The sequence below is a fragment of the Melanotaenia boesemani genome, chromosome 8 (genome assembly GCF_017639745.1).
Source record: "Melanotaenia boesemani isolate fMelBoe1 chromosome 8, fMelBoe1.pri, whole genome shotgun sequence".
Lineage (NCBI taxonomy): Eukaryota > Metazoa > Chordata > Actinopteri > Atheriniformes > Melanotaeniidae > Melanotaenia > Melanotaenia boesemani.
The window spans coordinates 2,972,516-3,040,776 of NC_055689.1; the positions used below are offsets into that span (position 1 = coordinate 2,972,516).

Here is a 68,261-nt window from a genome sequence, read left to right on the forward strand (position 1 = left end):
CTTCTCTTTCTCTTGGGCCCCGTGCAAAGCATGACCATTAATGGTTTACTTTTAACCTTTCACCGTGAATCCACCTCCTGTCTGTCCCATGTGTTTGTGCACCTGCCCGCTGCAGGTTTGAAAGGGGGGTGTGTGAGTGGAGGAAGAGCCGAGGAGGGGGGAGGAGAAGGAAAGGGGATTTGACAAAATCATATCATATAATAATATAATATAATTTCCATCTCGTCTTTGTTTGTGAACTAAAATGTCCATAGATTTTAGTCCAGTTTTTATTTAGTGATCTACATTTTTGTCCCGTCTATATTAGTCCACAAAAATGCATTCTGATTTAGTCCCAGTTATTGTTTAATAATGGGGGTTTTAGTCTCGTGAAAAATTTGCAAAGACGAAAACATTTTCATTTAGTTTTCATTAACGAAATTGACACTATCGGACAGGAAGCAGCATGTGAAGCTGGGTATGCATGTCTCTGACTGTTGGACTATCAGCATCGGTTCCCCTCAAGGCTGCATCCTTTCCCCCTTTCTCTTCTCCCTGTACACCAACAGCTGCACATCCAGTCGTCAATCTGTCCAGCTCCTGAAGTTTGCGGACAACACCACCCTCATTGGACTCATCTCTGGTGGGGATGAGTCTGCTTACAGGTGGGAGATTGACCATCTGGTGTCTTTGTGCAGTCAGAACAACCTGGACCTCGATTCTCTAAAGACAGTGGAGTTGATCGGACAGAACGAACACAGCTCCACCCGCCCCCATCACCCTGTGTGACTCCCCAGTCAGCACTGTGGATCCTTCTGCTTCCTGGGCACCATCATCAGCCAGGACCTCAAGTCACCAAGAAAGCCCAGCAGAGGATGTACTTCCTGCGGCAGCTGAAGAAGTTCACCCTGCCAAAGACAGTGATGGTGCACTTCTACACCTCCATCGAGTCCATCTTCACCTCCTCCATCACCATCTGGTACGATGCTGCCGCTGCCAAGGACAAGAGCAGACTGCAGCGTATCATTCGCTCTGCAGAGAAGCTGATTGGCTGCAGTCTGCCTTCCCTCGAGGACTTTTTTATCGCTAGGTCCCTGAGGCAAGCAGGAAAGATTGTTGGTGACCCCTCCCACCCCTCCCACAAACTTTTAGAAATGCTCCCCTCTGGCCAGAGGCTGCGGTCCATCAGGACCAAAACCTCACCCCATAAAAACAGTTTCTTCCCTCTGCAGCCAGCTTCATCAACATGGGCTGGGACAGTGGGCGTCGGTGGCCAAAATTCTTCTTGACATAAACATGTTTTCATCTGTGAGTGGATCCAGCAGCCTCAGGTGCAGCGATGACCTTTGACAATCCTTTGAATCAGGTGTGCTGCTGAAGGGACACATCCAGGATACCAGCCCTCGAAGACCAGAGTTGGTGATCCATGTTTAAGCTGATAAAACTTGCTGCAGTTTTAAAGCTTCACACACTGAGTTGTTTGTCCATTTGGAGTCACCGTAGTAAAAATGTTGGTAGCTGCATGCATGTGGACCCACGGCAAGTAGATATAAATGGTTTATTCTAAGAGAATAAAAACACAGCAGTTATTTTAGTAAAGTGATTAGATTCCAGTAGGAACATGCTGCATCTTTAAAGAACAAACATAAATTGTGATTGTGCCACAACTGTCAGATATAAAAATGCCCTTTCAGAAACCCAAAGTTTAATGTGTTATCAGACAAAGTGTCTACAAGAATGTTGGCCTGTGGTACGGGGATCCAAACTGGGAATGGTTTTTACTCATTTTGGCTGAACCATGTTCATTCCTGTAGGAGACATTTCACAGGTTTCTGTGAGCACTGTATGATGAATCACTACCAGGAGCCATGCCACACTTTTCCCTATCAAGCTGCACATTTTCATGTCTTTTTTGTTTTCTTAAGACTGCACGACTAGTAATTTGTGACAGAAAGTTGGTATGAGCAGCTGTAATCTGTGTGCATTCCTACTGTCTGGTGCCCAGAATAAATGTCAGAAAGATGTGACAGTATGTGGCATCCTGATTCAGGATCAGCGACAGCTCTTTACATACCCCACAGTCCTGGTCACGCCCTTTCCCTCCTGCTGTGATATTCACCTGTCCTTGATCTCCTCTTCCTCAGATGTTTGAGCAGAATCTGCAGGTTGCTGCACAGATTGATGGAGACTTCAAGGAACAAGTTCTCAAGCTTTGTCTGAAACAAATGAACTCTTTCCTCACCAGGTAATTTTTTAGACATTTTTCCTTTTAACATGATTAAAGTCCCTGGAACACCTGGAATTAGTTTCATTTTATCCACTTTAAGTCCACTGTTGTTCCTGAGTTTGACTCCGTCAAGGGATCTTGAGAAAAATCCACTATCACACTGGTGAAGTCCTTAGTGGGAGAATGAGCGAAGCAGTGTCAGCTCCTGCTCTTAAAGGTCTGAGCTGAAGGCAGACGATGCCAGCAAGACATAAGCCACTCATAGCAGCTCTGTAATCCACCAAGATAAGTAGATACTCCATTAGATAAAGAAAGAACCCTCCAGTTTAAAGATGTTACATACCAGAGTCTGATTGAGGTAAAAAAGAAAATAATCTGGTACTCACTCCGTCTTAAAATCAGAATAATGGCTGTCGTTATTTACTGAGCATAAACTCAAAGTCAGATTCAGTGAGCCTGTTTACACCAAAGATCTGATCAGGATCAGATTTCTGGAGTTTTCAGATTATTCCAGTCATCATGTAGACAACATAATCTGATTTATGAGAAATCTGATTTAACCCATTTCAGTTTTTCCCCAAGTACTGTGTTTTCCTGCATGCAGACACGTGCATCTGATTTTTTTTCAGTGTTTTTACATCTGAGCATGTGCAAAAAACTGCGTTGTTTCCTTCTTTTTAACAGAAGACGTTAAGTGAGTGGAACATAAGAAAAGCAAGACGGTGTGCAGCAGCAAGTCAGGGTATAAACAAAGTGAAAGCAGCTTATTAGTGGCTAACAGTAAGACCAGGGGCACCACGATGTTCAACAAAGACCAGATGTTTAAAAATGAAATCATACAGAGTGCCATTTATTGTCATTATACTGTGTACAACGAGATTGGGAAGCATCTCTTTTTTTAGTGGAGTCAAATTATAAAAAAAAACAAGGGAAAGGTCATAAAAAGTGCAAAAAAAGGCTTTATCGACAGAAGGAATATAAAATGTTAAAAATTTTGGAGTGTTAAAATGTAAGTGAAATATATTGCATTAGAAAAATATGTAAATTGCAGCATTAAGAAAAGTAAAAGATGTATTGCACCTGTAGAGAATATTTTAAAATATGAACCTTGCACCAGTGAGGCAGCAGCAGTAATGTTTATATTCACATGTATGTTATACTGTTGGATGGGGTTGTTACATGTGAGAGTTCAGGATGGTGATGGTTCTCGGAAAGAAACCGTTTTTAAGTCTTTGTCCTTTCTTTGATGCATCTGTAGCGTCTACTAGAAGGCAGCAGATCAGTGTCATCTGTCCTTAATGATGTTCTGAGCTCTGCTGAGGCACTGGGTGGTGTAGATGTCCTTCAGGGCGGAATAGATAATCCAATAATTCTTTGTGCTGGTTTGACTGTTCCCTGAAGCCTGGCTTTGTCTCAGTGCAGCTCCCGTATCAGGTGGAGATGCCTAAGTCTCTCCATGGACGAACGGTAGAAAGCCAGCAGCAGCTCTTTGTCCAGGTTGTTCTTCCTGAGGACTCTCAGGAAGTGCAGTCCTTGCTGAGCCTTCTTTATGATGGCTGAGATGTTTTCTGTCCAGCACAGCTCATCTGCGATCTGGACTCCCAGGAACCTGAATGTGTGGACTCTCTCCACACACTCGCCGTTGATGTACAGCTGGGCGGGTTGGTTCTGTTCCTGCTGAATCCACGATGATCTTTAGTTTTTGTTGTGTTAGGTACCAGATTGTTTTCTGAGCACCAGGTTGTTAGCATCTGGACCTCCTCTCTCTAGGCTGCCTCCTCTCCCTTTGAGATCAGTCCGACCACAAATTGTTTTCGTGGGCCGGACTGAAGTGGGCGTAGAGGCAGTACAGGAGGGGACTCGACATGCAACCCTCTGGTGAACTGGTGCTCAGCAAGCAGGTGGAGCCCAGGTCTCTGTGTGAGGTCTGTTGGTGAGAAAGTTTTTAACACAGGAACATGTGAGAGGGGGAAGGCCCAGGATGGCCAGTCTGGTTGTCAGAATGTCCGGGATGGTTGAACTGAAAGCTGAGCTGTAGGCCATGAAGAGCATTCTGGTATAGCACAGCGAGCAGAGCTATGGCCATGGCAAGATTATCGGGCTGTTTTTTTGTCCCGATTCTTCCCGACCACAGACGGCAAACTCCCGGTTATCTTGAGTCTTATAAGATTTCCCTATAAAATTATTACTTGGTCTGAGGTGTGTTAAGAGAAAATCCGTCCCGACAATCGGTTCCGAAACGGGTCATGGCCGACAATCGGAAGTATTAAACATGTTCAATATTTAGGACAAAAAATCTTCACGTGTGAGTGGAAAGCCGACGACTCCTGAGTTGGGACTGTGTGGATGGTGATGAGGAACGGAGCGTAGCCAATCAGAGAGCGAGCTGGCGGAGAACAAGGAAGGATGTAAAGTCTGTGTTCATGCCGTCTCCAGTTATTCTTTTCTGTTCTGGATTTTTCTGTTAATAATAGCCCCACCATCATTCTCTCGTCTTGTATATCTTCTTCCAGGCTGGGTGTTGTGTTTTCCGGTTGTTGCTATCGTTCTTCTGCTTTTTTGTTGGATCGCGTTTGGTCATGTGAGATCTCCGGCTCGGAGGACTAGACTGTAGATCAGATGCAGGACAGCATCGTTATGTGTGTGTTGTTCCGTGATGAGATTATTTGAGCCACCACACACAGTATGATCAGAACTGTTTCATGCCTGATTTTTCTCCTCACGTATGAGGTCTCGACCACATAAAAAAACTTTGTGTGTACCAGACCTAAGAGAAGCAACTGTTGCTGCCAATAGTCTGGGAAGGGTTATAGGGTCTATTCTCCAGAGAGAAAGGTTATTCACAAGACATCTGCCATTCTTCCAAGAGTGGACCAGCAAGTTCAGAACCCAAGAAAAACCCAAGAGCTCCATCTCAGACTCTCCAGGCCTGTTAAATGTTCATGACAGTCCAAGTTAGAAAAAGTCTGAACCAGTATGGCTCATTTGGAAGGGTTGCAGAAAGCACAGCCTAGGTTGGCAACGGCCACCAGAGCAATCAAAAGAATAAAGATTTGTAATTATTCCAACTATAAATGTGTGAAACTAACATTTGTGTGTTTGCAGATACCGGGAGGAAGCTGTGGTCTACAAAGATGAGCACATGAGGGACAGACAGCTGCCTCAGTGTTACGTTCAGTACATGATTGCCATCATCAACAACTGCCAGACATTCAAGTAAGACCTCATCTCACCATCTTACAGTTTACTACAGCGGGGAACGAAGTTGTAATATCAGCCTGTTACGTGGCGACACAGCAGGGCTGAAGGTTAAAAATGGGATTAGTCTATATCAGGATAATTGTTTTATTATTTTTCCAGTGTAAGAATTAGGAATTACCTGTCTCAAATATTCACTCCTTTCCCATGATCATCCATTATCGAGTTACATTTGTGGTTTAATTGAATAAAAAACCTTATTTCCCACCATGTTTTCCTTTCCTGACATTTAGATTCTGTCTAAACAAACCAAATGTGTTTGTCATTTTATGATCTGTATTTTTTTTCTGTTTCACATTTTCCAAACCCATCCTGCGGGTCAGACTGGGCCCAGATCCTTCGCCTTAACACCCCCGTTCTAAACAGTAAACCGAGTCTAAAGTTCCACCACTGAACTTTGTCATATTTTCTCAGTGAGTCGCCCCTAACGACGTCTAATCCAGCGTCATCTTCCTCCTGTCTCATCTCTGAGTCTGATGTTGACTCTTTGCTCCTGCTCTCTCCTTCTTTTCCTTCCTCGGTCACCAGCAGGTAACAGGAGGAAGGACGTCTCAGCAGGTCTTTTATAATGAGGATCACTCGGTCCTGATCAGATATTAAAGTTTAGAAATGAAAGATTCTGTAGTGAAAAAACTGTTTTGAGAAGTGAATCCATGTTTCATGTCTGAATATGTCTGATGTTGAACATTTGTTCCAAAGTTGGTTCTGCTGTGTGTTTGTCAGAGAGTCCATCAACAGTCTGAAGAGGAAGTACTCTCAGTCGTCTCTGCCCACCGAGAGTGATGCCGCCATAGAGAAGACGCTCAACGAGGTGGCCAAAGATGGCTGTCAGTTCCTGCTGGATGAAGTCTTCCTGGATCTAGAAGTGAGAAGTGCCGTTGTTAGACTGGACCTCATTCACTACGAAGCTGACGCACAGCTGCTTACATCCACCCAAAATTTTAGTTGTACTGTTTTATTAGTTCTGCATTTTAGGTCTTAATGTCTATAAATGTAAATGTGTGACAGTTGTTAATTATTTCTTAAATAATCACACATGTAGAGAATGTTCATGGCATCACTTTAAAAGGAATATAAGTTCATGTGAATATGAGACGGTATTAAACGCTCATTCGTTTTTTTCAAATTCACAGGTCAGACAGTAATTACGTTCTACTGCTTTATTCAGTGTAGGTTTTCAGGTTATGAACTGCTTTCACATTTAATTGTGAAAAGATGAGTCTTAAGACTTTTTATAATCATAACTGCAAATGTCTTAGATCTAGTTTTCATGTCAGTGTAGCTGAAATGGCACATGGTTGTACCAGATGCATATTTTGGATGCAGTAGCAGAACACGTCACACTACTTGGCCAATTAGACTGAGACACATGAACAGTTCAGAAGTGGAAACATTTGTGGATCACAGTTAGCTGCAGAAAACAGCAAACAGGTAGACAGACGACAAGCCACCCGCGGCTAAAAGGCGTTAGCTATAAAGGGCCGAAGCTGCCAAAACCAAAAATATACAAGAAATATAAAACTGGCTCAATAATCTAATTAAATTATACTATGAAAGAAGTAAAAAATATGAGGTAATATATTTAATAATTTTTTACAACAATAAAATGTACAAAACACTTTTCTGGGTCTGATGGCAGCTCTACTGTGAAACCAGTAAACAGTCCTTCATGTGAGACCGAACCAGACTGGGACTCACACTAACCAGTGTTTCATCCAGATGTAAAACCCTGCAGCAGGAAGCCTTTCTACCTGAATTCTCAGGTGTACAACCTCACCTGTTCCCTCATCATCCCTTCATCCAGCTGACATCTTGGAAATGCCGCCATCTTTACTTCTGCACACATAAACTGTCCTTTATATCTGACCCATGTTCAGCCAGAAGATCATCAGCTGGAGACGTTCCTGCACTCGTCCACCATTCTCTGGGACGGGTCCACCGTTCTCTGGGACGTGTCCGCCATTCTCTGGGACATGTCCTCCGGTCTTTGGGACGTGTCCCCTGGTCTCTGGGACATGTCCGCCGGTCTCTGGGACGTGTCCACCGGTTTCTGGGATGTGTTTATCACTGCGCGTCCTCTAAGGAGGAAACAGATTAAAATCCGCATGGTAGTGGACCCAACCTCCACCAAGCTGTTGTCATTTTTTTGTGGGTATTATTTTTTAATTAGAGCTTATATGGTAAAATGATCCCTGTTTCCTCGTAGGAAAAAATCCTTTAAAACAATTCCTGGATATAGGCCAGGGGTGGCCAACGTTGGTCCTCAAGAGCCACAATCCTGCAGGTTTTCCATGCATCCCTGCACCAACACACCTGACTCAAATTAAATGGATCCAACAGCCTATAAGGATCTGCACAATGACTCATTAGTTTAAGTCAGGTGTGTCGGTGCAGGGATGCATGGAAAACCTGCAGGATTGTGGCTCTCGAGGACCAACGTTGGCCCCCCCTGATCTAGGCGGTGACCTGGATCACCCCCAAATCTAATCACTCTTTCCTTATTTCATTTCTGACTTTACTGAAAATTTCTTCAAAATCCCGAACTTTGGCACATTAATTCGTTTATTTTTGTAATATTTGTGTGTTTGTTTTCTTTGGTCCGTTTGGGGCTCCGTGGTTAGCAGGGCTCTTTCTGAGGAAACAAAAAGCTGCCGGACGCTGATGAGAGCGTCATGTTGGATAGAAATCCGACCTGAGACTGCTTACTGTAGAGAAATAATTAGATTTTAGTTGTCAGATTTCTGTCTACACGGTCCTGAAAATATCAGATTAAGTAGATTTTAAAGATAAAATCTCGTCTGGTTGCATTCAGCCTAATTAGGAGAGTTTACAGGGAACAAAAGCACATTTAGATGAATTATTATTTACCTTTTGCTTTTCTTTGTATTCTCCATAAACACAAATCAATGTTGGAGTGTTTTCTGTGGTCAGAAAAATTCCAGTACATGTAATCCATTTGGTTTTGGGATTGTTTGACCAGAACCACCTGAATGAGCTGCTGACCAGGAAGTGGCTGGCGGGGTCTCACGCTGTGGACACCATATGTGTGACGGTGGAGGACTACTTCAATGACTTCAACAAAATCAAAAAACCTTTTAACCAGGTAGGATTTTAACTCCAGTATTAGAGAATGAATATGTGACTGAACTGGAGCGCGGAGCTCTGACCTGCTGCATGCGCTGTGTGCAGGAGATGACCAACAAGGCCTTGCGCAGGGTGGTGGTGGAGTACATTAAAGCTGTGATGCAGAAGAGAATCACCTTTAAAAATGCTGATGAGAGGAAAGAGGGAGCTGAGAGGATGATCAAAGAAGCTGATCAGTTCAAGTTCCTGTTCGGGAAACTGTCGGCGGTGAGTTCACACCTGCATGTTTACCACTAACACTTCAGCTTAGTGTCTAATTCCCAAACATCCAACAGTTAATGGTGCTGGTAACTGTAGGAGCTTCTTTAATATGTAGTGTCCCATGATTAATGTTCAATAAATTTATCAATGAAAATCAGTAATTATGAGGCACTGCCAGCAGACATTTACCTAAAAACCTGTAACCAGTCTACACATCCGAGCCCTCACTGTAGGTCAGTTCACCCTGCGTCTTACTGCGTGGAGTCTCCGTGTATGCCTGGGCTCTCTCCCGGTTCTCCGGCTTGCGCCCGCAGTCCTTCATCTTGATGTTAGGTTAACTGATCACTAAATTCTCCCTAGGAGGGAGCGGTTTTTTGTCTCTGTGTTGGTCCTGTGATGGACTGGCGACCTGTCCCGACTCCAGCTCTTCTTTACCCTGCTTTGGACTAAGTGGGTATAGAAAATGGATGGATGCTCCGCTGGGTGTTTTTAATTTGTACCAATTACTTTTCCAGCCTTTTCTGGCCCAGTTCCAACTGGAGATTTGTTTTAAAGGAATCAGATTTGTTTTCTTGTCAGAAGAAGGTTCTGGTTGGTTTGGGGTTAAAGGTGGGGTCAGAGGCAGTATGAATCACATGTGTGTATTCATGTTTCACAGTCAGACTTTGTAAAATTCATCTCAAATTTTATGATTAAGCTGAAGTTAATTGTCTTATTCCACAAGGATGAAATAAAGCAATTTAAGAAAAATCGTAAAGAATGACTCCGTTGCATCTCCTGTGTTTTCTGACAGCTTAAAGTCTTTGAGGAAGTCACTAACATGAATATTTTTCCTGTTAGCCTCCATCTTTCTGGTTCAGCAGCAGACAGATCAGCTCTGCGGGATGGATTATTGTTTCAGTTTCCTCTATAAATGTGACATTACATTGAGATGTGGACACTGTGAGAGGCTGCTTTCACGTCCCAGTGACCAGGAAACCCATCTGTTGTTGCAGGGTGAGGATACAGACCGGCTCTGTGGCGCCATCTCTGCCATAGCTGAGGTGTTCAAGTTGACTGACCCTACGCTGCTGTTCCTGGAGGTCACCACACTGGTGTCCAAATATCCTGATATCAGGTGGGTCCCGTCAGTGCTGTTAACTGTTCCATCAGGATGAAATCAAACTGTGTCTCTGAGTTGTTCGTGATCAGCTGCTACAGAAATTTTAAGCTCCTTTCTTTAATGGTGTGTTTTGTCCTTCCGGCTCTCCGTAGGGAGGAGCACATCCAGGCTCTGCTGGCGGTCCGCGGCGATGCCAGCAGGGAGATGCGGCAGATGATCATCGGGACCCTCAGCGAAAACAAAGTGTCCCACTCTGGTGTCGCACAGCCCATTTTCAAAGACATTACTGTGCCCACCATCACCACAACCATGACTACCATGACCTCCATGGCAACTGCAAAGCTGCTGAAATAAAACCAGACAGCATCCCACCACCTGCAGCAGGAGGAAGATGGTTTAATTCAGCTTCTTGATTTGCTTCTTCACACCTTTTACCTGTTTGATTTTCATACTGATCTCATGTTTGACTTAATAAACCACAGCTGGAATAAAAACCGCAGCTTTTCTACTGATTCCAGCTTCCTGCTGCTGCTTCACCTCTGTTCACTTCCAAACACGTTCATGTTTTTTAGCAGAGCTTCAGATTAGATGCACAAAAAGCCAGAGCAGCGGGCCGCCGCTCCCACCACCAGCTGGGCGGAGGGGACGTAGTGTCGGGGGTGCTGAAGAAGTCAGGCTGATCGTCAGTCATAATCACAAACAGTGCATGTCTAAGGTAAAGATATTTTAGCTTCTGAATGACGAGGTGTGATCCAGTTAGCTGACTGTTTATTAACAAGAAGAAACGAGCAGGAGAGAGAGGATGATGATGGAGGAGGGCGTGTTTCCCTGTGTGCAAGACTTCCTCCTACTGTCCAATTAATGCACATTAACTGGTGATTTTATATTTTCCCTGAGTGTAGTGATAGGATAAATCAGGTATGGAAAATGGATGAACAGAACTGGAATTATCTAACAAAGTAGAATCATGTTCTAGTCGAACATTGTTTTTTATCCAGAAGAACTCAGCTCATGATAGCTTCCCCCATGGCCCATGTCTAAGACAATAACTGCTCACGGCTCTTCATCGTTGCTCTTAACTCCTCATCAGGGCTCGGATTACACCGGAGATTTACGGGGAGCCTTTGTCGGGCGTGTACCTTGACTTTGCACATCATGTGCACATGCATATATATTAGTGCACGTAGCGTGGTCAAAAATATGGTTACTACAAAAAAAAACTGCTGCTGCTGTTTGCAGCTTGTTTAATCAGGAAAGTTTTTTTAACAACCACAAAACATCCTTGAGGACGGCAGCGGCTCAGGCGGTAGAGCAGGTCGTCCAATGACCGGAAGGTCGGCGGTGGATGAATAATGGATACACAATGTAAGCGCTTTGAGGGAAAAGCATTATATAAATAATCCATTATTATAAGAAAGCATATAAAGCATGCCACAAACAGCGCTGCTGTCCACTGTGCTGAAGGAAACAAAGGATCACATTTGGAGGATTTAATTAAATAAAACACAAAGCTGGCAAACTATCTTTTCAATACACATCAGGAACCTTTCTGAAAAATTAAGTGTAACCTGAAAGTGAAGTATTTTTAGGGCTCCCCTCAAAGTATCAGTTGAATGTCTTAGGGGAGCTCCTGTGCCTTTCAGGGGAGCCAAGCTCCCCTTAGCTCCCCTGTAATTCGAACCCTGCTCATCATGATTTCATCACTGGCTGAAAAGGGGAAACTTTCTCCTGAGGGCTAGGAGGACGACACTTCTGATGGCCTCCTCCTCATAAACCTAGACCAGCTTTTCAGTCGTCACCAGTTCATCTGCTTTCATGTGGTTTATTAAACCCACTAAATAAAACTCTGCTGAGAGGAACTGCTACCTGCACTGACTCTGCAAGTAAGAACAAAATGTGGGCAGCAGTTGGATGCAGAGCACCACAATAAACTACGCATGTTCAGTTTCCCAAATCACTGCTAGTGGTGCCCTAGTGGTTCCAGAGATGGGCTTGGGTCTGGAGGACTGCAGTTCTAGTGGGACACTTGGTGGCAACCAGGGTGAATCACTGTGGGACCCTGAGCAAGGCCCTTGACCCCAAACTGCTCCTTGGGTGCTGAAATCTGGCCAGGCAGCCCACTTCTCCTGGTGTATCTATATGGGTTAAAGATGGACTTTCCCTGCTGGGAATAATAAAGAACAATAAAAAAAAAATTCACCTTTTTGTAGTTACCTACAGTCTTTTTCCAGCAGTTGTTTCCTGATCTACTCTTCGGGCTGTGTGTGTTATTCTAGATCAGTGGTTCCCAACCTATTTTCTTTCAAGCCTTTAAGCAAAATGCTGGTAACAACAACTGATTTGAGGCTAATCCTGATAATTATAAATGTATGGATGCAAATTAGCATTTTTGCTATAATCCAGCATGTTTACATCTATCACTGACTGAAAAGATGTTCATTAATGTGCACTGTCCCTATTAAATAAATAAATAAATAAAATCAAGAGGACACAACATAATCTGGTGTCCATGTTTTCTCCCCAGTGTCCATGCTGGGAAAGAAAGAGCAGTGCCGCCAACTGCTGGGAATAAACCGCAGAATCAGCTGAGTCCTCAGGACTGCTCTTATCAAACAGATTCAGAGTTTGAAATATGATATTAGCCGATAAGTCGGGCTGTAATTGTCGTGTTTTTGCCAATTCTGTGTGTGTTAAACTTCTGCTGCTCTATATATTTGCCTTTTCTATTTACATGGTTGTTTTTTACTTTATTTTTTAACAGTGGCTAACAAAAAAATTAACAGGTACAAAATCAATAGTAAAGAAAACAGAAGCAACATGGGGGAGCACAATTCATTTACATGAAGATGACATTTTGTCCATCTTACAGCATACAGCTCTGTTTTAAGTTGCAGAACTTATTTGTTCCATTCATGGAATTTCTTCAATGATGTCCAGCCATTGGTTGAATCCAGGTGGCTCTGTCTTTAGTCAGCTTCTTCTAATAGCCCCTTAGCCATCAAAGATAAAATGTTAAAGAGGTATCTGCTTTATCTATTACTCCTTCTGGTATCTGACCTAGAAATATAAACTGTGGATCATTAGGGATGTTATATTCCAAGGTTTCCTCCCAGAATGACCATATGTTTATACATGATCAAAACATATGAGAGTGGTCGGCGTTCAACTGCCCGCATTGTCTCCAACAATATTGTTGTTCTCCTAATTGTTTATTTTTGGTTTTTGGTGTTGGGGAAGCACATTAAATTTCTCCAGCCAAATTCCCTCCATCTTTTAGAGTTTGTTGATGTGTGTTGGGTCTTACATATGGAGCGCCAATCACCCTCCGACAGCTCAGCATTAAATTCTTTTTCCCATTTTACCTCTACATAAATTCTGTTTCTTCCTTGTTGTTTCATTAAACACTTAACATAGTTTAGATATAATTCTTAAAGGCACTTGCTTGTATACACCTCAGTCACATCATTCCCTTCCAATGAAATTTCCTTTTTAAATTCTTTATGGTAGAAGTGTCTTCATTGTAAATACCTGTTAATTCTCCATTGTCCAAACTACACTTGTCCTTGAGTCAGCTGAGTGATTTGTCGTTTGTCTACATGGGTACATAGAGCCGGCATCACTCCATTTTTCGAATGTCTGAAGCTGGAAGGAAGGCCAGATTTTTTTTACTTTTTTAGAACTTCAACCATGTTTAAAATATTTTTCTCATAGTCACATTTTCCTCCTTGAAATCCACATCGGCTTTTCCACTTAGCCTTGACCGTGGAGGGGCCCGACCCAGACCCATATCAACGTTCCTCCGTCTGGCTTGGTGATGCGGAGAGCACCACCATACTACATTCCGCAACTGTGTAGCATAGTCGTATCCTTTAATTTAGTAACGCTATTTCCCCATTCTCCTTGTATAGTTGCAGGGGTTTGAGTCTTATCCTGGGTGTGGCCCCCACCCATATAACCCCAGATATTAGCTTGTCCCATGCTGAAAATTGTGAGTCTGGTATTTTAACTGGAAGTGACAGGAAAAGATATAACAGCCTTGGCAAGGCATTCATTTTAATCACATCTATTCTGGAGCTGAAATCCAGTGATAGTGTTTTTACCATTTTGCCACATCTCTTTCTCTTTTATTGTTTATTGTATTGTAGTTTGCCTCATAAATTCTGTTGAAATCCTGAGTTAATGTTACTTCTAGGTATTTTATTGAATTAGCATAGCAATCTAAATTACATCTTTTCCCGATTTCCTTGTTTGGCTTGTAATTAAAGGTTAAGATCTGGGTTTTTGATAGATTCACATGGTAGCCTGACATCAATCTGTATTCGTCCATAGTTCGTAGTAATTTGGTAAATGTTGTCTTTGGGTCTTGGAGGAAGGGAATTATATCATCAGCAAACAGTCCTATCTTGTGTTCTTCTCTTGCTGTTGTAACGCCTGTCAGGGTTAGCACAGCAACCATGGCAGGTCCCTCCATACAGCTGAAAAGCCTCCGTTCATTTTTATTCTGGCTACAGGGACAGCATATGATGCCTTAATGCAGTTAGTGAGTTTGTCATTGAATCCTATCCTGTCTAATGCCCAGCTGACCCTGTCAAATGCTTGTTCAGCATCCAAACTCACCAGGGCAGCATTAAATGATGTTTATTAATATGCTCTATAATATGGAGAGTGCACCTAATGTTGTCCTGTGTTTAACATCAGTCTGGTCTTCATGTATAAGATCAGGCAGGAAGTGTTCTCGTAAGAATGGATGTGAACAGCTTATAATCTACATTCAGGATTATAACAGCTTCCCTCCAGGATGGTGGGGCGATCTTTATCCAGTGTCAAATGAAATTATTCCAATAGTACCTGGGCAAGTTCTTATTTACATTTTTATATCACTCCTTCTGGTAACCGTCAATCCCAGGCCTCTTACTAGTTGATAATCTACCTTTGTCTTTATCCAGTTCGTCTTTAGGGGCCGTCAAATATCCGTTTTGTTCTGTGCCTATTGAGGGGAGATGCAAGGACAACAGGAATTGTTTTATTTTCTCTTCATCAACCTTCTCAGGCTGTGAATAAAGTCTTATAGTACTTTTTAAAGATTCTTTGAACTTCTTCTGGATCATAATTTAATGTCTTTGTTATAGGATCTTTGATCTTATGTATTGAGTTTGTTATCGCTTGTATCTGGAGACATTTTACTAATTTCCGTGTTGCTCTTGGACCTGATTCGTAAAAAGTTTGTTTTGTGAGTCTGAGTGTCTTTTCTATTTTAACATTAATTAGGTTTTCTATTTCTTTCTTTACTTTTCATCCAGTTCCGTACAGAGTCTTTGTCATCATTTTTTTGGTTGTTGTTTTTCCACATCTTCTAATTCCTTCTTTTAATCTCATTGTTTTCCACAAATGCGTTGTTCTTGATATCACCTCCCCTCTCATAATGGCCTTGACTGTGCCCCATACTGTGGTCGGGTTGACCTGGTCATTCTTATTATCATTTATACATTTACCAGTTTCCTCCCTAATTTTTTCTACTATGGTTTTGTTTTTCAGAATTCCCGTATTCAGCCTTTATAGTGTATTTCTTGGCTTACTATGTAGATATATATTTTGATAAATAACGTTGTGGTCAGATATTTCAGCTGTTCCGGTTGTGCAGTCACATTCTGTGTCTGTGTTATTCATCAGGAAAAGTCCAACCTGGAATGTACTTTATACAGTATCTCACAGAAAGTAAGTACACCCTCACATTTTTGCAAATATTTCAGGACTCTAGACGCCTCTATAATGAACAACTATAGACCGTCTCTAACCTCTTTTATTTCCAAGATTATTGAAAAAGTGGTATTTCACCAGCTTCATGACTTTTTAAATGAAAGTGGAAATCTTGATAAATTTCAGTCCGGCTTCCGACCTCATCACAGCACTGAAACAGCTCTGGTCACAGTGTTAAATGACATTAGGTTGAATAATGATTCTGGTCAAGTATCAGTCCTGGTTCTGGTCAAGTATCAGTCCTGGTTTTTGGTCAAGTATCAGTCCTGGTTCTGTTAGATCTCAGTGCTGCGTTTGATACTGTAGATCACAGAATCCTGTTGCACAGGCTGGAAAACTGGGTTGGACTTTCAGATCTGACTTTCAGCGGCCACATCAAAGCTTCACTAAGAAGCTTTTTACCAGCTCAGAAACATCAACAGAATTAAAAGTTTAGTTTCCCAGAAAGACCAAGAGAAACTCATCCATGCATTCATCTCCAGTAGGCTGGATTACTGTAATGGTCTTTTAACAGGACTTCCTAAAAAGAGCATTAAACATCTGCAGCTCATCCAGAACGCTGCTGCTAGAGTTTTAACCAGGACTAAGAGATCTGAACACATCACACCAGTTTTAAAATCTTTACACTGGTTTCCTGTCAGTCACAGAATAGATTTTAAAACCCTTCTGATTGTTTACATCCCAGAATGGTTTAGGCCCAGAATACATCTGTGATATGTTCAGAGAATATAAACCTAGCAGAGCTCTTAGATCCAAAGACTCTGGTCAACTAGTCCAGACCAGAGTCCAGACCAGAGTCCAGACTGAACATGGAGAAGCAGCATTTAGCTATTATGCTGCAAACAAGTCGAACAAACTGCCAGTGGAGATTAAACTTTCACCAAATGTAGACATTTTTAAATCCAGGTTAAAAACATTTCTTTTTTTATGCGCCTATGCATGAAATCTGCACGGAAACTTTTTAACTTATCTTGCTTTTAATCATTTTAATGTAATTTATTATTTTATTGTGATTATGTGTTGATGCCTTTTACTATTTCTAAATATCTGTAATGCCTTTGTTATATGTACAGCACTTTGAATTGTCCTGTACATGAAATGTGCTGTACAAATAAACTGCCTTGCCTTGCACAGCATGTGAGTGTTCACTGCAAACCGCATTGATTGTAGGACAGCATGAAAAAAATATTCAGTAACGGCTGTTCGAGTGCTGCTGCTTGAAGGTACTGTGTGACAAGCCTCCACCCCTAGCCTGTACGTCTCCTGAGACGTCCTCGGCCTCCACCCCTAGCCTGTACGTCTCCTGAGACGTCCTCGGCCTCCACCCCTAGCCTGTACGTCTCCTGAGACGTCCTCGGCCTCCACCCCTAGCCTGTACGTCTCCTGAGACGTCCTCGGCCTCCACCCTTAGCCTGTACGTCTCCTGAGACGTCCTCGGCCTCCACCCTTAGCCTGTACGTCTCCTGAGACGTCCTCGGCTTCCACCTCAACAAGGCTGCAGGTCCAGATGGTTTCAGCTCCAGGGTTCTGAAAACCTGCTCAGAACTACAATGTTGGATTCTTCAGCACCTTTTTCAACATCAGTCAGAAAAGATTTTCAGCGCTATAGAAAATATCCTGTCCTGTTCCAGTACCTAAAAGACCCAACCATCTGAACCAAATGACTACAGGCCAGTTGTCGTAACATCTCCCCTCATGAAAGTTCCTCAGAGACTGTTGTTGGCTCTCCTCAGTCAGCAAGTCGACACCTTCAGGACCCATTACAGTTAACACTCAATCAGTTGTTAACTCAAGGTGGAACAGGAGTAAACGAAGCGCTGTTTACATCCTGGGAGAAGAGGTGGAGGAAAACAAGTACCTCGAAGTTCAGCTAGACCGGGGGTCTGCAACCTTTACAGTCCAAAGAGCGATTTTTCCCTCAGCCCAGCGAAATAAAGCTTAAGAGACCTTTTGAAACAAGACAACTTATCATTTTATCTACTATAGGAAATTTATTTTCAACCACATTTTTATTTTTATTATTAGGTTTTAAAATAAAAAAAAACATGAAACTTTCTTTTATGGGATGTAGATATTTGTGAAAAATTATGTAAAAATAAATGAAGTCCATAGTTTCCAACCTAATGACAATAAAAAAATAAAAAAATAAATGACTGGTACTTTTAGTGTCATGCTGTAGAAATCTATTGCAAATATTCTGTGAAAAAAAAGAAAAATTGCTAAAAACCTGCATTTCTTTATTATATCTATATTTAATTCTTTAACATTATTAGCCATGTATTAAGAGCCGTTGTGGAAGGTCCAGAGAACCACTTGTGGCTCCGGAGCCACAGGTTGCACACCCCTGAGCTAGACACCAGACTAGACTGGAAATGCAACAGAAGCATCTAGAGAAAAGAACAGAGCAGACTCTGTCGTGCCGCTGGGTCAGACCCACGACATGCTAACTAGCTCAGCGCTGGGTGTCAATAATGCTGAATATTTCTGACTCCTAGGTCCTTTCCACTCCAGTACCGGTAATGTCTCAGCCCGGTATGAGACGGATATCACTCCAGCTGGTTGGACCTTCTCTATCTGGGGTGTTATCTACACCTGGCTGACCCTGATGGTCATTTTCATCACTTCATTTGTCTGCAGAGGGTAAGTCAGCTTTAACAGTCATGCTAAATCTGAACTGCAGCATCCTGCAGGATGAAACTGATAGCTGTTTCTGTGAATAGATCCTGGGCTCAGTGTCTGCTGCCGTACGCCTTCTATTTCTGCTGGCTGCTCAGCATGACCACCAACATGACTTGGCTCCTGCTGTGGGATAGGGAGTAAGTCCTTTGCTTCTGCACAGGGAACACTGACTGGCAAACTGGACAGATTACTGGTGACCTGGAGTAAAATGAGAAACATCACACTAACATTCTGTATCTGGACGGGAGGCAGGGAAGACAGTTAACATGAAATGTGTAATTGTGTTTTACTGTTTTTGTTTGAGGAAAAATAAATAATAAAAATAAACATACACAGCAGTAACTCAAAATCTTTGTATCTTATCCTAATGTTTTCTCTGGTTTTCAGGTTGATGCTGGCCGCTCTGGTTGTGTTGATCTGCATTGTGATTTCCAACTATGGTGCTTTGTTCTTCTGTTGCTTTGCAACAGATTATTATGGGATGTGGTTGCAGACGTATCACCGTAAAACTCTGGCCTGTCTCAGGATTCTGGTAGGTTGGTGTGCGGTCAAACATGAACTTTGTCCCGTCTGAATAACAGCATGCTGTGTGGTTGTATCAGGTCCAGAACGGATTGACGGTCTATGCTACATGGACATCTATTGCCTCTCTGATCAACTTCTGTGTGGTTCTTCATCTGTGGGGGGTTGAGAAGAGCACGGCGGCCACGGCGTGTCTGTGTATCCTGTTTGCAGAGGTGGTGGGATGGTAAGCTTTGCTGTTATTACTTTACATCATTACTCTGACCCCTCTGTCATTGTTTGGGATTTCTTTCTTTTAGGACATTTTAAGAAACTGCAGCAAATTCTTTTCTTCAGTCCTTTGATGTTTGCTTTGCTGTGTCTCTTTGTTCAGGTTCATTCTAGAAAACTGGGTTCTGGACCGCTGGACCAGAAACATTCTGACTGTCTACCCTGTGGTGATCGTTGCTCTGGTCGGAATCCTCTACAAACATTTTAACCCAGCTGATCCCACCCCAAATTCTGTCTTTACTGGTGAGTTTAACATCATGAACACACACCGACCGTCCACTTTATCAGGTCCACCTTCTAGTACCGGGTTGGACCCCCTCTTTCCTCCAGAACTGCCTTAATTCTTCGTGGCATAGATTCAACAAAGGTTTGGAAACATTCTTTTGAAATTTTGGAGGCAGCTGCTCCCGCGACCCGACTCCAGAGAAGTGGCAGAAAATGGAGCGGCCTCGCTCCTGGCACAGCGTGGTTACTCCCCTCACTTTTAATTGTAAACACACAGACAGTCACGAGCGGGGAAGGTGAGGGCAATGGCGTCTTTTCATAACCGTTTCCTGTGCCCTGTGACTGCGGGGGCTCTGGCTGGGGCCTTCCTCTGCCGCCCTCGGGGTGGGTCCGGGGTAGTCTTTTGTGGGGAGACTTGGATTCGTGGGAATATACCAATATTTATATATGTATGTATGTATGTATATATACGCACACATACTTTAATATATGTGTGTTATGTTTTTTTTTGTTTGTTTTTATTACATTTTTTGTTAAATGAAAAAGACTGAATTAAATAAATGGTAAGAAAAATTCTAAAAGCTGGAAATATCAGATTGTTCTGCACACTCAATTCAAAACATCAAACGTTTTAACTGCACATGTGAGACACTGACTTGCACAAAAAAGAGGAAAATAAAGTGTGAATAACGTTTGAATGAAATCATTGTGACTTACATTCCACCTTATCACACACAGAGTTTCACTCGTTACGTCAATGCAGGCACAGTTTGAACAAACTTTATGTATAACTTTGTATGTAGTTGGTTTACTCTCTTCTGGTCTTTTACCTTCAATCTGTTTTATGTGCTCACTGGTTATGTTGTTTTAACCTAAATTATACAGCATAACCCTGAACAGAGTCTTCAAGGCTGGTTTTCTAAAATTTACAAGCTCCGTTACCCTCCTCCTTTATCCGGGCTTGGGACCGGCAAAGTGGCCCAAATGAGACACTTTGGCAGAGTTACTTAGGTTTTTTTTGTTTTGTTTTGTTTATTTTTTTGTTGTTGTTGGTTCTTTTGTTTTTATATATATATTTTAAATAGTTTTTTTTAATAGTTTTTTTATTCTTGATTTTATTGTAGTATAGGATTTGATTTTGTTTAGTTTTAGGGCTTTAACACTGTTTCCTTCTGTTTCTGAACTCAAAATTGCCTTTTCTTTCCAAGTTGCTGGAGAAAGCTGTTTTATCCAACTTCAGTCATTTTTAAATGGTCTTAACAATGTCTGCTAGACGGGTTTTTAAAAAAAACCATGGTATCTCGTATCACTGCTATGCAGACAATACACTGATATACATCCCTCTGAAGCGAATCAGCCAGACTCCTAAAAACTCCTTGTTAAACTGTTTAGAAGATGTTAAGTCCTGGATGGTTAAAATGTCTTTTTACATGAGGAAAAGACTGAAGTTCTGTTACTTAGAACTCCAGGCTACCACGCTGTTGAACTTGATATTGGTCCTTTGTACCAGTATACACTGCAATGGCTACCTAATTTTTTAGAGTTGAGTTTCAGATTGTGTTGTTTGTTTTAGGTCTTTAAATCTTGTTTGAAGACTTATTTTTACTCATGTTCTTCAGCATTGGCCCCCATTTTAAGGATTAAATGTAATTTATTTAGTCCTAGGAGGCCAACCAGAGCTTGACAGTTTTCTCCTGAGGGGAATATTTGGTGGGATGATGTTGTGATTCTGGGTGGGATGACTCCTATCGTTTTATTGACAGTTTTCCCTGGTTTGTGTAAGCTTTTGGGAGAGTGGTGAATTGTTTCACTGGTGTGATGGTTGCTTGGCTGTGGTTACCCTGCTGTTCAAAGCGTTTTTATGCCTTGAAGCAATGTTTGGGAGAGGACTGTAAGGTCTCAGTTCTTTGACGGGTTTTGGGACCGTTGTTGTCCTGCCGTTCAAAGTGTTTTTATGCCTTGAAGCAATGTTGGGGAGAGGACTGTAAGGATTTAGTTCTTTGGCGGTTTTTGGGACAGTTGTTGTCCTGCCGTTCAAAGTGTGTGTATTCCTTGGATCAATGTTGGGGAGAGGACTGTAAGGTCTCAGTTCTTTGACGGGTTTTGGGACCGTTGTTGTCCTGCCGTTCAAAGTGTTTTTATGCCTTGAAGTAATGTTGGGGAGAGGACAGTAAGGATTTAGTTCTTTGGCGGTTTTTGGGACAGTTGTCCTGTCATTTGCACCTGCAACTATATCCCTTACTGTAACTTGGTGTCCGGCTTGTCTTTTAACACCTGGCACCATGGCAGTGTTTTTGTTTGGCAGTGGGACATGCATGTCCCTAGCTGCCTGCAATTTTTTCGCGGCACGCGTCTCATGAGTATCATACCAGCCTAATGGTTTTCCTCTCGGAACTGAACTGAGATGCATATTTGGCTTGATGTTATAATTTAGAAGACGTTCAACATTAAGCCCCTTCTCTACAGCCTTACCAACTTTAGCTGTTATATAATCCTTACGTTCTCGTTCCATTTCCTCACGCTCTTTTATAGCTATCTGAATCACTTTTTCTTTTTCTATTCTATCCTGCTTTTCTCTAAATGTGCATCTTTCTTTATGAAGTGCCATATTTTCTAGACAATCTGAATCACGAGTTTCCTTTTCAACTCGACGCTTCTTCTCTTGTTCTAGATTATATAATCTATCGGACTTGAATGCTCTTAGACCTTCTACGTATTTCTGCTGACACTCTGCATCTTTTAAAATCTTATTTTGCCTTATCTGCTCTAAAAGGTCTCTCTCATGTAATTTAGCACTTACCTTTTTATTCTGCCTGGCCTGCTCTTCTCGCTTTGCCGCCATGACTCGTTGCTCTGTTTCCTCTCTGAATAATTTCTTTTCGAAAAGAGCTTCCTTAGCAGCCTTTATTTTATTTGTTTCAGCCAGTTTTTCTGACACAATTTGTGTATTTATCTCACGGCGTTTATTGGTCAAAGCTCGGTCCTCATCTAATTTCCGCTGTTTAGCTTTCATCTCATAGTTATAACGGAAAAATTCATCCCCTTCTTCAAGTCGGGCTTTATAGCTCATTTTTTTGGAGATTCTTTGTCGTGGCTGATTTTGCCGGAGAAAATCCCTGGTTCTCCGTTTCTCGGCCTCTTGTATCGCTGAATCTGGAATTTTCTTTAAATCCTGGTCTCTTTGCCATTTTTGTTCCTCCAGTTTCAACTGTCTCTCTGTTTCTGCCACCATTTTCCTTTCTGCAATAATCTTCCTGTTAGCCTCACAATTAATTCTGTCCTTTCTCTGTTTTTCTCTAGCTAAAGCCTCATTATATTTTAAGGCTTCAGAATTATGTCTTGCTACACTCTCCTGGTATTTCCTGTCTTGGTCTTGTTCATGTTGTCTTTTCATGTTATTAACTGCTTTCAGATTTTCGTTTTCTAAATAGCACTTTTCTGTTCTGTATGTTGTATTGAAATTTTGAACATACGGATCTTGTTGAAGACGCCTACTTTGGATAAGTTTATACTTGGCCTGCCGTTCCTGGTTTTCGAACTCTCTCTGCTGGGCTATAAGCTTGTTCAGACGCTCTTCGTTTTGGAGTTTTTCAGCATCCCTTTGTTGACGAAAAGATTTAATTTTTTCTTTCATTTCTATATAATGTAAGTCATGTTTTTGCTTTTGGATTTGATAATTTCGTTCCACCATCTCCTGTCTAGTTATGGGTTTCAGTTGTTCCACTGATGGTAGCTGAATCTTATTTATTCTTGAAGCCATTTCTAATTAAACAGAATTTCTCTCACGTTAAAGTTGTGATGAAGAATGTTTCAGAGCTGCTAACTTGTGAATGATATCAAAATAAAGGAATTATATGATATATATAAATTACACCAAAGGACAGATGACATCATAAAATCAAAGGACAGGCCTAGCCATGGCAACACACAAGAATTCCATATCGGCGGGTCATTGTGGGCGGGGCCCACAATGCCCCGCCCACATTGTATCTGCTCTCTTTTTTTTTTTTTTTTTTTTTTTAACTTGTACTCAGTGTTGCCAACTTGGCGAGTTTCTCGCTAAATCTGGCGACTTTCCAAACCCTCTTGGCGACTTTTTTTGTCAAAAGCGACTAGCGACAAATCTAGCGACTTTTACTGTAGCTATTGGAGACTTTCTGGTGTTTTGGAGACTCTTTGAAAGCACATATTGTTCTGCAGTTACTGTCGTGAACGAGCAGCGTGTGCTGCAGGAGCCCCTCCCCGTCCCCAAAGCACTCACACCGGCTCACAGTAGCTCGGGCTGAGGCTGCAGTCAAAGCAGCAGAGAGGAGACCTGCATCGCTCCGCTTACACGGTGAAAATGAATTGCGCGTGCGCAAAGGCACCGGCGATCCCGCCCTGGCTTACAGAGCGGGATGTAAATGTTTTGTCGCTGTCACACTAAAATAAATGATTGCATTTGACTCACAGCCTTAGTCACTTACTCACCTCGTTCACTGTGTAGTGTGTGCGCCTTTTTGTGACTAAGCTAAACATCTAGCTAGCTAGCTCATCATGTCTCAGTCTAAACTGTACACTCAAAAGTATAGAAAGGAGTGGGAATCAAACCCTGAATTCAAAGGCTGGTTGAAGCCGTTTATTGGAGACGATACAAGGGCATACTGCCTGTATTGTAAGGCTGATTTCTATGCCAAACTCTGTGATATAAAAAAACACATGACAACTCAAAAACATACTCAAAAGGCAAAGCCTTACAACAGTTCCACCCAAAGCAAGCTACCATTAATAAATAAAAAGTTTGACTCAGCAAAAAAAGCTGAAGCCACTATGGCATTAGCTATTGCTGAACACTGTTCCATGCTGGCATGTGACCACATTGGGGAAGCATGTAAAGCTGCTTTCTCAGACTCCACTGCTGCTACTCACTTCAGAATGCACAGGACAAAGTGCACGGAAATGATCAATGGTGTTCTAGCACCATACTTTCTGAAAAGGTTGGTCGCAGATGTGGGTGACCAGCGTTTCAGCCTCCTCCTCGATGAGTCCACAGATGTAAGCATTTCTAAGTACCTGGGGATTGTGATAAGGTACTTTAGTGACACCAAACACACAATTGTCTCAACATTTCTGGGGCTTGTTGAGTTGGAGGGAGGGGATGCTCGATCTATAGCCCGAGCTGTTGTGGCTTTCCTGGAGAAGTGTTCTCTTAAAAAAGAGAAACTCCTGGGAATAGGGACTGATAATGCCTCGGTCATGACGGGGATTAACAATGGGGTCCACACAGTGCTGAAGGAGGAATATGGCCTCAAAGATCTGGTTCTTATCCGCTGTGTGTGTCACTCTCTGCAGCTTGCTGTAAGTCATGCTTCCAATGACACCATCCCCCGTAGTGTGGAGTACTTGGTACGGGAGACTTATAACTGGTTTTCAGTGTCTCCAAAGCGCAGGGAGGCCTACAAAGCCATATATGAGACCATCAACTGTGGGGAGAAACCCTTACAGATAACCAAGGTGTGTGCCACACGTTGGCTCTCTATTGAACCAGCAGTTTCACGCATTTTAGACCAGTGGGAGGCGCTTAAACTGCATTTCACAATCACCAAGTCCAGTGAACACTGTTACATGGCTGAAGTTTTATACTCTATGTACAGTGATCCTCAGAACATCTTGTATCTGACTTTTTTGAAGTCAGTGCTTGGTGAGGTACAGTTGGCCATCAAGGCTTTTGAGGGTGAGCAGGTAGATCCTCTTAAACTTCTTGACAGCTTGGTTAGCCTAATTAAGTCTGTGAGTAGCAGGGTGCTGAATTCAATGGCAAATATTGATGTGCTCAAGGAGCCAATTGATGGATACATCAGTCCCAAGCCGTACCTTGGTTACCTTTTTGAGTCAAAGGCAGCTGAGCTCCACCTTGCACCTGAGGAGAAGAACAATGTTCGAAAGCGGTGTGTAGCCTTCACCATCTCCCTCACTAATGAGTTGAGGGTGAGACTGCCGGACAACATCGAAGCATTGCAGTACATGTCAGTCTTCAATGTAGAGGAAACTCTAAAGCACAACAAGAGCCTGGGACAAATAGAAAAAATAGCCAATCTCATTGGCTACTCTCCTGTATTGTCCAGCAATGGCGTGCCATCCATCTCAGTAAGTGGAATGAAACAAAAAACACACTGGGCTTCTGGAGTGAAATTTGGAAGTTCAGGGATGCAGCTGGTATCAACCCGTTTCAAGAACTTGCCATGGCTGCTGTTTCTGTGTTGTCCTTGCCACACTCAAATGCTGAAGTTGAGAGATTATTCAGCCAGATGAGTGTGGTAAAAAGCAAACTTAGAAATCGAATGTCTTTGCAGACCCTTAACTCTGTCCTGTATGTCCGAAATGGTCTCAAGTTGTCTGGTGAGGCTTGCTATGAGCACAAGCTGCCTGATGATGTTTTGCAGCTTTTTGGAACATCAGCTGCTTACTCATTCAAGACCACTCCCTCAGTTGCTGAACCTGGCATAGAAAGCCTTGACCAAAATGAAGATGATGAACTCTTTCTGTGAGCCAGCACAGCAGGGGGTTCTGAAAACAAAACAAAAAAACAAACAAACAAAACAAAACAATGAGCCTGAATTACAGCTGCATTGTAATTTTCTCACATTGCCACAGTCATTCCTGTTGTTTCAGTTTGGTTCATTTAGATTGTTAATGTTGTTAAAGTTAAAACTGTCTATCCCAAAAAATAGCTAAGAATGTTATATTTCTGACAAAAAAATGTTCATGTTTTACTGTGACTCATTATAGGCTTCTAAGTGGAGCAGAAGGTTAGAAACTAAACTAAAAGTAAGAAGAAAAAAGAAAAAAAAAAAAAAAAAACCTAAGTAACTCTGCCAAAGTGTCTCTTTTGTGTCACTTTGCCGGTCCCAAGCCCGGATAAAGGAGGAGGGTTAGACATAGAGCAAGCAATTCCACCCAACATAACATTCCTTTGGTTAAATTTAATATTCTAACACTTAACAATAAAGGACAAAATTGATTAATGTGGATCTCGACAAAGGTTATCAAAGCTTATTTTTAAAAGTGATGGCCTTTTTCAATGACAAAAATGTAAAACAAAACAAAAAAACAAACCAAGAATCAACAGAAAAAAATATTTATAGTTCTAAACATGTTTAGGGTGTTTTTGACTCACCTTTTGTCTCTCCACAATGTTATTTCTTTCTTTACAATGGGCCGTTACATTACATGCAAATTGTCAGTTATGCAAATTAGGCTATGACGTCATTTAGCGACTTCTAGCGACTTTCAGGACAGCCAATAGCTACTTTCCTTACTGAGGAGTTGGCAACACTGCTTGTACTGTCCAGCATCATAGCAGCAAAATGATAATCTGGTTGCTGTATCGTGCTGAACAAATTTGCTCTGTCAAGGGGAGGCCTATGGGTATAAGGCTCTTCTTGATAATCTGATTCATTTATTTATTTACTTTGAATCATGGAATCTATGTAATCTTGCTGGACCCAACTGGAAGGGACAGAAAAAGAAGGAAGACAGCAAAAAGAAGCAAAAGGGAAAGAAGAAAGAAGAGGAGACAAAAACATCACAGACAAAAGCAACGACCCTTCAATCCACACCATCACCAGACAACAAACTGGTACACCTGTACATGAACACACCAGAAAATTTCCTACAACTTTTACAAAAGCAGAAACACACACACAGAAAGAACAGAGCTGCTAGTCATTAAGAGTTCTTAAATAATAACCAAATCAAATAGACATATCACAAAAGTAGCACAACAATGACCAGATACTATCTCACAGGAAAAAAAGAGAAATGATCTTTTAGTGTACAAACCCACTGGACACCTCGGTGCTGTGTCAGCATGCAGAGGATGAGGAATGAGGAGGGGTCAGAGATGAGTGTGATCCTGCAAATGTGAGGGTTCAGTCGTACAAGAATTTGAATGTTTTATGAATAATTTTACTCTTACCTGGGATAAAATAAAATATTTAGATAAAAAGAAAATTTCTTGGTAAATCATGTATTCCATTATGCACCTGTTGATTATAGAAATTAAAGTAAAAGCAACAGACAGAGGATAAAGGAGAAATGGAATTCATGATGAAGGAAAAGGAGGATGACCTTGATCTGAATACGGAGTTCTATCCTCCCCCAGCAGGTTCCCAGCCACCTACATAGGTGGAGGTCACAGCAGCCCAAGTTTTACAACCTCCTGCATCTGAACCTCCTCCGTTAGATAGATGAACATAGCTGCCAAATAGATCCTATAGCAATGCTTAAATTTCTTTTTACAATGGTCACAAAAGTCAGTAAAAATAATCTGCAGCTGTGGAAAGAAGAGGTAAAATATTTAGGCCACATTCTAAGTGCTGAAGACAAACACATTGGCCTTGAAAGGAAACAAGCCGTCTTAAAAGCTCCACAGCCGGCTACTAAAAAACAGGTGTTGTTTTCATTATGCTGAACTCAATAAGCCACTGACTGCTCTTATCTATGATGAACACAAAGCAATGACATTTAAATTAAAATGGACTCCAGAAGCTGAAGAAGCCTTTACGCATCTCAAACCTGTTCTGACTGGTAGCACAGTACTGGCTCTTCCAGACTACAAAAAAAAAAGTTTATTCAGACTGTTGACTCTAAAGATGGACACATGACTTCAGTATTGTTGCAGTCTTACGGAGACAAATTAGGACCAGTAGCTTTAACTGAAGCCTGTAAATTAGCAAAAGGACAAACAGTGACCATCTATACTGACAGCCAATATGCTTTTCCACTATCCATGTTTTTGTACAACAATGGAAAAATAGAGGAATGATGACATCTACTGGGAAGCTGGTCCATCATGCAAATTTATTATTGGCAATAAAACTTCCAAAACAACTTCCTATTTGTTGTTTCTAAGAAAAATGCTCTTAGAAACAACAATCAACCTACAAGTGCTAAAAGAAATGCAACAAGCATCCCCAAGAAAATGTGGACAGAAAAAGGCTGTACACAGCAGGATGACATCTATAAATGACCTGAGGGGAAATATTTCCTCCCCCCAAAACATAAAAAAATATTGAGCAATACTGAGCCATGGGCCATGCCATGTCTCAATGATAATAATAGAATAATGTCCTCCATCCTTAGTTCTATTTGATTAGATGTGATTGAGTTTAACCAATGTAAAAGGAGTAATACAACCAGATATGATGATGGTTTCTACAAAAGGAGGACAGAGAGGACAGGGTGGATGGCAAAACAGCAAGAGAAAGACTGGAGCAGGACAAAGGTGTTACACTTGTGGAAATTTGGGACACTGGTTATGAGATTGTCATGGTTTAGAGCAAGCAGCAAGTGAAGGAAGACACAGGAAGTGATGAAGGGCAGAGGAAAGTAGAAGAAGATTTTAAACTTCTTACAGCAAATAAGGACCCACAAATAACATTGTTGGTTTCAGGCCAGCCAGTAACTTTCCTGTAAGATTCAGGAGCAACACATACAGCAATAAACAGAACACTTAAAGACATGAAGTTCTTATATCTTTGTTTTAGTTCGCTGTGCTAATGGAAATCTGCAAAAGGAGAAACTGACGCAGTCACTCAAAGTAACTGATCCTAACACTAGAAAATACATGTAGACTTTCACTGGACAAAAAGACCTAAGATCCGGAGAGATCCAAGAGGATACAAGTCTCCGTATCCGCGGCATATCCTGACTGTTTCCAGGGATATAAGGGGAGATCGGTCTGTAACAGATCCTATTATAGGATACCCTCTGTATACACATCTATAGCAAATCCTAGTATAGGATATGCCGCGGATACACATCTGTGATAGATCCTAGCATTGTATACCCTCCATATACACAACTTTAAGAAATCCTAGTGTATGATATTCTCCGTATACACATCTCTCGCAGATCCTACGTCATATTCTCCGCATTCGTACCTGTGACAGATCCTATGAGATATCCTCCATACATACGTCTGGAACAAATCCCATAACCCAACTCATACACAACTTAATTTTGCCCTCTCTGGTGACCCTCGTCTATTTTTACCCCTTTAAATGACAGTTTGTTTGAATGACTTATTTACTAATTATTCACTTTTTTATGTAAAACAAATATAACATTTGGAGTTTTGGATATGTCTAAGATTAGCAAAAAACTGACAGTGCACTGTCAGCTAAGAAGAAAACTGTTTTACAAAAACTCCTTTGAACGTAATTTTACCTTCAACTAGAAGCTGTGCGCTAGCAGTGACCACACCAACGTCATTCTCCGCAGTGCAGGTGTACCTCCCAGCATCCTCTGCTGTCACATAATGGATCTGAAGGGTCTGGTCCAGGTTTATAAGATACCTGAACGCATACAGAAAACAACAAAAGAGAACGAACTGCTAATTCCAATCAAATATCACATCATCTTGTAAATGTATCAGTTCTCAACTACTGAACTATTTCAGTTTTTCGTAGAACATAAAAGATGTCTGAGAATATATATTTTATCCAGACAATGAATTTCTTCAGCTCAGGGGGGTCCCACATGTATGGGAAGCACCACACTGGGAGTACATCTGTGATTACAGTATATGAGGTTGCTGAGGATATTTACTGATGGCAGCATGAAGTCCTGTGCATACAGGGATTTCTATTTAATCAGTGAAGTATTGAAGTATCCTTATAGGAGCCAAATATTGTAGATGTACCCAGTAGGGGGCACTGTATTGTTACCTGGAAAGGTAATAGACAAGGGTATATAAGAGGAAGACGTCATTACGTTAGCAGGTGTTTTGACCCGGAAGGGCAAAAAGGTTTTTGACAGCAGTGGCGCGAGTTAACAAAACTGTATTGTCTGTCCTGAAATGCATGATTGCAGAATAAATAGAAAAGGTCTGCATAGCAATTAGAAGTGGACATTTATTATTGGTTTAATGACAGCGACAAGGCTCGTCAACCACCATCGAGTCAAACATTCTCAGTGCTCTGCAATAGACTTAGCTCCTTTAACAATCCTATTGCCCTTTTAAAAGTGCATTGTTAGACTGATTGCAGCTAAGTAAAACAATTAACTCCCACAGTCTTAAATCAAGTAAGATCAATCTGAAAGGAGACATATTTCATGCATCACTCTGCCTGCCGTTGGGCAGCGACCCCTGCTCTCTGCTCCAGACCACAGCAGGTGGAGGGTCACCTTTAGCTTGGCAGTAGAAGTAGGCCGACTCTCCCGTTCTGACTGAAACATTTTCTGGTTTCAGCACTAAAATGGGCTTGGCTGCAGTAAAACAAAAGCAAATACAATGGAAACGACTTTTTTTTCCCATTCCCTTCTCTGAGTAATATGTATGCATAGTTATACTGTATACCAACCCATTATTTGTTTTCATCGCATCGTCTTACGTAAGATCACTTTACCACAATATAAAAAAACAGAAACTCTGCATAAGCCTGTATGATATCTGGGAGCTGTTGTGCATGTCTTGTCGGGGCAGTGAAACTTGTTGTTAAAACAGTGTGAATGTTGTCTCACCCAGCACAGAGAGTCGAGCCGCCCTGCTCTCTCTCACCCCCACGATGTTTTTGGCCACGCAGACATAAGCACCTGAGTGGTCCTTCTCTGCAGGAGCGACGATAAGCTTCCCTTTCAGCTCCTGCAGCACAAACACAATGCATACCAGAGAGAGAGAAGAAATAGGTCCCACAGTTAACAAGAGGTTTATCAGGAGCATGTCTTTATTTCTGGCTTTGAGCAGCAGGTGTAGCGTGTTAGAGTGTGTTGTAAAAGCAGGTATGTAAACACAATGATGTGGGGAAAAGACAAGTTGTTCTTTATGCTTAACCCTCACGGGTCTGAGCCTATTTTGGTCGTCAAACACTTTTGATTTTTCCTTTAAATACCAAATCAAAATTGTTTACCATCTGTTTTTTTTCTTCACCTTCACCTGAATGATCTGATAATTAAAAAAGTCACAGAACTTTATCAAAGTAGGATCAGCTGATTCAACCGCTTTTTTCCATAATGAAATGACAAAAAATAAAAATCTGGTTATTCATCTACACTCTAATACAATAAGTATTTTTGTGTTATCAAGTTTCAACGATCATATATCTGGTTTTACATCAACATAAAAATATAATAAAAATTAGGAGAAAGTTTAAAGTCTGCGCTTCTGATTGAAGTTACTGCAGCTTTTTATCATGATGGCGCTTTGGAAAGTGATCTGATCATAGACCTCTGAGGGTTAAATAATAGGCAAATTATGTTTTAATACAAGACAGCAGTCAAATATAATTAGTATGTAACAGTAGTAGAAAATAACATCACTGCAGTTTTACCAACATGTGGTTTATTTATGACCTCAGCCACCTCATGCGTTACTAAAATTGCCAGCTGAAAAAGATTTTTCCTCTGCCATCCATGATGTCTCTGCACTTTCACTCGTGACACCGATACTTAACAAAGATGAGTTGAGCTGGTTAGAAATGCTTTTGCTTGGTTTTATTTTTAGTTTAGTTTGACTTGAGATGCTTTCTTAAGTGGCTCTCAGTACTCGGGTATTTAATTCTGAAATGTGAAACATGTTAGTAATAATGGGTCTCTAATTATGAGTCTTTTTCTTTTAGAAATATTTTGGACTGGTCTCTATGTGTAGTGTAGCTTAGGTGAAATGTCACTATTATTTCCTGAAGTCTCAAATGCACCACTGGGTGTGACCTCTCTGACTGTATGACACTCAGCTGTGGTTTGCTGGAGGATGCCAGAGATGACTAATGAAATGTTGCTGAACTACAAGAAAAGACTTTTAAGAGCTTTGTGTTGAGTCCGGCTTTCATTTTAAGATTTCCATCTTTTTAAATGAACCGGGTTATCTCTAAATCAGGCTGGAGCCGCTGTCCTAGGAGGTCATGGACAGGCCTGTCAATTACGATGAAGTGTAAACACCACCGGGCTGAAGCTGCTAGAATAAACAACCTTGTAGGTTAGTTGACCTTTCTGTTATTTCTTTCTGCTATGAAATTAGCCCCAGCTGACTTTTTGTTCCTCTTGTTGCAACACAGCATGTTCCACTGCATCATAACATAGATTAAACTAACTTTAATCAGGTACAAGTCTTAAAGGGCTCAATAAGGTGATCATAAGGGAGGGCTTACAGTGTAGTGATGGTCAGGGCTGTTGATGGGCAGACCATCTTTCTTCCAGATGACATTAGGTTCTGGGTGTCCCATTGGAGGAGCACAGTTTAAGACGGCAACGTCGCCCTCTGCTACCACCACATCACTGGGCTGCACAACGAACTCTTCCTGTAAAACTGCAAAGAAACACAGTAACAGTCTGAATCAGAGCTACAGGGTATGGTCTGATCCGGAGGGGTGAATATCTGGTGCCAAAGATTTCTATCTGGGTGCCTGTCAAACCGTCAGCCAGGTTGAAGTACACCCTGTTGTTTGTTTTTATTCTCTGACACATTTATAAAAAACATGTATGACTTACATGTTGCAAAACATCAAACACACCTGCAGCTGACTGTCTGCTCTCTCGCTTTGGTATCAACCTTTCCTGTCATGTATAGATCTAATTTCCTTTAAACTAAGGTACAACTCTGCACAGCCTCTTATGCAGCTTGCACCATAAAAGCCAACTAAATTTCCTTGTGATGCCATTTAATTACCAGCCACAAAGACGGGCAGTTAAACCGCTGACACCAGGATGACTTCTGTTTTATTTTGAGTGTGTGCGAAAAATAAGAACAGTTGCATTCAACTTCTATCATTCTTCTTTAGCTCTGTAAACATATAATGGTACAATTCTTCCTTCCTGTCCATATGCACATATGGTATATAATGAAAAATCATGTTTTCTTTTATGATCTGTATGGCTAGTTTTAGTTATACAGTACAGTAATTGTTTATGCATCTGTACTGTAATTTATCTTCCTTGAAAGTACTCTGACATTAACATAATTGCTACTGTGTGCTTAACCAAACCTGTGTGCCATTTCACCACAGTTATGAGTAACGTTCTTGGTTTAGTTTGTGTTCTAGATTAATCCCTGCGTTCCCCAGCAGAGCTTCAGGAGACTAGACAGTGGAGAGGAGTTAGAGGATGCCGTTACTGAACTTTTTATATCCACAAAAGGTGTGTCACTGGATGCAAACGTTTAAATACTTGTTAAGTATCATAACTGAAGTGTAACAGTAACCTAAATCACAAAATCAAACATATTTTAGCAGATAAAGTTTAAGTTGTAGGTTATAATGCAACAAAACATGAGGAGGGGATACTTTCAGAAGCTGCATTAAAAGACTGGATTTAAATAAAATAGACCCTGAAACTGTTACAATCTGTCCTGCCACTCCCCTGATTCTCCAGCACTCCCCTGATCCTCCACACCTGTTCCTGATCCGCTCATCGTAATCTAGTCAACCTGCCACACCTGTCTTCCTTTGTTCCCCAGTCCTTTATATACCCCACCAGTTCAGTCTCTCATTGTCGGACCTTAAACCACACACCTCAAGGACTCACTCCCGTTCCGTCTCCAGATTCCTCACGTCCCTGTTGGTAATTGTATGTGTGTCTGCAATATTCCATTCTGTAAATAAATCTATTGAACATCCTCCTGTCTTCCTGGAGTCCAAGTGTAACAGAAACACAAGAAAGTGGCTTCATACAGCAAAAATCTAATTTATTTTCTTTTTCAAAGTTAAATCTATAAGAAAAATTCATTAAATGGAACAGGGAAATAAGATCCTCAGAGATGTTTTTCCAGTAGTCAGGCAAACGGCTCTTTTTGTGCTTTGAGAAAACTATGTTCAGAGGTTAATCACAGCTTTACCATCCAGAAGTGCACCCACACCTGAGTCTCACCTGCGATAAACAGTGATGCACTGCAACTGACGGCCTTGCCGACACTGTTCCTGGCAACACAAGCGTAGACGCCTTCATGTGACTGGCCCCACCTGCCTCCCCCCCACGCTGAGAAAGAAGAGGCTCCCCTCTGACAGAACCATGGGTTGCAGCTGCCCGTCTCCTTTCCCCGTCTCCAGAGGATGACCGTTATGCAGCCAGTCAATGCTTGGTTTTGGGACGCCGTCCACTCGGCAGGAGAGTGTGGCAGGATTCCCAACTCTCACCACCACATCAGATGGGTGGTGGACTATACGGGGAGGCATCTCCTCTGTCTGGACTCTGGAACCTGAGGAGAAAATAGAAATAATACAGACTTCAAATAGTTTCTAAGTGTATATGTTACTACAGGAAATGTGTAGGATTTGAGCTAATTCCTTTATGGATGAGAGATTGCAATGTAAATATAGGAAGATACAGTATTTTCTTTATATGTTAACCACACCCAAACACTGAGCCTCAGGACAATGCCTCACCACCTCCGAGTTCATGTAAGTGGCAAAAGAAGACGTACAACAAACATGTTTAAGCCCTGCCACCAACAAACAATTTCTATTTGCAGCCGGCTACAGTGGAATGCCATTGTTTGAACTTCCCATAAGGTTAGATGACCACATTGAAGGAAACGGGAAGACTGATCAGTTTCCTGACATGAGAGGAAGCTGGAAAGTCTCCTCCAATAACAGCACAGCAACTTTTTTCCTTCATCAACTCAGACAAAATTCAAAATGATGTTTCACACACTTTGTGATAAAAAGGCATTTGATGCTGCCTCCAGTCTTTTTTTATTTATTTTTTTTTTATTTTTTTATTTTATTTTTTTTTGCTGCCTCCAGTCTGAAGCATTGGATACGAACTTAATTCATTAACTCAGAAACCCGTGCAAACTTGTTATTTCATTCAGATTCCGTCCTAGATTTATTTTTGTGTATTAAACAGTCAGATGATAAGAATAGCTCAGGTCTGGAGATATAATCAGCTGCAAACACATTTATGATAGAAAATAAATGAAATATGATACTCATCCACCCAAATATTCTATAGACTACGAGGTTAATTTAGTATGGCTCAAAATTGTTCTAAACTACAGGTAATGTCTAAGGTCATTGTCACGAGTCGTATTTGGTTTTAATATTTATGCATATTAGAGGCCAGCTGTCTTGAAAGTACCTGGTTCTCAGACTCCCGTTAAAAAGAAGCAGCCTCCTACGCAAAACTGAGTTCATACTTTTTATTTTCCCAAAAGTCCTCATGACATCATAACTCTGATTTTAATGCTGATGGTTGTTTTAAAAATGAATCCACAGTTTGACCCTAGCCCTAAAAGATTAGCTTTTTGGTCCAATCAGGTTTCATGGTTTACTCTCCAGCTCCATCCTCCAGTTTAAATTAATACTGACATCAACCAGAACGCTGGGCAAGCTTCTTGGAGAAGAATCCTCCTGTTTTCACACATAATTTGTGCAACAAAAAGATTTGGACAACTTAAACATCCCTAGATGTTGCCGCTTAGCCACTGATCTCTTTTTTAAAAACATTTGACGAACTGCATTACAAGATACTGATGCACAACCTGAAATAGGTGGTGTGAAAAGGGCTGTATTGATACTGTTTGTTTTCACGGAAGCTAAACACAGAGCGCACATATCTACAAATGAAACATTAAAAATGGGCATCATATTCACAACATTCAATACCAAGTTATTTCCAGTAGCAGTAAAGGAATTTTTTTCATCACATAGTGGAGTTTGGTGCAATACAGTTCAACTGTGCACAGATCTTTTAAGGTTTTATCCTCACTGCAGACACTAATCCCTTGGTGACGATGGGATTAATTTTATTAACACCCTTATGAGAGACTGCAATGACACTTAGCATCTTTTAGAAGATTTTATGAACATATCTGGGTCTGTAAGTCTTATTCGTAAAGGTTCATTTTTACCTCCAGACATTACGGAATTTCCATTGTGTCAAAATTAACTTTAACATTAATGACTGTGTTCACACTGTAAAGGAAAACTAGGTAAGTTTACCTATTGATACAACTCAAGCCCACATAGAGCCAAGTCTTCATGAACAAGGGAGCTTGTGTGCCGTTTGCTTAAAAACCTATGAACGATTACAGATTAAGTGAAAATGAATTGCCATCATATATAACTGAAGTTTATGTTCACACACTTAACAAAGACAGGATTCTGCTTTAAAATTCTAGCACATTATGCTTTTATTTATCCATCCATCCTTAAGATTTATAAACCTGTTGTCAGATAACAATTTTGTCTTTTTACCTTTTTTACACTGGTCAAGGGTGGGGTCAAAGATGGGGTGGGGCACGGGCTACTCCTTAAAATCTGACTGCCCCACCAAGATAAATAAACTTTATTGTCTGTCCCAAATGGTGACAGAAATTCTTCTTTGACAGGCTCAAAAGTTCACATTTAAATTATTTTAAAACAAACAAAACATTTAAAAGAAATGTTTCAAGCCATTTAAAACACAAAAATAAGGATAAAAGGAAGAAAAAGCAGCTGACGGTATGCCTATTTGATCTTGTTCAGGATAGATATGGCAGAGGGAATGAGATTTTTATGTAGGCAACTTTCTGGGCCAGTGGGACTTCATTTTGTCTGCCTGAAGGTAGCAACTGAAAGGAGGTGTAGAGTGGGTTGGAGGGGTCCTCAATGATTAAGGTGGCTTACCTGGTCAGAGAGTAGCTGTACAATTCAGACAGGTATTTGGGGTTAGTTGATTACTTTACTGTCCTGACTGATAACACGGTTGAGTTTTTAATGTTTGGTGAGGTGGCTGAACCAGGAGGAAATGTTGAAGGTGAGTATGGATTCAATCAGTGATTTGTACACCAGAGTTAAAACATCCTTGCTGACGCAGAAAGCTCTGATTTTCCTGAAGAGGATGAGGTGCTACTGGGCTTCTTCGTAAACTGTGTCAGCTTGTTGTTTGAAGAAAAGGTGTCAGCTTCAATGGGATCTCGCCATACACCGGCGCCGATTTAAAGGCATATAAAAGCCTCGATGCTTATCAGTTTTTCGTTGCTGGCTGGGTGACATTGACGCGGTGCTACTGCACTAATGGCGGAAATTACCTGATCATGGGAAAGGTAAGACATCAGCTAATGTTACCAATCCACAACACATTGGCTAACAAAATGTAGTTGTAATTTAATATACTTGTATGTCACGGACCCAGAAATATTATTAAACACGATCAAACACATCAGAAACAATCTACTGATCATACTTATTAAACTATTGTCAGAATGTTGTAATTATGTCATACTAGACCTAACATAATATAATCATGGCTTTTCTGTAATTACAGGTTCATCATAGTCAATCACTGTCTGAAACCCAACTTAAGCCATGGGTATCTGTAAAGAAGGATGGGACTGTTTTATGCGGCCACTGTACTTGCAAAGCAGGCCTGGGTGAGGTGTGCTCCCACATTACAGCCTTGCTATATGCTTTAGAGTCAGCAGTTAAACACATGGAGGATAAAAGCTGCACTGATGGGCCCAGACAGTGGGGACATCCTTCTGTGAAAACAGGAAAAGCTCTGTTTGAAGAAGGATCAGGAATTGATTTCTCAAATCCTGCAAAGCGTCGTTCATGTTTGGGCGAAAAAAGCCCCTCTGGTCGATCAGCAAAAAAAGCCACCAAAGAAGAAACAGACCAATTCTACAGTGACCTGGACAAGGCATCCCAAAAGATGACTGAGAAAAGTGGTCTCCTACGTATTCTACCTCAGTACTGTAATCAATTTAAACCGAAAGTGGTATCTCTGGGTCTACCACAGCCTCTGACAGAGTTATACAGTCCTGAGCACTGGAAGCTGTCCCAGCCTGACCTCATGAAAAAATGTGACACTGTCTTCAACGACATGAAAATCACACCAGAACAGGTACACCCATCAGTTTATATCCCAAATGACCACACTTCATATCAATGTGCAGTGTCATTCATTTCATATTTAATTTTTATTTGAATGTTATAGGCAGTAAAAATTGAGGAAGAAGCGCGACAACAGGGAAAGTGTAGGCTCTGGTACAAAATGAGAGCTGGTAGGGTGACAGCCTCCAGGTTCAAGGCAGCTGCCAGGACAGACCCTGCAAATCCATCCAAGTCCCTGATAAGGCAGATCTGTTACCCCGACTTATGCAGGTTTTCTTCTGTAGCTACAAGGCATGTGTGACTCCAAATGACACAAAAGAGTAAAGAAAATAGTTAGTTGGACAGGTGTTCATCAGTGGGTAACTGTAAAAATATAATGACATCTTCTGTTTCTGATTTAGTGAATTAACATGTTTTTTTTCCTGTTTGTCAGTTGGGGATGTGAACACGAACAAAATGCCAGAGAGACATACAAGTCTTTAGCTTCACAACAGCATCAAGGCCTGAGTGTTTGTGACTCAGGTCTGCACATTGACCCTTCACGTCCCCACCTCGGAGCATCTCCAGACGGCTTGGTTTCCTGCACCTGTTGTGGCAGTGGTGTCTTGGAGATCAAGTGCCCACACTGTGCCAAAGACACTGGAGTCCTTAGTGCAGCTGAAAACCAGCATTTCTACATTCAGAACATTGATGACCGATATGAACTTAACAGGGAACACCAGTACTACTACCAAGTGCAAGCCCAGTTGTTTGTGACTAACAAGAAGTATTGTGATTTTATGGTCTGGTCTGCATCTGACTGCTTCTTACAGAGAATTTTGCCTGATGCTGAGCTTTTTACAGAAGCAAACCAAAAAGTTGAAACCTTTTTTAAGTCAGGAATTTTGCCAGAGTTGTTAGCTAAAAAGTATACCTATCCACATGGTCAGACATCAGAGAGTATCCATCAGGCCACAGATGACTAAGTATGTGTTCTTGTCAGTGGCAGTTGTCAATCAAATGTGTTTATATTTATTTTATTCTGTGGAGGAATCAATTTAGATTTTATACATCCGTTAATGTTGTGATGTGTAAATACTTTACAAGTCCAGACACCTTGATTTAACTCTTTTTGAATGAAAATGATCTGGATGATGGAGAATCTTCATTGACGATGTGTAAATAAATACAAATAAGAGCAATCTGTTTCATTTGAAATTATTTTAATAGATTTGTAAACATGTACTATGTACAGCCTGTGTGACACTGTTAAATATCATTGTGGTCTGAAAATGAAATGACCATGTATCTATCTTTTGCATCAGATGAACTGATTTAAAAATCATTACATGACAATGTTGTTGTAAAATCCCTAAGAACCAGAGAAAATGAGTGATATGAACTCTTCACTCTGATGATTTCATTCTATATATTGTGGCTTAAAATTATTCAATCAACTGGCACCACTGAGGGACAGAGATTGGTAAGAGCACATGCCACTCTGACTGTTTTGTCCAGAGTGGTGTAGTCTGTACCATCCTTGGATGTAATAGGACTGTAATAGGCACAGGTCCCTGCAACATCTTACATTTTTTTCGAGCTTGGCCAATTACTCTTTCCACATGTATGCGGACAGCTGCCAGCTTTCGTGAGTCCTCAAGTTCCACAGCACCCAGCTGTTTTTTGCCTCGTGTAAAGGCTGGTGTTTCCACCCTTGCACAGTATAGCCCCACCTGATCCTGAATGGTAAAACCCCTGTCAGCCAGGATCAAGTCTCCTGGGAGGAGTTTGTCCAAAAAACCACTGTTCACAGTGATATGCCAGTCAGTTGTCCGCCCACCCAGCCCTTAGATATAAAAGATATCACCCCTTGAGGTGTAATGCCAATTAGGTACTTCATAGTGTTATGTGACTTATATTGTGAGTATGTTTGTGCTCTTGCCTTTAAATCCTTTGGTTTTTCAGTATTTATCTCAAAACAGTCAATGATTGCCATGCATCTTTTAAAAGACTTACGAAAGCACATTGGCAGGGAGATCTGCACATTTTCACGCTCAGGCCATACCACAGAAACAGGCACAAGTCGTTCATTTAAAATATTAATAACATTTGTAAAAACTTTAGAAACTGTAGATGTGTGTGCCCCAATTAAATATGACAAAAATGTAAATGACACATTAAGTTTAAGTTTAAGGAATGTCAACATCAGTTGCTGAAAGCATGTCAAATTTGACATGTTACTGAGTGATGGCTTCATAAAACTGAAAACTGCCATCAGCACCTGAAAATTAGGCAAGCCAGTCAGAGCCTTCACCTTCTCATCTTTGTTTTCAAAACTGTTTTGTTCAAACAGGTCTAAACACCTGATTTTCTCCTTGAGTTCAGTGTTCTCTTTCTGCAGTTGCTGACACTCAAAAAGTAAGGATGATATGTCTTCAGATGACATCTCAGTCTGACACATCACACTGCTGGATAATGAGGCTTGGCAGTCACCAATGACAGCATCTTCATCAGCAATCCCATCTTCATGGCCATCATCTTGTAGGCCTATTGATAGTGTATCCTTGTCCATAGACAGTTGTTTTGCTGCTTGCCTGTGTTCTCCCTCCTGCCTCTTCCTCTTCTTCATTGCTTCCCTCCGCTGAAAATTATTAAGATTGGTAATTGCTTTTCTCTTCTGTGGTGACTTGGTGTGTGCAAAAACTGTTGGCACATAATTTGGAGACAAAGGATTGTCACTTTTCTGACCTGGAATAAGAGATCATAGATAGTTATTTGTCAGCTGCTCTCCAGATCATTGCACTGGCCATATCAAGCTGTTCTCTCTTAGTGTATACCCACAGTATCTCCTGAAAGCTCACTGATAGGGTTCATCCAGTTACTCTATAGTTATTACCACAATATTTTATATTTTAACACAATGAAAATTTGAATATGCAGTGGTGGAACATGTTGTTTAATGTGTGCACTGATAAGTGGTAGCTCATGAAGTTAGCAGTAAGTAACTAGCATAAGTAGTTGGCTAGGCTAAAGGTGGGCTATCTACATATAATTAATTGCACATATACTAACTTAGCATTGTCGTTTTTTACGGTCTCTATCATAAATGTGATTTAGAAACAAGTATATACACACTAAACTCACCATTTAAAAAATGTTCGCTGCATAGTCTTGACAGAGCAGTTGGTTCCCAACTTTTACGATTTATAGCTGCGATCCACTGGCGTCTTCGCTCTGGATTTTTAGGAATCCTGTAAAAGGAAATCCCTGGCTTGTGGCCTTGTCTGTTGGTGCAGCCCACAGCACAACACGAAATTACCATTTTTACTTTTTATTAGGTAAACAACATTTCCTATAAGACGTCTTCCACTGAAAGTCCAGCATCAACGCGCATGTGCGGAAGTGACGTAACGTGCAAATCGCCTATATAGGCATCAAAAGAATCAACATTTAAATTTGCAGTTTCATTTCATCCCAGCACGTAATTTAGTTTATTTACAAAAAGATGCCGTGATTTTTTTTTTAAATAAATACATTTAAAAGCTTTTGTTTACTTACCAGACAGAAAAAGTCCAAATACTGTCATGAAGATGTTGAAGACCTCACATTTGTTCATGATGAACAGCAGCGGAATCATAATAAACTTTTAAGCTAACAAGCTGCTAAGCTAAACGTTTACAGCTTAACTATATTATTTCATTTATCCCGATATTTCAATTTAACTTTTTTTCTTTGTAGAGGAGAATTTTCCTTATTAAATGTTGCTCGATAGTAAAATTGCGCCCCAAACTGAGACAGTCCGCCGCACCAACGGCTGCGGAAGCGCGGAAACAACACTTACTTCCTCTTTGATGACTTATCAAAATAAAATACATTCACTGAAGAGGTGAGTTATCAGACGCAAAGCTCATAAAATAAATAGATTAGTTTGATTTTAAATAGTTGAAGTGCTATATATAATTGGGTTTAACTGAATTGTCAACAGAGTAGCATTGGGTTTTTGTTTGTTTTCTTTGTTTTACTTTTCGCTAGTTCTCGGGATTTAGGTTTGAAGGCAGAAGTGAATTAAGCTTCCGTTCTTTGAACAGATGCAAAAGTTCCAGTTTTTCGAGCCGGTGCCGTTATATTATTATAAAATTACGTTTGTGTTTATTAGTTTTAATTCTCTCTCTCGTTTTTATTTATTTATTTGTTTATTTATTGTTTCCAAGGAGAAAAAAAAATCCAGTTTATATTCTGGAGTTGGGTGTAAACTTCTTTCAGGGGATTGGCAAAACACACTTTGGGTTGGACATTTATTCACTATCAGTTTATTTATTTATTTATTTTTAAATCTGCTTTTAGCTAGCTTCTGTCGACTTCAAGTGATCTTCCTCTTTGTAAAATATACTAAGAAAATTAGAAAATCTACTGCATATTGATTTACTGGTGTGAAAAAAGGCAAAATTTGCAGGAGAACCACTGAGTTCAATGAAAGAGAAGAAACTTAACATAAAATATAATTAGATTCTGTATTAAAGTAAGCAAAGTAAACACAAATAGCTGAGGTGACTGTATTGACTTTTTGTTTTTTAAAAATTTGCTGTAAAATTTCTGCCGTTTCGTTTGTTGTTGTGGCAGCAGCCCTGTCAACACTACATTCAGGCAGGAAGTTCTCTGCATGTCCTTTTCTTTTCTCAACAATAGAAGGAAATTGTACATCTTAGCTTGTCCACAGAGCAGTTAAGCTTTTAGTTTGTCGCAGAGTGACGACTACTTAAAGGCTAGTATTTTCACCCAAATGTCCCATAAATCTTCTGGGACAAGATTTCATGTTCCACTAAAGAATAGGCATGGGCTGAGTCTTGGTGCTGTTCTTTGTCCTCATTTATGTTATTTCTATAACTATTGCAAATCTCACAGTTCTTAGGGAAGCAGTGGAGAATAACCACACCATGGGAGAAACCTGTGGAGCTGGCTGGCTGCGGGCTCCTGGCAGCAAATCTTTTAATCCTAATCGAAATAATATTTCTGCTCTTTATTCAGTTTGTTTCATATATCACACCTTGTCTTGGCAGTATGATTACTAAGATGGTGTCTGGATCAGTAACCAAACCACTGCTCCATGAACATCGAGACATTTACCTGCAACTCCTGAAAAGTGACGACAACAACTAAATGTTGATGGCCAACTTTCCTTTGAGGTAGACGATTCGGAACTGGGGGAGGAAACGTCACACTCGTTGGGGTGACAGCAAAATATGAACAAGATGTGGAAACTGAAGACGATGCTTCTGAAAGAGGGATGACTTTGATAGTGCCTCTCTGCTGGAGCTTACGTGTGTTGGTGAGATTCATGAATTCATTGTCAAAACGTGGGTCCAAAAATTGAATTCACACATTTGACGTCAGCCCACACTGACAATGGACTTCTTTCACAAGTTCCTCAACTGAGTCTGGGCACCTATTTAAAAAGGCCAACCTTTGGCTGGTGTTGTCCAGAAGGACAACTTTCAAGAGAAAAGGCTCGTTCATTCTTCTCACTCTGTAAAATAAAAAAGAGGGCATATAATAAGACTAAAAAAATGTTTATTATTATTATTATTATTAACAAACCATGCAAAATCTAAACAATAATAACTACAAAGACCCACAGAACACAGACAAACAGGGTTGGGCAATGACTTATTTTTACAGATATAAAAGGTTAAATAATTGTACCGACAAGAAATTGTCTTTCACAGGAATGAACAAAAAGGCTGATTTAAAATGGGATAAAAGCTGAGGACTCATTTTGTGCAACTGTGCAGCACAATTTATCAACACAGTACGGTCTCACGTGTGACAAAGCATAGTGACGGAGGGGCAGCAGAGATGAAGAGACCATTAAAAAACAAGCGGCTTTTGTTAGGTAGTAAAGTTTCATCAGAAGAAAGTCTTTCAGAGCCTTTCGTGCTCCACACACTGCATTACAATGACAAAGCGCAGCAGGAGCTAACAAGGATAAGCAAAAGTTACAAGGGATAAGCCATCAAATGGAGAAGGGCAGATTTAAGAATAGAGGACCACTTCTCTCTACCCTACACCCCAAAGGAGATGCTGCTTCCTGCCCTGCAACTATAATATATTGCCCTGCAATAATAACAATCCCTCATGAGAGGGATCAAATTGGATTGGATGAAGGTAATGCAGTTGTTATATCCTTAACTAAATTGTCTTCAAGTTGAACCTTATGTTGATCAAGAACCTCTTTTACAACTCCACTGGAAACTGAGAGTGAAGCAGAGTTAAAAAATTGTTCAGCTCATATAAAAATGCATCAACAGCAATACCTGGGACATGCACCAAATATTCCAGCTGTAGCAAGGCTGTGGCAAGCTGCTGTTCAAAAAGGTCTATCGGCCGTCCTTGTGGATCTAACAAAGTCCTCATCCACTTCTTCCTCTTCCTGATAATCAACCAGTTCATCCTCAAAAGAAAATTAAGGCAAGGTGGTGCTTGTCACAACACATGGACATCATATCATTGTATCAGTATCATTGTCACCAGAACATTTAGGTTTGTTTATTTTAATTTATTCTGTTGAACCCTGACAGGACATGTCCTATATTTTGTTTTTCTCCACAGTGTCCAAAATAAAAATGTAAATCCAATATGTAAAAAAAAAAAAGATTATTAATTATTGATCACTGCGACCAGAAAGTGTATTTAAAAAAGGATGCAGGGGAGATCAGTTTCCTTCGTGGTCTGGTTCTCCAACAGGACAAACTCCCTAAAACTTCACTTTTTTTTTTTCTTTTTTTTTTTACCCTGTCCTGTCCAGCATCCTAACATACAGAACGATGGTCTGGGTGCCATATTTTGCTTGACAGATTTGCTCTACCAAGGGAGACATGTTATATACATGGCTACCCTTGATATTTTTATTATTTTTATTTTAATCTTATTTTCTTTTGTCTGTATATGTCAGTGCCGAACCTGACAGGGAGATAGAGGAAAAGGGAAAAAAGGGAGAAAAGGACAGGATTAAAATGTGTAAAAAAAACAGTTGTCTAGGCTGCCTAAAACACACCACAAAAAAAAAACAAAAAACAATATAAACTACCACAGTACTACATGATACATAAAGAAAAATAGGATAATGATTATATGAAAAAGTACAACAGTCATCCAACATACCTGCAGAGAAACGTACCAACACACAAACATCAGCTACATCTAGTCAGAAGCAGATGGAGAGGCGAGCACGTTTGTGAGCATGCACGTTTGTGAGCATGCACGTGTGGCCATGCAACAAGGAAGAAATGTGTGCTTGCAAGGGGGCCATGATCACACCGCAACTCAGTGGGGGACGGGGGAAGCTCGAGGCCCCAAAGGCCCAGCAGGTCCACAGAGCACTAAGCTCAGGACAGCCAAAGCAGACAAAGCAATGGCCCACTCAGACCAGAGCAGAGGGGCCCCCAGACTGGAGCCCCCTGGTGTTACACTTGGACTCCAGGAAGACAGGAGGATGTTCAACAGATTTATTTACAGAATGGAATGTTGCAGATACACATACTATTACCAATAGGGACGTGAGGAATCTGGAGACGGGACAGGAGTGAGTCCTTGAGGTGTGTGGTTTAAGGTCCGACCAGGAGTGACTGAACCGGTGGGGTATATAAAGGACTGGGGAATAAAGGAAGACAGGTGTGGCAGGTTGACTTGATTACTGATGGGGATCTGGAACTGGTGTGGAGGATCAGGGAAGTGATGAGTGAATGGAGGAGTGGCAGGACAGGGAAGTGCTGGAGTGACAGGACAGATTGTAACAGTACCCCCCCCTCCAGAAGGCCGGATTCCAGACGGCCTGGGAGGACGACAGGAGGGCGGTGAGGACAGGAGCTGGAGCCCTGGCGGACGACCACAAGGGGGAGACAAAACACCCAAAACTTCGGTGGGCGTCCAGGAGGACGGGAAAACCTGGACCGGATCCTTGGAGGACGCCCCGGAGGACGAGCAGACCAGGGCCGGGTCATGGAAGGAAGACGACCCGGAGGACGAGCAGACCAGGGCCGGGTCATGGAAGGAAGACGACCCGGAGGACGAGCAGACCAGGGCCGGGTCATGGAAGGAAGACGACCCGGAGGACGAGCAGACCAGGGCCGGGTCATGGAAGGAAGACGACCCGGAGGACGAGCAGACCAGGGCCGGGTCATGGAAGGAAGACGACCCGGAGGACGAGCAGACCAGGGCCGGGTCATGGAAGGAAGACGACCCGGAGGACGAGCAGACCAGGGCCGGGTCATGGAAGGAAGACGACCCGGAGGACGAGCAGACCAGGGCCGGGTCATGGAAGGAGGACGACCCGGAGGACGAGCAGACCAGGGCCGGGTCATGGAAGGAGGACGACCCGGAGGACGAGTAGGCCTGGGGCTAACCCCTGGCGGACGGGCATGCTCGGACCGGAGCTCTGGAGAACAGGTTGGCTGGATCACCGGACGCTGAGCAGGCACGGACCAGAGCACCGGCGGACGAGCAGACTGGATCTCTGGCGGCGGACGGGCAGACGGGATCTCTGGCGGTCGAGCTGACTGGAGCAGGATCTCTGGGAGGCGCGCTGACTGGAGCTGGATCTCTGGCTGGCGCGCTGACTGGAGCTGGATCTCTGGCTGGCGCGCTGACTGGAGCTCTGAGAGGTGTGCCGACTGAAGCTGGAATGCAGGGAGGCACACAGACTGAAGCTGGAGGGCAGAGAGGGGTGCAGACAGGAGCTCTGGAAGACAGAGACATGTTAATGATAATTCTGGTGGGCGACCGGGAGGTCGCACTGACTGGAGCTGAGTCTCTGGCGGGCGACGGGAAGGTCGCACTGACTGGAGCTGAGTCTCTGGCAGGCGACGGGAAGGTCGCACTGACTGGAGCTGAGTCTCTGGCGGGCGACGGGAAGGTCGCACTGACTGGAGCTGAGTCTCTGGCAGGCGACGGGAAGGTCGCACTGACTGGAGCTGAGTCTCTGGTGGGCGACGGGAAGGTCGCACTGACTGGAGCTGAGTCTCTGGTGGGCGACGGGAAGGTCGCACTGACTGGAGCTGAGTCTCTGGTGGGCGACGGGAAGGTCGCACTGACAGGAGCGGGAAACAGGAAGGACCCAGAGGCTGGAGAGGAGCGTACCACTTGGAGACCCCCTTGGAGACCGGAGCCACTGGCAGGAGAGGAGCGCAGAAACCATCTACCTCCTCGGAGACAGGAACTGACTGGCTGGACAGAACCAGGGGCTGGAGAGGAGCGTCTCGCTCTGAGACCCCCTCGGAGACTGCACCCACTGGCGGGAGAGGAGCGTCGAATCCTTCGACCTCCTCGGAGACTTGAGCTGACCTCGGACTGGTGAGCGCCGGACAGGACCGTTGCGCTGGTGTCGGAGGTAATGGTGCAGCCCGTGGAGCAGACGTCGGAGACCGAGCAGGAACAATCCGTGGCATCGGTGTATGACGTGGGAGATCCGGTGAAGACCGGGGAGCAGGCACGGGAGGCTGCAGGACAGGAACAGACCGGGGCTGTGGTGTCAGACGCAGAAGAGCCGGGACTGACCGTTGCTGTGGCGTCTGGCACTGTAGAGCCGGACCGGACTGGGAAGCAGGCGGAGAAGGCTGCAGGGCTGGTGCAGACCGGGGCTGTGGTGTAGGACGCTGTAGAGCCGGGACTGACCGTTGCTGTGGCGTCGGACACTGTAGAGCCGGGGCTGACCGGGGAGCAGGCGTCGGAGGAGGCAGAGCAGAACAGGACTGGGAAGCAGACATGGGAGTCTGTAGGACCGGGGCTGATCGTGGCTGTGGCGTCGGACGCTGTGGAGCCGGAACTGACCGTTGCTGGGGCGTCGGACGCTGTAGAGCCAGACAGGACCAGGGAACAGGCTCAGGGGACGTGAGCCTGGGAGCTGGCGGCGACACTGGGGACGTGAGCCTGGGAGCTGGCGGCGACACAGGGGACGTGAGCCTGGGAGCTGGAGGCGACACAGGGAACGTGAGCCTGGGAGCTGGAGGCGACACTGGGGACGTGAGCCTGGGAGCTGGAGGCGACACTGGGGACGTGAGCCTGGGAGCTGGACCTCTCCGGATCGCCAACCTGGAACCCTGGAATGGCGACCAGCCAGAGAAACTGCCCCTGAGAGAGATCATCAGATCCAGCCATTCTCTCATCTCAGCCTCAGTGGTGAAGGGAGGTCCAGTGTGGAGGAGTCCTTCCCTCGTTCTCCTTCCTCGGCTCATTCTGTTGTAGGTCGGACCTTCTGTTACACTTGGACTCCAGGAAGACAGGAGGATGTTCAACAGATTTATTTACAGAATGGAATGTTGCAGATACACATACTATTACCAATAGGGACGTGAGGAATCTGGAGACGGGACAGGAGTGAGTCCTTGAGGTGTGTGGTTTAAGGTCCGACCAGGAGTGACTGAACCGGTGGGGTATATAAAGGACTGGGGAATAAAGGAAGACAGGTGTGGCAGGTTGACTTGATTACTGATGGGGATCTGGAACTGGTGTGGAGGATCAGGGAAGTGATGAGTGAATGGAGGAGTGGCAGGACAGGGGAGTGCTGGAGTGACAGGACAGATTGTAACACCCGGCGCAATGGGGCAGGGGCACCGGGCAACACAGAGCGACGGTGAATAGGCTCAGCAGGCGCTGGGCGCCGCGGCGTGGGCCGCACCCCACTGGCCCAAGGGCCACCCATTTCCCCCAGCAGAGCCCCGCCCAGAAACCCAACGGGGCCCAACCACACCAGGCAAAACCACCGCTGGCCACGCCAATGCAACACCAAGGCTAGGCACCCCAGGGACAAGAACATGTCCCCATGAGCCCTAATCCCCCCCACTGCCCACCAGGACCCCCGCCGCCACCCTTCCCCCTACCCCTCCTTTCGTCCCTAAGGACACATCGTAATCCCAAGGGTACCTGCCCGGCATCGGATCAGCCCGACCCCGATGGCATGCCCAGGGCAACCAAGCCCCCCGAGTCCCAGGCAGGGTCTTTAAACCAGGTGGAGGGAGATTTCATAGGAATCATAGAAAACAAATAGTTGATTTTGGGTAGAACCATCATTTTTATAGTGGCAACTCTCCCCATGAGTTGAAATGGGTAGAGATTTCCAGCGAGCATCTTCTATAGTCTTAAGAACGTGGATGTGATTAAGTTTTGTTAGTTCTGAGAGCCTGGAGGGAATATTTACACCCAGGTATCTAATGTTACCTGATTGTAAGGTGATGTTGGGTAGATTCTGAAAGCTACAGTTGATGGGTAGAACTGTACTCTTAATGGAGTAGTCTGAGAGTGATGAGAATTTATTAATTAGTGAGATTGTTTCATATAGAGAGGTTTGTGAGTTCTGGAGGAATAGTAAAACATCATCAGCATAAAGACTTATTTTATGAATTATATTTTTGGACTGAATGCCTTTAATAGCTTGATTTTGTCTAATTGCAGCGGCTAGCGGTTCAATAAATATAGCAAAAAAGTGAGGGGGATAGTGGACAACCTTGTTGTTACAGTCTGTCCTGCCACTCCTCCAGCACTCCCCTGATTCTCCGGCACTCCCCTGATTCTCCACACCTGTCCCTGATCCCAGCTCTCCAATCCACCCAACCTGTCACACCTGTTCCCTATTGTCTCACTAGCCCTTATATACTCCACCAGTTCAGTCACTCCTTGTCGGACCTTAACCTACACATCAAGGACTCACTCCCTCTCCGTTCCTGGCTTCCGCAACCCCATTACCACTTCCAGTATTGGTATCAGTATGATCCTTCCTCTGAGTACTGTTCTGTAATAAAATAGTTAACCTGCTCTTGTCTCCTTGGAGTCCTGTGTAACAGAAGGTCCGACCAACTACAGAATGAGCCGAGGAAGGAGAATGAGAAATGGATTCCTCGACACTGGACCACCCTTTTCCACTGAGGCTGAGATGAGGAGATGGCTGGATCAAATGATAAGTCTTTGGGACAGTTTCTCTGGCGGGTCGCCATTCCAGGGTTCCAAGTTGGCAATCCGGCGAGGTCCAGCTCCCAGGCTCACGTCCCCAGTGTCGCCTCCAGCTCCCAGGCTCACGTCCCCTGTGTCGCCTCCAGCTCCCAGGCTCACGTCCACTGAGCTGACGTCTGCTCCGGCTCTACAGCGTCTGATGCCACAGCCACGATCAGCCCCGGCCCTATGGACTCCCATGTCTGCTTCCCCGTCCAGTTCTGCTCCGCAGCCTCCGACGCCTGCTCCCCGGTCAGCCCCGGCTCTACAGTGTCCGACGCCACAGCAACGGTCAGTCCCGGCTCTACAGCGTCCAACTCCACAGCCCCGGTTTGCTCCTGTCCAGCAGCCTCCCGTGCCTGCTCCCCGGTCTTCACCGGCTCTCCCACGTCCGACACCGATGCCATGAACTGGTCCTGCTCGGTCTCCGACGTCTACTCCACAGGCTGCTCCAATTCTACCTCCGACGCCAGCGCAACGGTCCTGCCCGGCGCTTACAAGTCCGAGGTCAGCTCAAGTCTCCGAGGAGGTCGACGGTTTCGACGCTTCTCTCCTGCCAGTGGGTCCAGCCTCCGAGGGGGTCTCAGAGCAAGACGCTCCTCTCCAGCCCCTGGTTCTGTCCAGCCTGTCAGCTCCTGTCTCCGAGGGGGTCTCAGAGCAAGACGCTCCTCTCCAGCCCCTGGTTCTGTCCAGCCTGTCAGCTCCTGTCTCCGAGGAGGTTTTTATTAAGGACGCTCCTCTCCAACCAGTGGCTCCAGTCTCCCAGGGGGTCTCCAAGCGGGACGCTCCTCTCAAGCCTCTGGGTCCTTTCTGTTCCCTGCTCCAGTCCGTGCGACCTCCCGGTCGCCCGCCAGAGACTCAGCTCCAGTCCGTGCGACCTCCCGGTCGCCCGCCAGAGACTCAGCTCCAGTCCGTGCGACCTCCCGGTCGCCCGCCAGAATTATTATTAACATGTCTCTGTCTTTCAGAGCTCCTGTCTGCGCCCCTCTCTGCGCTCCAGCTTCAGTCGGCACACCTCTCAGAGCTCCAGTCAGCGCGCCTGCCAGAGATCCAGCTCCAGTCAGCGCGCCTGCCAGAGATCGAGCTCCTGTCAGCGCGCCTGCCAGAGATCCAGCTCATGTCTGCGCGCCTGCCAGACATCCAGCTCCAGCCAGTGCATCCCTCGTGTAGCGTTTAGCGTCATTAAACATTAAAGATGTTTAATAAAATGATTGATTTTAATAGTTTCTTGGAATTATGTTATTTTCCTCGGGGGCACCACCACACAGGTAGCTTTATCCTAACCTAATGGCTGTGTGGACACCATTAGAGAACTAAATTAATTTAATAAATTAATTAAATCAAGCTAGTCAAATCATCAGTTATCAATCAGTCTCAGGACGCTACTAATGGGAATTCTTACATCGAAGGGACCCATAACATGGTTCAAAGGAGAAATTCACAATAACAGGCCAGTTTAGGATAAATATGAAATATTTATTACTAAACTAATAATGCATACAGGAAAAGGAAATATGTACAAAGGACTCCGCATGGGAAAATGAATAAAACATTGTAAAATGCAGAATATGGAGTTCAAACCAAAATCTTATTTCAATGTGTCAGAATGAATGAAATGTAAGCAAGAAATGAACAAAAGTTAATTAACCTGCAGTGTTAATTAAACTAAGGTTCAGGACTGAAAAAGATCTCTAAATCCTAAAAGAAAAAGAGGGAAAACTGAATCTCATCTGTTTAACTGGAGGTTTAACTAAGATGTAGAAGTACTAAGGTCACTGTCAGACAACCAACTATTCTGGGAGCAGATAAGCAGAGAATTGATCCGAGCAGGATTCGTCCGGTTCTGTTTGGATCGAGCCGACTTACGACCGTTGTGGTGACTATGAAGTTGGCACAGGTGGTTTGGATCCTGAGCGACTTCCAGAAGGCCAGAAGATGCGTCACGTGGTGGTCCGAAGGTTTGGATCAGGCAGCTCTGCGGTCGCGGACTCTCCCGCGGCTCGGCTGGTGGTATCAATGATGGACAGTGAATGACTTGGGGTGATATAGCAAAGATGAAAAGGTCCAGCTTTAGGTCAGTCCAGAAACTCTGTAGGATCTATTTAGGATCTATATTAAAAGTCCAAAAGATAAAAACTCAAGAAAAGCGAAGTATTAGCTGGAAAAAAAGGAATGAACTAACAGAGTTACTCAGTCCAAAAAAGGGAACAAAATGGATCGTGCATCTTAATGCAGGCACTAACTTAGAATCGGGTGATGTGCTTCATATCACTACAAACTTAATTCTCTGGTAGCATTTCTCCCTTTCTCTCTGGCGTTCAGGCCAAGTGTCCTAACTTTGGAAGAGAGCCATGTCTGGAGAGGATGGGTTGACTTGGAGAGAGCCTCCAAGAGCAGAGAACTTGAAGTCAACTTGAAGCAGCGAGGACCAAAAAGGGAAGAGCAACAAAAAGGAAGAACAGAACTAACTAAACTCTTTGTTCTGAGTTCAAAAAGTGTTAGTTTTGGAGACCCACTCCATGGTGTGACCATTATCTTGACCAATAACAGTCTTGTGGGCTGGTTTTGGGTCAGATAGCAGATACAGAGGGGCTGGCCTGATCATTTTGTAAAGAGTTATCAAATTAAACATTTTGTGAATATATCTATATATCCAAGTTATTAAATCCTTAAATGAGACATCATTAAAATCCAGTGAATCATCGAAAAGACAAGAAAATACTAAAAAGGTTATATCTCACACAAACACAGTAATAAAGTTTCAGGTCACCAATTAATCAAGCTTGTTGATTAAACCTTGTACAAAATGATAATGATTATATGCATGTGCATGGTATCAAGATAAAACACACACATATATATATATATATGTATCTATTTAAATGAACATTTTAGACTAGTAAAGTATGATCTTTTACTTTTCACACAAAGTCTTTGTCTTCTCTGTGCGGGAACACAGAGGAACATTAAATCACTTTATTACCCTCTGGAATGTTACGATAAACGTTTCTTGGTGTGTCCAGGTGTTCTGTTAAAGGGGGTTTCCGCTTATCAGTTGAAGCGACACACAAATTTAGTAAGAAACAGTTTCAAAGTGGACATCTTGGATGAAGTTGCATCTGGGACCCTTTGGTTGTTAACTAAAAAGCAAATTTATGTTGCAGAAGATTAAAGTTCAGAAATTTCCCAGGTCTCGTAAATAACCTAATGAAGTCCTTTCCAGTCCAGGTTGGGGAGAGTTGACCTTTGTTGACCTGTGGAGCTGGAAACCAAGTCATAAATTTGAGTCAGACCCCCACTTTGGGAGTATGACTGTTGGTCTGTAAGGAGAGAAAAATCCTCAAAGATGTTTAATTCAGTCATGATTAAACAAAAGTTCCAATCTTTATTTTGAAGACGCTGGAATCTGCTACACTCAGGCCGTCCGCCTGAGCTCCAGCTCCAGCCCGTGCATCCCTCAGGCCGTCCGCCTGAGCTCCAGCTCCTGCCCGTGCATCCCTCAGGCCGTCCGCCTGAGCTCCAGCTCCAGCCCGTGCATCCCTCAGGCCGTCCGCCTGAGCTCCAGCTCCAGCCCGTGCATCCCTCAGGCCGTCCGCCTGAGCTCCAGCTCCCGCCAGTGCATCCCTCAGGCCGTCCGCCTGAGCTCCAGCTCCAGCCCGTGCATCCCTCAGGCCGTCCGCCTGAGCTCCAGCTCCAGCCCGTGCATCCCTCAGGCCGTCCGCCTGAGCTCCAGCTCCAGCCCGTGCATCCCTCAGGCCGTCCGCCTGAGCTCCAGCTCCCGCCAGTGCATCCCTCAGGCCGTCAGCCTGAGCTCCAGCTCCCGCCAGTGCATCCCTCAGGCCGTCCGCCTGAGCTCCAGCTCCAGCCTGAGCAGCCCTCTGGCAGTCCGCCGGAGGTCCAGCCTGCTCAGCCGCCGGAGGTCCAGCCTGCTCAGCCGCCGCCAGAGATCCACCCAGCCTGTTCTCCGGAGCTCCGGTCCGAGCATGCCCGTCCGCCAGGGGTCAGCCCCAGGCCCACACGCCCTCCCGGTCGTCCTCCTTCCATGACCCGTCCCTGTTCTGCTCGTCCTCCGGGTCGTCCTCCTTCCATGACCCGGCCCTGGTCTGGTCGTCCTCCTTCCATGACCCGGCCCTGGTCTGCTCATCCTCCCGGCCGTCCTCCAAAGGTCCGGTCCCAGTCAGTCCGGCCTCCCAGGTCCCAGCCCTGGTCTGCTCGCCCTCTGGGCTGTCCTCCAGAGATCCGGTCCCAGTCAGTCCGGCCTCCCAGGTCCCGGCCCTGGCCTGCTCATCCTCCAGGGCGTCCTCCAAGGATCCGGTCCAGGTTTTCCCATCCTACGGGACGCTGGTTGTGGTTGTCTCCCCCTTATGGTCGTCCGCCAGAACTCCAGCTCCTGTTGTCACAGCCCTCCTGTCGTCCTCCCGGGCCGTCTGGAATCCGGCCTTCTGGAGGGGGGGGTACTGTTACAGTCTGTCCTGCCACTCCTCCAGCACTCCCCTGATTCTCCAGCACTCCCCTGATTCTCCACACCTGTCCCTGATCCCAGCTCTCCAATCCACCCAACCTGTCACACCTGTTCCCCATTGTCTCACTAGCCCTTATATACTCAACCAGTTCAGTCACTCCTTGTCGGACCTTAACCTACACATCAAGGACTCACTCCCTCTCCGTTCCTGGCTTCCGCAACCCCATTACCACTTCCAGTATTGGTATCAGTATGATCCTTCCTCTGAGTTCTGTTCTGTAATAAAATAGTTAACCTGCTTTTGTCTCCTTGGAGTCCTGTGTAACACTTGTCTGGTGCCCCTTTGTAAATTAAAACTTGGAGAGGTTTGTTCTGACACTCGCATTAGGGGAAATGTATAAGATTTTAATTCAGTTAATGAAAGATGGTCCAAAGCTGAATCTGTTTAAAGTAGCTAGTAAATATTTCCAGTTAACACGATCAAAAGCTTTCTCTGCATCTAAAGAAACTATTATTGTTTCCAGGTTATTGATGGTAGAGTAATCTATTATATTAATTAGTCTCCGCATGTTAACAGAGAAATATCTGCCCTTAATAAAGCCTGTTTGATCAGGGTGTATAATGAGAGGAGTTACTTTCTCTAACCTTCCAGCTAATGCTTTGCAGACTATTTTAAGGTCAGCATTTATCAGCGATATGGGTCTGTAGCTAGATGGTATTGTGGGGTCTTTACCTGGTTTTAATAGTACAGTAATGGTGGCAGAGTTTGTGTTTGGGGGTAAGTAACCATTTTTCTTTACTTGTGTCACCATTTTGAAAAATGTAGGGGCCAGTTTTGACCAGAATTCTTTATAGAACTCTGCAGGGAAGCCATCTGGACCTGGTGCTTTTTTACAGGGCGTATGCTTAAGGGCTTCATGTAGCTCCTCCACTGTGAGGGGGGAATTTAAGGCCGTGACTTGTTCCTGCTGTAAACCTGGAAGATCTATATTAAGAAATTATGGATATCGTCTGATGGATCCAGAGATGGGAGACTCGAGTCACATGACTTGACTCGAGTCGGACTCGAGCTGCTATTTTTAGGACTTGTGACTTGCTTGACAAATGTTCCAAAAAGACTCGACTTTCTCTTCATGACTTTAGACTTGACTCGGACTTGAGCTGAATGACTTGAAATGACTTACCTCAAAGCCGCTCTACTGGATCCTTCTTTTGGCACCATGTGGCTAATCCATGATGTTATGGCACCTGAAAAGACCAAGGAGGCTGTGTCTACAATGATTAAAGGTATGTTTTGATGGTAAATACAGTTAAACTTCAATATAACAGATTTGGACTGTGAATTAGATTGATTATTTTAGTATATAGATTAATGGGTAACTTGTGCAATGATGTGCTGTTTGTACTCAGTTTTTAAAACAGTTTGTGATTTCTGTTTTGTGCTTTTCAGACTTGATTATTCAAGAGGCATACAAGGCTACCCCATCTCCTCCCCCTACCCAGCAGCAGGAGGACCAAGTAACAGAGTCAGAAGCAGAGCTTCAGTCTGGACTGTTTACAGCTTACCGCAAGAAACAGAAAAGAGATTCATGTTCCAGTCCTCTAATTCAACTGAACCACTATTTGGATATTTGTGATGGACAGAACGCCCTTCATTTTTGGGCCATGAACAGGCACGTACTACCCTCTTTGTTCAAGGTGGCAGTCTGCATCAAGTGCACCAGTTGAGCGTGTATTCAGCCATGGAGGGGTGATAATGCGACCACATCGCTCACAAATGAGTGACAAAGTTCTGTCCAATTTAATTTTTTGCAAATGCAATGCACTGTGATTGGATTTATTCATTTAATAGGAAGAAATGTTGCGTGATATCAGTTTGTAGTTCCACTTATGTATGTGCACAGTCTAATAATAGGCCTTAAGTATAACTTGAAGGTTGTTGTTGTTTTTCAGTTCAGGCTTTGTTTGGTGGGGAATGTGTTCAGAAATATACCACGAAACAATACAAATATACAGTATGCATGTTCGAGTACAAGAAAAGAAAACAAGAACAAAATATTGGTCAGTGTTGACATTGTTGGCCCACCGATACCTTACTTTTTACCTCACTTACAAAAGTTTGTATGTTTTCAGATGTGTGGGGACTTAATTGCTTTATGAAAGTTATTTTATGATTTTGAAGACTGCACTGCCCCCAATAGGTTGGTCTTGCTGCTATTCATTTTTTCAGAGGTCATCTAAACAAAGTGCTTAGGGTGCAGTTTTGCATAATTTTGAAAAACAGACATATAAGCTAGTTTTCTTTTCAAAATTTAACATCCTGTATTTGCTAAGTATATGACAGGGGTGATGCTGTTGTGTTTTTTATCCATGTGTTTCTGTGCTTGTTTTTCAAGTGACTTAAATGGTCAAGCAAAAATGACAGGAAAACTACTTTTTATTTATTATTTCATTTATTTATTTTTTATATTTTTATTTTAAAAAACTTAGCTCTGTGTGGCCCTACAAATTGTTTGTTGGTAAATATATAATAATAAAGTCCCACAGTTTAAGACTCTTTAAACTTTTAATCTGTAAAACTTGGCTAATTAAATGTATGACTTGACACGACTTGCAGACCAAAAGCAGTGACTCGACTTGACTTGCTTGGCAAAGAGCAGTGACTCGACTTGACTTGCTTGGTTCTCATAAAGATTGACTTGGACTTGCTTGTAACTTGAAGGTGAAGACCTCCCATCTCTGGATGGATCTAAGTGTAATGTATACAGAGTTTTATAGAAGTCTCTAAAGATGTTGTTTATTGCATCTGGGTCATGCGTAATATTACCTACTGAATCTTTAACAGCTGATGGTAGATTTTTCTTTTTTTATTTTCAACTGATTAGCTAAAAATCTTCCAGATTTATTACTATGTTGAAATGTCTCCAAGTGTAATCTTTGCACCAGAAATTCTGTTCTCTTGTTAATTATTTCATTTAATTCAAGTCTAGCCTTCCTTATTTGGTTCATCGTTGGTTCATCTGGTGAAGCACTGTAGGCATCCTCTGATGATTTAGTTCTTAGTTCTAATTCTAATATTTTGGAGTTTTCTTTCTTTTTTTTATGTGATGCAGAAGAGATAATTTTGCCTCGCATTACCGCCTTCCCTGCTTCCCACAGAACACATGCTGGGACTCCTGGTTTGTCATTGTTTTCTAAGTATATAGCCCATTCTTTTGTGAAGTAGCTGATAAAGTCGGGATCTTTAAGCAACGCTGTATTAAATTTCCAGCTTTTAGCTGATGGTGTGATTCTTGTGTTCCTCAAAGTGAAGGAAACTGGTGCATGGTTGCTGATAGTGATAGGGTGAATCTGGGTCTCTGAAATCTCACTTACCAAAGAGCTGCTAACCAGAAAATAATCTAGCCTAGAGTATGAATGGTGAACTGAGGAAAAGAAGGCGTACTCTCTGATATGAGGGTGATAAGTCCGCCATATATCGCAATGTCCAAAATCCTCCATATATTGTTTAACAGTGTTTGTGGATTGCCAGTTTCAATGGTTTACAGTGTTATTAAATCTATCAGCTGAGCCCAGAACCATGTTAAAATCCCCTCCTGTGGTTAGTGTGCTATCTGCATGTTCAGAAAGTGATGTGAAGAAAGAGTGAAAGAAGGGGGGATCATCAACATTTGGGCCATATAAGTTAGCTTAGCATCATATTTTGAATAGATAATTTTACTATGATGAATCTCCCTTCTGGATCTGTAATAAAGCTGATTTCTGTGAATGTTACTTTTCTATTTATCAGAATGGCTACCCCTCTCTGTCTGGAGTTATAACAGGCAGAGTAAACATGAGGAAACTGTTGTAGAGAGGGCGTCCACTGATGTTTTTGTCATATGAATCTCCTGTAAGAACACAATGTCTGCCTGCAGATCATTTAATCTATTAAAGATTTTTAGTCTCTTCTCTCTGGTCCCAGCTCCGTGCACATTCCACGTGATAAATCTAAGTGTGGTCATGCTTGTGGAGAAAAGGTGAGTGTTGGATGCTTCTTGTTGATATAAATGTGTATGTATATGTGTGTATGTGTGTATGTGTGTATGTGTGTGTGTGTAAGTGTATGTACATGTATGCATAATGTTGTGTGCCTGTGTTGAATGTTAAATGTACTTGAATTAATAAATGTGAGTGTTGGGTTATGTATGCAGGTATTACTAAACGTACTGTGCAGCTTAGCATTAGTGTTATGTGGCTTTTTTTTTTAACTTGTACTGTCCAGCATCATAGCAAGCAAAATGATAATCTGGTTGTTGTATCGTGCTGAACAAATTTGCTCTGCCAAGGGGAGGCCTATGGGTAAGGCTCCTCTTGATAATATGATTAATTTATTTATTTATTTACTTTGAATCACGGAATCTATGTAATCTTGCTGGACCTGACTGGAGGGGACAGAAGAAGATGGAAAATAGAAAAAAGAGCAAAAGGGAAAGAAGAAAGGAGACAAAAACATCACAGACAGAAGGCAACGACCCTTCAATCCACACCATCACCAGACAACAAACTGTTACACCTGTACACGAACACACCAGAAAATTTCCTACAACTTTTACAAAAGCAGAAACACACACACAGAAAAAAACTAGTCATTAAGAGTTTTTAAGTAATAACCAAATCAAAAAGACATAACAGCGACCAGATACTAACTCACAGGAAAAATAAAAAAAATAATTATCACTTAGTATTAAAACCCACTGGACAACTCAGTGACTGTGTCAGCATGCAGAGCATGAGAAACAAGGAGTGATCAGTGATGAAGAGTGATGAGTGAGATCATGCAAATGCGACCACGCCTCCACAGAGGCCAGAGGCAGACCAGGGCCAGAGGCCCGGGCCCCCAGCAGCAGACCCGGAGCACCAACCCATGCCACCCCACCACAAAGATGACTCCAGCCCCACCCGAAGGGCGGCAGAGGAGAGCCCCAGCAAGAGCCAAGATCAGCAGCCGCCAGCCCCCGCCAGGGACCGGCTACCCAGGGCAGCCCAAGCGAAGGGCCCAGGGCCCCAGGAGCCCAGAGGCGGCCGCTCCACCCCCTATAGGCAGAGGGCCCGCAACATGCCTAGGAGGACCAGGACCCCCCAGACAGCCACCCGGCGCAGTCCAGCACACACATCTTTGCTATCGGCCCCCTCCCCCCACTCCTCACCTGCACCCTATATAACCCCACACTCACACCCTCCCCCACGTAGCACCCACAATCACTCACCACCACACAGTCACGCCACACACAACCCACCCACCATGCCCCGTGGGGGACACCCCAGGGGGACCAGAGGACAGCGAGCCCCAAGCACCCCCCCTTGACCCAACACCCACAGAGCCAGCAGCCCACCAGCGCAGCCACCCCGGGACCCGGCCCCAGTGCAACCACCTCCCCCCGCCCGCCCCCGGCCACATACAGGGGGAACAGGGGTGTGAGAGGTCCCCAATACCCTCTCCCTCCCCGGTCCTGACTGTTTAGATAGTGTGTGTTTTGGCAATTAAAATTGAGGAGCAGTGACTGCAATGAGCCGGGAGCCGGGCCATCTAAGTGGCCCCGCCCGACATGCACCGCATGCCATGCCCCCCAGGTGTTGTTTGTGTGTTGTGTTTCTTGTGTTTTGGTGTCTTGGTGCAATCAAAACTGAGAGGCGAGTCGCCACGGGGTGCATCCAAGGAGACCACTGAATGGTCCCCTTCGTTCTACCCCGCATGGCTCCACGCCTCCCAACTCCCTACGTGTGTGTGTGTGTGTGTGTGTGGGTGTGTGTGTGTGTGTGAAACAGAGAGAGCGGGAAGTAAGAGGGGTCCGGGGATGTACGTCCAGAAGGAAGCAAACTTCCCTCTGGATGATGAGCCTCTAGTGGCATTAGGCACCCCCACTCCCCAGAAGGCTCCCCAGGGCAAGACAGGCCAGGAGAGGCCACCCCCCCACAACCGGGCCACTCAGGGACCACAGCCAGTGAGCCGCCACCAACCCTAGAAAGTACCTACACCCCTAACGGGGAATGAGGGGATGGGGACACCTGTTTCCTTGCACACTCCCACTCATCCTAACTCATATATGCCCTCTCAGCCCCACCCACACAATATAAACACTCACACAGCATCCAACCCTCCCACTCTCACTCCCCAGACACACCCTCACTCATCCTAACACATGCATATACACACACACACAAACATACCCCCACATCCACACAAACATCATCCAAAGTACATACACACACACAACATACAGGCATCCCTGTCTCACACCCCAGCACCTCTCCCTATAATCCCTCAAATCCCACTCAGCCCTCCTTCAAACCCCTGCAACCCCCTGCCCCCGGGCCATACCCTGGGTCCCAGGGTGTCAACCAGACACCAGGGCATGCACCAACCCACACCACGGCAGCACATCCGGGCAGGCCCAGACCCCCGGCACACAGGGACCCCACCACCCCGGAGGTAGGAGGGCCACCCCCGGGCACCACAGCACAGAACCCCCGCCCAGCCCGCCCCAGAATAGCCCGGCCGCCCGGCCCAGGACTGACGCCCACCAACCCAGTCGCCACCAGTGGCCTCACCCCCCGCCACGAGGCGACTCCAACCGCTGACCCCCCAGCCCCCGACGAGGCCAGACCCAGAGCCACCCCCAACGCAGAGCAGCCCGGTCCCGCACCACGGGCAACCACAAAGAACCCGCAACCACCAGTCACTCCTGGCCATTTCCCAAACCCCCACAGCAACGAGGTCACAGTCTTCCACCTACACTAAGTGATGGAACTAAGCACAGGGGACCAGAAGGAATGAGATTCAGCTAAATAGTTCTTTGAGGAGGCAGACATTGTCTCACTACCGATGTGGTCAACTAAGAGATTCCTAAACTGCTGAATACACAGATTATTTTTGTTTTTCCAGTTCACAAGGATAGTTTTCTTTGCAATGCATAATGCTGTGCGTATCATGTGTGCAGAGTTAATTGTCATAATAATGTCACCCAAGTCACCTAGTAGACATGGTGCGGGGATTGTAGGAATATTACATTTAAACCATGTTGACATGTCCACACATACCTGAAGCCAGAACCTGCGGACAGGTGTGCAGGACCACAAGGCATGGAGATAGTTGTCAGGTGTGTTTTCATTGCAGTGTGTGCAGATGTTTGATTGTGACAGACCCATCCTGAACATCCTTTGTCCTGTATAATGAGTTCTATGCAGAATTTTGAATTGTATTTGTTGCATATTTGAATTCTTAGTCATTTTAAAGGTGTTTAAACATATCTGTGACCATTTATCTTTATTAAAGTTACTGGATAAGTCCCCCTCCCATTTTGAAGTTGGAAGACAGATTGAGTCTTCTAGTTTGGATAATAGGCTCTGTGCCCGTGACGTACTTCCGTTTTTCCCAGTGATCGGCAGATCAGTTTCCGGTTTACTTCCCGCTCCTGTTACAACGGTGGTAAACATGAGTCATAATGAACAAACAAGAGCTGTAACTGAACAAAAGAAGATTAAATATAACGTCAGAGATTCATACAAGTTACAGAAAACAGTGGGTGGTTCAAACGACCATTGCTGTGTGCCACTTTGTACTGGATCGAGTCGTTATAATAGTGAACTAAGCTTCCACCGCTTCCCAAAACATAGCGGCCTTCGTGCGCAGTGGCTACAGAAGATCCGGAGGATGGGGTTTTCCATAACTCCGCATACGAAGGTATGCAGCCGACATTTTAAAAAGGACTATATCCGTACTACTGCTAAGGGAAGACGGGTTTTAGCTGCAAGTGCCGTGCCATCGTTGTTTGAATGGAATGGGTACACGAACGGCAAGACCCGGGCCGGTGTTTGGGAACGCCGCACTCGTCCGGCATCAAGTCCGGAACCAGGCCCCGTGGAGACTGGGGAGGAGATTGTGGAACCTATGGTCCCCATGCCCATCGACCATGACTACGGAGCAAGTCCCACAGTGTGTGTCGACCGAGAGCAATATGAGAAGTTACATGAAGAACTCGAGATGCTGAGACAGCAGGTCCAAACACTACATCTGCAGAGCTCATTTGGACTTCAGCGGTTTGCATCCTCACCAGAGGACATCAGATTTTACACCAGGTAAAATATCTACAACCAATCAATCAAGTTAGTATTTGTAAGACAAACATTTGACATTACTGTAAGTGATTGCATCTATTGTTAGTTTTGGCGAATTATTTTCTCTGTCTTCTTAATCTATAATTGAGCTTGTATGATAACTAATTCCAACTACAATACTGTATCTATATTTTAGATTCCCCTCATATGAGCATCTGATGGCATTTTGGGAGCTGATCAGTGCTGCTACAGTGAAAATGGTTAGGGTCACCAGCACCAAAGCAAGGAAAACAAGCACAACAACTGAAAGCCCTGTAACCAGACCGATTGTAAGTAGCAGGCTCATACACAAATTCAAACATCCATGAAAATATTATTATGAACTAAATTTAATTTTTAACATTTCCCCACAGAAACTGCTGCCAATAGATGAACTTTTCCTCTTTCTCTCATATCTGTCCACTGGCTGTACCCAGAGGGAGCTGGGTCATAGATTCAACATCCATCGAGCAACAGTCAGCCGAATTATTGTGACCTGGGCCAACTTTCTCTACAGCCTACTGGGCTCAGTATGTACATGGATGTCTCCTGCAGCTGTGAAAGCCAGTCTTCCACAGGACTTTAATGGCAGCTACAGCAATACACATGTGGTCCTTGACTGCACAGAGTTACGCTGTCAGACTCCTTCATCTCTGCTCCTCCAGAGTGAGGTCTTTTCCCACTACAAGTCCCACTGCACCTTCAAGGCCATGGTGGGAATGTCCCCCCACGGAGCCCTGACATTTGTGTCAGCACTCTTTGAGGGATCCATGAGTGACAAGGAGGTCTTTCGGCAGTCAGGGATTACATCACTCTTAACACCTGACATGGCCATCATGGTTGACAAGGGTTTCTTGGTGGATGACCTTGTACCTGGGACTGTTCATCGTCCTGCCTTTCTCTCCAAGAGGACACAAATGTCAGAGGTGGATGTTCTGAAGACGCAGTCCATTGCTCGTTTGAGAGTGTACGTTGAGAGGATGATCAGAAGAGTCAAAGAGAATAAACTCTTTGATACCACTATCCCTCTTTCCATCTCAGGGAGCATATACCAAATTTTCACAGTTGCATGTCTCCTCACAAATTACCAAAATGGGCCTCTTGTCAAAAAATGGAGGTATGAAGTTTAAAATGATAATGAGGAAGAAGGAGGAGGAAGCATTGGGAGAGTTGTTTTTGAAGTTGCACAGGGTTTGGTTGAAGATTGTGAATAAATACATTGTACCTGCACGGATGTCTGCTGAGTCTCTTTCTCATTCAGTGGACCCACCTCACAGATGATAATCTGTCAACCAAGTACTGGCATAGCAGCCCCACACCGGTTTATAGGTATGTTTGTTGTTTTGTTAAAATCAAGTCACTACATTCAGTGTTGCATAATAAATTTATACAAGTTTATAAAATAAACATTTACATTACATCACATTACATTAACCTGGCTGGTTGGAACAAAAACCTGCAGCCACAGCGGCCCTTTGGTGGACCAGTTTGACATGCCTGCATTACATTGTGCATGGTGGCTGGATTTGCACACATTACATGCATTTCTGCATGTAGACATGGAAATAAAACCAGTCTACCTTCTCCTTGATGACATCTAACATGTCTCTGTCTCTGTAAATTCTTTGAATTAGTATGTCTTCCTCAGCTGAGACAACAAAGTCACACCAATTCATTCCTGTTATTAGCATCTGCCCTTGTACTTGTGCGTAATAAGCATGTGATTGTTTGAGCTCAAGTTTGCCTGAATTCATACTGAGATATGGGCAGTCAACATAGCTTTTAACATTTGGACATTTCATTTCAATTAAACCAAATTGACAAGGCTCTGAAGGGTCAAAAATTAACCCATCAGGAGATGCCCCCAGCCATGGGGCATCAGGGTGAATTACAAATCCACAAGGATAGTGGTTGACCCTCTTCATCTGGCAGTACTCCCAGATGACATCTGCCTCCAATTCAAGGCCCCTCTTCATAGCTGCAGTCTGACGGGTTCCCTGCAGTATCCAGTCAGCCAGACTGTCTTCATTACTCTCTCTGACCTGACAGATCTCCCTGAACCGTGAGGCAGTCAGTCTAGGCCTCCTTAACTGATGCCATTCACTGCATGAACTTTGTTCTCTGGTAGCACATTCAAATTTGTGTGCCATGTCCCAGCTGACCTCAAGACTTTTAAGGTGTAGCTGTTGTGCTTCACTACAGACAAACATGCAATTAGGTGGTTGCAGGTGGTAATTCTGAAGAGACAGAGAAGGAGGTGGTGGGGCAGCATGGAAGGACAGGTCCTTCTTCACTCTTGCTGGTTGCTGGTAGGACAATGGGCTTCCAGCTTGAACTGGGCCAAGGGCAGAGTCAACCAGAGGAACTTCAGAGCTGATGCCCATGCTGCAGATCATCAGTGCCTCAGCTGCGGAGAAGTTCTTATAGACTTCTGTCACCTAAGCATGTAAAAAATCATTATTATAATACCATAGATTACCCATATTTTCAATGAGCAACATGTACGGATGGGGCTCATTGTGCATGGGGCCATCGCCTCTACAAATAATTTTGTAGTGGAGAACCCTTCTGTGCACAGCTCCGTATAAAATTATGAAATACTAGTGTATGTACACAGCAAATTCTGGCCTTTGGAATGAACTCCGTTGGAGTTAAAATCAACTCGTTATGAGTGTACATGCGTGACCACCGAATTAACTACCAGGCATAGTTAAAACAACTCTACATCTGTAGTTGAATGTTTACCCTCTGTTCAGAGTTAATGTTTAACACAATCTGGTGTTAAAATACTAATCCTATTTTGAGTAAAAGTAACACTCAAGATGATTTAATTTTAAAATTAACCCTCTACCAGTGTAGAAAAACAACTCTCAAAATATAGTTAATTCAACACCTTTTAGTAGTAAATGTATTTTAATACATCATATTTTGTGTAAAACTGACTACAGTGAACACATGCTTTTAACTTCTCATTTTATTTTAACAAACCTTACATGAGGCAAAGTCATGCTTGGTTACATTTTAAATAAAGTGCTGTCAAAAAAACTGTAAAATCTGACAGTAAAAAACAGTATTACAGCAAAAAGATCAAGTCAGCAGCACTATTCACATCTCAGCAGTGCAGAACATGTTTTACGGATAGAACATACAGGAAAATTCCACAAGGAACTCATACAAATCAAATCAGATAATACAGCTTTCTAAAATAACATAAAATTGTGAATCACAACCATATGACATCTGAGCATCAAAAGGTTTGAAATGTCTTAATTTCTCCTTCTCTATCACTAGTATTTTCCTTGGTACATTCTCCCTGATTTGAAAAGCATGGAAATGATCATGGAAATAAGTCTCATGCTCAATCAACACAAAAAATACTTTGCCACTGTGCAAAACAATTGAAGCTATTTTGCTGAAAAGTGGTGTGTTTTCATCAGTACCGGTGCAAACAAATAGTCCAACACGATATTCAACACCACAACATTTGACCCATTTTGTAAAACTGACAGTGGCTAGTGAATCAACATGAAAAAATGCCATTAAATCTTCTAAAAATTCCAGTAATTCAGGTGAACACAACTTGATTGGTCCAGACTCTACTGCATTCCAAGACAAGCACTCCCAATGATACGCAACTGCTAACTGGTGTTTGTTTGCAAGAGATACAGTCAAATTCTTAAAGTTCTTCACACAATCTTTGAAAAATTTATGTTTAGCTTCGAATCTCATTGTCCAAATATGAATAAGTGGTCCAATCTTTCTAATGCATCTCGGGTAGTGCAACATGAAATGATGTTTTGGAAGCAAGTTTTTTGAAGGGTAAAGTTCTTTAAAGAGACTATGGTGTTCGATAATAAGGTGCTTCAAATACACCGTCATCCCCTCAGTGACTGAATATGAGAATACAATATTTATAATGTTTAACAACAACAGCAATAAATGCCAGTGCAGATCATCCTCTGGTACCAGGTCACCAAATATCAAAGGTATGTTTGTGACTAAACACAGCGTTTGTGATGCATTTAATCCTATCCCATGCCCTCCACAGTCAAGGTTAATATTGGTTGGCTTGTTTTTATTTTCTAAATACCCATAATTAAAAGCATATATTCGGTTCAACAAGGTTTCTTTGGAAATTAAATGTTCAATCAGATATTCAAAAAGTAGTCGTATCTCAAACTGGCCCACTCCTTCCAATATGTCGTGCATTATGTCCACAGCATAGTTTTCTGCAGTATTAAAATACTTTAAGTTATTAAGTGTGCTTTTCCTCTTAATGCCAAATGAAGAGGCAAGTGTTGGTTCATCAATCAAATTGGCATAATGCTGATCGTTTAGAACTGGTGATCTTAAAGTCAACCTTGGGTCATCCTCTGAGAAAACTGACTGAGCTGTGAATTTATCAATTAAGCAAAATCGACAGAAATAATGTGCACTAAATGACTCCAGGTACCCAAGAATGCAATGCATACCCAAATTGTCACCAGTAATTTGAGCAAGTGTACCACATACAGGGTGTTCTGCAAATGGCACAGCAATTCCAACAGTTTCTAGAATTTTCAAATCACTAATTAAGGGTTTCAGTATTTCATCAATCCCATATTTTTTTACATCTTGTGCATAAAACAAAGATACCAAGTGGATGTTCATGAGGGCTGAATTTACTTTTGGGGGAAGATTTCTGAGAATAAAGTAAAGGCAGCCAACTTTATGTATGCCTTTTTTTGATCCAAGAGGATTTGCACATTCAAATTCGTCATAGTACAATTGAATTTGGAGACTATGTCTATAAACTGAATATAATGGATGACTTTCAAAGTAGCTTCCATCACAGAAGTCTTCATAAACATCAGAAAAAGGTGGCCTAGATTTTTGTATCAACTCGCATATGCTTTCATTTCTAAAAATGAACTGGAGTGTCTTCAAAATTGGAATATATGTGAATTTATCATTAACAGGAACTTGTTCATACATTCCAGTTTTATTTCGTCTCGTATCATATCTAACTCCAAGGTGCACCTCAACTGGCTCTACTACCCCCCATTTATCCCTGAAATATTTCTTCCACTTGGTATCAGAGTTCAGCTGACTGAAAGGATTGTCAAACTTTTTAAATAAGTCTTCCATGGCTGATCTAGATGGATTATTTCCTGGAAGTAAGTTCAATACCTGGTCCTGAATATTGGACTGCAGTTCCTCCACAAATTCTTCAAGATTTTCAATTGTGGACAGAACCACAGAATTTGGTACACCGCTCCCCAAAAGCTTGGCTATAATTGAAGCACACATATCTTTCCTTTGAGTGGATCCTGAATGTCCAGTTTCAACATTTTGGCATTGAGATGAAGTAGACGGCATTTCATTGTCTAATGACTGAGAATTGCCATCTTCACTTTCACAATTGGAAGGATCCTCACAGGGCTCAGTTGAAGAATGAATATTAATAAGATGTCTCCTAAATCCAGAATAACTGGAGAACTGCAAGCAACAACCGGCCTGGCCACATTTCAGTCTTAGACTTTTCCCTGGATACATTCCATGAATTAGTTTGAGGTG

The 68,261-nt window shown here is 43.2% G+C and overlaps 5 protein-coding genes across 11 annotated transcripts in view; 3 read left to right on the forward strand and 2 right to left on the reverse strand.

Annotated features, from left to right (window-relative positions):
* The window catches only part of exoc3 (exocyst complex component 3), a 20,519-nt gene extending 10,112 nt beyond the window's left edge, over nucleotides 1-10,407 (forward strand). For both annotated transcript variants that reach the window (XM_041991609.1, XM_041991610.1), the window contains exons 10-16: nucleotides 2,124-2,224; nucleotides 5,312-5,422; nucleotides 6,188-6,329; nucleotides 8,445-8,567; nucleotides 8,654-8,815; nucleotides 9,805-9,926; nucleotides 10,064-10,407. In XM_041991609.1, coding sequence (XP_041847543.1) covers nucleotides 2,124-2,224; nucleotides 5,312-5,422; nucleotides 6,188-6,329; nucleotides 8,445-8,567; nucleotides 8,654-8,815; nucleotides 9,805-9,926; nucleotides 10,064-10,265 — 963 coding nt within the window. In that variant the 3' untranslated portion in view covers nucleotides 10,266-10,407. The remainder of the gene's footprint in view (nucleotides 1-2,123; nucleotides 2,225-5,311; nucleotides 5,423-6,187; nucleotides 6,330-8,444; nucleotides 8,568-8,653; nucleotides 8,816-9,804; nucleotides 9,927-10,063) is intronic.
* Nucleotides 10,408-18,135: 7,728 nt separating this feature from the next.
* LOC121643970 lies at nucleotides 18,136-19,495 on the forward strand. The gene is made up of 5 exons (XM_041991632.1): nucleotides 18,136-18,308; nucleotides 18,389-18,484; nucleotides 18,735-18,879; nucleotides 18,950-19,095; nucleotides 19,243-19,495. Exons 1-5 carry the CDS (start codon nucleotides 18,274-18,276, stop codon nucleotides 19,478-19,480), a joined length of 660 nt encoding a protein of 219 aa, XP_041847566.1. The 5' UTR covers nucleotides 18,136-18,273; the 3' UTR covers nucleotides 19,481-19,495.
* A 19,865-nt stretch (nucleotides 19,496-39,360) lies between these two features.
* LOC121643965 (THAP domain-containing protein 1-like) lies at nucleotides 39,361-41,489 on the reverse strand. Of its 2 annotated transcripts, none has more exons than XM_041991622.1 (2): nucleotides 41,276-41,489; nucleotides 39,361-40,834 (listed from the first exon to the last, which is right to left on the reverse strand). In XM_041991622.1, exons 1-2 carry the CDS (start codon nucleotides 41,451-41,453, stop codon nucleotides 39,939-39,941), a joined length of 1,074 nt encoding a protein of 357 aa, XP_041847556.1. In that variant the 5' UTR covers nucleotides 41,454-41,489; the 3' UTR covers nucleotides 39,361-39,938. The 2 variants fall into 2 exon arrangements, with proteins under 2 accessions (XP_041847556.1, XP_041847555.1); XM_041991621.1 differs by having other exon boundaries at nucleotides 39,361-40,879.
* A 7,232-nt stretch (nucleotides 41,490-48,721) lies between these two features.
* On the forward strand, nucleotides 48,722-52,480 carry LOC121644302 (keratin-associated protein 5-5-like). Its single transcript, XM_041992166.1, has 4 exons — nucleotides 48,722-48,755; nucleotides 50,457-50,614; nucleotides 51,076-51,273; nucleotides 52,430-52,480. Exons 1-4 carry the CDS (start codon nucleotides 48,722-48,724, stop codon nucleotides 52,478-52,480), a joined length of 441 nt encoding a protein of 146 aa, XP_041848100.1.
* An 11,416-nt stretch (nucleotides 52,481-63,896) lies between these two features.
* LOC121643962 overlaps nucleotides 63,897-68,261 on the reverse strand; it is a 9,691-nt gene continuing 5,326 nt past the window's right edge. For 4 of the 5 annotated variants that reach the window (XM_041991614.1, XM_041991615.1, XM_041991617.1 and 1 more), the window contains one exon: nucleotides 65,662-68,261. This exon is cut by the window's right edge and continues 399 nt beyond it. Coding sequence is in view for 1 of the 5 variants with exons in the window: in XM_041991618.1 (XP_041847552.1) it covers nucleotides 64,241-65,143 (903 nt within the window). In the remaining 4 variants the exon portion in view is untranslated. Of the gene's footprint in view, nucleotides 65,144-65,661 lie in introns of those variants that run through there. The other variant, XM_041991618.1, reaches the window with a different exon arrangement.

Coding starts and splice junctions, on each gene's coding strand:
- LOC121643970 (XM_041991632.1), top strand. CDS start 18,274: ATGGTCATTTTCATCACTTCATTTGTCTGCAGAGG. Junction 18,880..18,949: donor TGGCCTGTCTCAGGATTCTG/GTAGGTTGGTGT, acceptor TGGTTGTATCAG/GTCCAGAACGGATTGACGGT. Junction 19,096..19,242: donor TTTGCAGAGGTGGTGGGATG/GTAAGCTTTGCT, acceptor CTCTTTGTTCAG/GTTCATTCTAGAAAACTGGG.
- LOC121643965 (XM_041991621.1), bottom strand. CDS start 41,453: ATGGTAATTTCGTGTTGTGCTGTGGGCTGCACCAACAGACAAGGCCAC. Junction 40,880..41,275: donor CAGCGAACATTTTTTAAATG/GTGAGTTTAGTG, acceptor CTCTTATTCCAG/GTCAGAAAAGTGACAATCCT.
- LOC121644302 (XM_041992166.1), top strand. CDS start 48,722: ATGGGGCAGGGGCACCGGGCAACACAGAGCGACG. Junction 48,756..50,456: donor CCGGGCAACACAGAGCGACG/GTGAATAGGCTC, acceptor CCTGTCCAGCAG/CCTCCCGTGCCTGCTCCCCG. Junction 51,274..52,429: donor CCAGCCAGTGCATCCCTCGT/GTAGCGTTTAGC, acceptor TCTGGCGTTCAG/GCCAAGTGTCCTAACTTTGG.